The 72,089-nt window shown below is 43.9% G+C and overlaps 3 protein-coding genes across 4 annotated transcripts; 2 read left to right on the top strand and 1 right to left on the bottom strand.

Moving 5' to 3' along the window:
- The first annotated feature begins 15,235 nt into the window (after window positions 1-15,235).
- LOC115162138 (26S proteasome regulatory subunit 4) lies at window positions 15,236-20,319 on the top strand. The gene is made up of 11 exons (XM_029713153.1): window positions 15,236-15,345; window positions 15,640-15,693; window positions 15,872-15,968; window positions 16,143-16,267; window positions 16,685-16,870; window positions 17,243-17,371; window positions 17,737-17,833; window positions 18,070-18,259; window positions 19,082-19,233; window positions 19,395-19,549; window positions 20,005-20,319. Exons 1-11 carry the CDS (start codon window positions 15,343-15,345, stop codon window positions 20,137-20,139), a joined length of 1,323 nt encoding a protein of 440 aa, XP_029569013.1. The 5' UTR covers window positions 15,236-15,342; the 3' UTR covers window positions 20,140-20,319.
- Window positions 20,320-28,063: 7,744 nt separating this feature from the next.
- nrde2 (NRDE-2, necessary for RNA interference, domain containing) lies at window positions 28,064-45,338 on the bottom strand. Of its 2 annotated transcripts, XM_029713150.1 has the most exons (15): window positions 44,891-45,334; window positions 44,643-44,759; window positions 43,942-44,044; window positions 43,436-43,627; window positions 42,344-42,487; window positions 37,291-37,777; window positions 36,698-37,106; window positions 33,239-33,372; window positions 31,911-32,034; window positions 31,564-31,736; window positions 31,051-31,440; window positions 29,836-30,812; window positions 29,529-29,670; window positions 28,642-28,713; window positions 28,064-28,521 (listed from the first exon to the last, which is right to left on the bottom strand). In XM_029713150.1, the coding sequence occupies exons 2-15, from the start codon at window positions 44,746-44,748 to the stop codon at window positions 28,396-28,398; spliced, it is 3,579 nt and encodes a 1,192-aa protein (XP_029569010.1). In that variant the 5' UTR covers window positions 44,749-44,759; window positions 44,891-45,334; the 3' UTR covers window positions 28,064-28,395. The 2 variants fall into 2 exon arrangements, with proteins under 2 accessions (XP_029569010.1, XP_029569011.1); XM_029713151.1 differs by having other exon boundaries at window positions 43,436-43,624; window positions 44,643-45,338.
- A 2,416-nt stretch (window positions 45,339-47,754) lies between these two features.
- LOC115162136 (calmodulin) lies at window positions 47,755-67,826 on the top strand. The gene is made up of 6 exons (XM_029713149.1): window positions 47,755-47,897; window positions 53,508-53,538; window positions 58,834-58,977; window positions 65,583-65,689; window positions 66,005-66,140; window positions 66,679-67,826. Exons 1-6 carry the CDS (start codon window positions 47,895-47,897, stop codon window positions 66,705-66,707), a joined length of 450 nt encoding a protein of 149 aa, XP_029569009.1. The 5' UTR covers window positions 47,755-47,894; the 3' UTR covers window positions 66,708-67,826.
- The last annotated feature ends 4,263 nt before the right edge of the window (window positions 67,827-72,089 follow it).

Raw genomic sequence — 72,089 nt, 5'->3', positions numbered from 1 at the left:
TCACAGTGACTATCACTCCTGCTCACATGGCAGCTCTCAAAACATCCCTGGACAACTCCTGTCATCATCTCCAACATGACTGCAAAATCCTGTATGAAAACAAGACTCCACCAACACAATTGGGCACACATGTATGCACACACACCTGTGCGCACGCACGCACACACACACAAACACACACACACATTTTCTGTTATTCTGTTCTTACACGCATGAACATTGACTTGCTATTTATTCAACAGATACATCACCATAATGACCTGCAAAATGTAAATGTATTCTGTCACCTATACATGTAGGATCTTAATTTGATCACCCCGTTGCAAGAGAACTTTCCTGCTATGCAGGACATTTTAACCTGTTGGGGATAGGGGGCAGTATTTGCACGGCCGGATAAAAAACGTACCCGATTTAATCTGGTTACTACTCCTAACCAGTAACTAGAATATGCATATAATTGCTTGATTTGGATAGAAAACACCCTAAAGTTTCTAAAACTGTTTGAATGGTGTCTGTGAGTATAACAGAACTCATTTGGCAGGCCAAAACCTGAGAGATTCCAAACAGGAAGCGCTCTCTGACTATTTCTTGGCCTTCTTAATCATCTCTAAACAAAACAGGGGATCTCTGGCATAACGTGACATTTTCTAACGCTCCCATAGGCTCTCAGAAGGCGCCAGAACGATGAATGGTGGCTTTGCAGGCCATGGCTGAAAAACATTAGCGCATTTGGTAAGTGGTCGATCTGAGGACAATGAGACTGGAGGCGCGTGCACAAGCCGACACCATGTTTACTTTCACTCTTTGAACGAAAACAACAACTCCCGGTCGGAATATTATCACTTTTTTACGAGAAAAATAGCATAAAAATGGATTTTAAACAGCGTTTGACATGCTTCGAAGTACGGTAACGGAATATTTTGAATTGTTTTGTCACGAAACGCGTCGGGCGCATCACCCTTCTTTACCCTTCGGATAGTGTCTTGAACGCACGAACAAAACGCCGCTATTTGGATATAACTATGGATTATTTGGAACCAAACCAACATTTGTTATTGAAGTAGAAGTCCTGGGAGTGCATTCTGACGAAGAACAGCAAAGGTAATCAAACTTTTCTAATAGTAAATCGGAGTTTGGCGAGTACCACACTTGGTGGGTGTCAAAATAGCTAGCCTGTGATGGCCGGGCCATCTACTCAGAATATTGCAAAATGTGCTTTCACCGAAAAGCTATTTTAAAATCAGACATAGCGAGTGCATAAAGGAGTTCTGTATCTATAATTCTTCAAATAATTATGTTTTTTGTGAACGTTTATCGTGAGTAATTTCGTAAATTCACCGGAAGTGTAAAAAGCTGGTTTTTGATATAAATATGAACTTGATTGAACAAAACATGCATGTATTGTATAACATAATGTCCTAGGATTGTCATCTGATGAAGATCAAAGGTTAGTGCTGCATTTAGCTGTGGTTTGGGTTTATGTGACATTATATGCTAGCTTGAAAAATGGGTGTCTGATTATTTCTGGCTGGGTACTCTGCTGACATAATCTGTCACAGTTGTCGTCTGTAATGGAGGACCAAGGCGAAGTGTGGATACTCATATTTTATTTCCCCAACAAAAGGAGTAAAGCATCCACCGGAAAACAAAAAAACCACGACAGCAGCAGCAACAGTTTGCAGGTTTAAAAACCACAGTGCAAAACAATTCCCCACAACCCCAAAGACAAACACACACACCTATATAGGACTTCCAATCAAAGGCAACTATACACACCTGCCTTCAATTGGAAGTCCCAATCATCAACCCAACATTTAACAAACACAAACCTGCCACGTCCTGACCCCAAAACTAAAACACTAGCTCCATCTGCTGGTCAGGACGTGACAGTACCCCCCCCCCCTCAAGGTGCAGTCCCCGGAATGCACCTACCAACAGAAAAACACCAACAAAAACCCCATAAACAATAACCCCTAAACAATAAGGGAGGGAAAAGGAGGGTGGCTGCCGTCACCGACGGCACTGTGCTACACCCTCCCTCCCCAACCCACCTATCCTGGAGGTGGCTCCGGTTCTGGCCGTTCCAGGCAGTCGGGCCACTCTGGCAGCTCGGGGCAGTCTGGCCAGTCTGGCAGCTCTGGGCAGTCTGGCCAGTCTGGCAGCTCTGGGCAGTCTGGCAGCTCGGGGCAGCTCGGGGCAGCTCGGGGCAGTCTGGCAGCTCGGGGCAGCTCGGGGCAGTCTGGCAGCTCGGGGCAGTCTGGCAGCTCGGGGCAGCTCGGGGCAGTCTGGCAGCTCGGGGCAGCTCGGGGCAGTCTGGCAGCTCGGGGCAGCTCGGGGCAGTCTGGCAGCTCGGGGCAGCTCGGGGCAGTCTGGCAGCTCGGGGCAGTCTGGCAGCTCGGGGCAGCTCGGGGCAGTCTGGCAGCTCGGGACAGTCTGGGCAGTCTGGCAGCTCGGGACAGTCTGGGCAGTCTGGCAGCTCGGGACAGTCTGGGCAGTCTGGCAGCTCGGGACAGTCTGGGCAGTCTGGCAGCTCGGGACAGTCTGGGCAGTCTGGCAGCTCGGGGCAGTCCGGCAGCTCGGGGCAGTCTGGCCAGTCCGGCAGCTCGGGGCAGTCTGGCCGCTCCGGCAGCTCGGGGCAGTCTGGCCGCTCCGGTAGCTCGGGGCAGTCTGGCCGCTCCGGCAGCTCGGGGCAGTCTGGCCGCTCCGGCAGCTCAGCGCAGTCTGGCCGCTCCGGCAGTTCAGCGCAGTCTGGCCGCTCCGGCAGTTCAGCGCAGTCTGGCCGCTCCGGCGACTGTTGACTGGCGGGCAGCTCCGACGACTGTTGACTGGCGGGCAGCTCCGACGACTGTTGACTGGCGGGCAGCTCCGACGACTGTTGACTGGCGGGCAGCTCCGACGACTGTTGACTGGCGGGCAGCTCCGGCGACTGTTGACTGGCGGGCAGCTCTGGCGACTGTTGACTGGCGGGCAGCTCCGGCGACTGTTGACTGGCGGGCAGCTCTGACGACTGTTGACTGGCGGGCAGCTCTGGCGACTGTTGACTGGCGGGCAGCTCCTGCCCCGTCACACAGCCCTTGTGCCCCCCCCCTAAAAAATTATTGGGGGTGCCTCTCGGTCTCCCAGTCCTTGCCAGCCTTCTTCCGCTGCTTGGTCCTGTGAAGGTGGGGAATTCTGTCACAGTTGTCGTCTATAATGGAGGACCAAGGCGCAGCGGAAGTGTGGATACTCATATTTTATTTCCCCAACAAAAGGAGTAAAGCATCCACCGGAAAACAAAAAAAACACGACAGCAACAGTTTGCAGGCTTAAAAACCACAGTGCAAAACAATTCCCCACAACCCCAAAGACAAACACACACACCTATATAGGACTTCCAATCAAAGGCAACTATACACACCTGCCTTCAATTGGAAGTCCCAATCATCAACCCAACATTTAACAAATACAAACCTGCCACGTCCTGACCCCAAAACTAAAACACTAGCTCCATCTGCTGGTCAGGACGTGACATAATCTAATGTTTTGCTTTCGTTGTAAAGCCTTTTTGAAATCGGACAGTGTGGTTAGATTAACGAGAGTCTTGTCTTTAAAATGGTGTAAAATAGTAATATGTTTGAGAAATTGAAGTAATAGCATTTCTAAGGTATTTGAATATCGCGCCACGGGATTACACTGGCTGTTGAGTAGCGTCCCACTGGCCCAGAGAGGTTAAACGTGTAGTGTATTTGTGTCACGTCCTGACCAGTAGAGAGGATATTTTGTTATTGTAGTTTGGTCAGGACGTAGCAGAGAGTAGTTTATTTATGTATTACAGGGTTTTTTGGTCACTGTTCTATGTTTGTATTTCTATGTGTATGTTCTAGGGTAGTTTTTCTATGTGTAGGTTGGGTGCTGGACTCTCAATTGGAGGCAGGTGTTTCTAGTTGCCTCTGATTGGGAGTCCTATAAATAGGTGTGTGTTTTGTTTGTCACTTGTGGGTAGTTGTTTGAGAGCACTGCTTTTGTTGAGCCTGCTTCTCTGTTCCTGTCATTAGTTTGTTTATTGTTTTTCCGTGGCGTTCGCATTATTATAAATAAATATGTTGAGCACGCAACCCGCTGCGCCTTGGTCCCATTCTCTCTTCCACGACAGCTGTGACAATTTGAGGTTTAAAAAGATTGTAATTTCCACTTTGACATTTCAGACTTGAAAAGGGTATCAACCCCTACAAAAATGTCCATTAATTATAATCCACATAATAATTCACATTTCCTGTTTCTGCAGGATTATTTTCCTGCTGTAGCAAACTGGCTCAAATTAAGATCCTACATCTGTACTTACGCAAGCTCACATTATATAGCTCTAGAACTACTAGAATACATTCTGTCTTGTCTATCCATAATCCAGTGCGGTATTTTCTCCATTCAGACGACTCCTCGCCATGGCTCTGTAATTAATTAAGCTGTCTTCTTTTCTTTATCAGGAGAAAAATGTTGCACTTCACCCCATTATATGTGTTTAAAGCAATCGCTCAATCAATTGAGAGTCAAAAATCGTATTAAGGGAAACAATGAACTGAATAAAGCACTTCTTTCTTCTGGCATGATGAAGGGATGACGAAAAGAAGAGCCAGTCAGTATAATACAGTTCTAGTCTCCCCCAGAAGGCAGTCTGTCTGTCCGTCTACCACAGCTGGGTGAATCAGACCCCGAGGACACACTGACTCTGAAGAACTACAGATCCTCCTCCTCTAAGTAGGTAGCATGAGCACAAGAGGTTAAAATGGAAGGCAAGAAGAAGAAGAAGAAAGTTTAAAGCATTCAAATAAATTATCAGAACTTGTTTAGCCACCTCCCAGGTGGCATGCTGGGATTGGCTGGCTAAACCTGCGGGTCAGAAATGGATTGAGGTTTTTTGAAGGTTGGAAAGAAGAATGACGAGAAATATGCAAATCTGTCGTGTTGAGAGGTGGTTGGAAGGGGTTCTGTCTGCATGACGACAGTAATCCCTCTACTCCACATGCAAATAAAGCAGCAGTAAAAGACTTCGCCACTGTGTCAGGCTTGTCAGTTAAATCTCTCACGCTCTCACAGTGTGCGCCGTAGGCCTCTATTTGTTTGAAGGATTGCTCAGACTTAAGGCAGTGACCCCACTAGAAGCTAACTAATTTTCTTCCTTAGCTCTAACTCTCTGCCCTGCCAGCCTGTCAACACAGTGTGATGTTTGCCGCTAAACCCTGCATTGTCAAGATCAACATAAGTAGGTAACGATATAAAATATGGGCTCCCGAGTGGCGTAGCGGTCTAAGGCACTGCATCTCAATGCAAGAGGAGTAACTGCAGTCCCTGATTTGAATCCAGGCTGTGTCACATCCGGCCGTGATTGGGAGTCCCATAGGGCGGCGCAAAATTGGCCCAGCATCGTCCGGGTTTGGCCGGAGCAGGCCGTCATTGTAAATTAGAATTTGTTCTTAACTGACTTGCTTAGTTAAATAAAGATTCCATTTAAAACCATTTTTACACATTTTAAAATACCTCTGTAACTGCCAGATATTGCATGTATTGTAGCCAGCAGCATTAAAGGCCCTACAACACTTTGCAACACTGTGCTTCCCCATCCCATCCCAATCCCTTGCATCCTAGCCTTCTTTTCCCCATGTAGATGGAGGCTTTAGTCTCTTATCCCCAGCCAGTTTGCTATTAGGAACTCCAGTATCCCTTCAGGCATGCAGCCAGAGAAATTCCCCACTGTGTGTGGACTAGCTGTTTGATACCCTTGACATGAGCAAGGGCTCTGTGAAACATCCAGAAAATATTTTCCTGTCGCTCAAGGAAAAACAGATTGTTAGTGAGCACCCATGGTCTGTAAAGCTCTTGTGTTTGGTTTGATTGACGAATGTAAAGCTGGCATTTTATCTCCAGTGGGATTGAAGTGTTCTGTGTCCATGTGGATTAGTGGGGGGCAGGTATGGTATGTGTGTATATGAGGGAGGGGTGCGGTTTAATAATTGTTACGTTTACAAAAATAATGATGCATCTAGGAAAGGATTTCTGGCTGCACTTCAGCCAACAGCTCTGTGAGTCTAATGTGGCTATGTCTTTATCATTTGTATTGTCTCTTACTAAGGTAAACCAGTAAGACACACCCGAGAAGGATGGAATCATACATTTAGTCACAATAGCTTGCAGTTTGTCAGTGCTGTCAAGCTGTACAGACGTCAAGGACACAATATTATTATATTTTCCTTTCTCTAACACCTACTCTCCCACTTTTTCCCTCTTGCGCTCTCTCATTCTCTCTCTTTCTTTCTATCTCTCTTGTTCTTCGTCATCTGCCATTTTCATCTTGTACAATAGATGAGGACACGCAGACGAAATCACCTTGGCTTTTGTAATGTGTGGCTCTCGGGTTCACCTAACACAAAAGGACTGGATTGCCAGCTGTCTATTATGATAATTACATTCTGGCCTTGACACGTGACCTTGCAACTCCCCATGAAAATTATAAATCATGATTGTGTATTCAACAGCCTAAGAACACAGGGATGAAATAGTCATTGATATTGAGGGAAAAACAGGCCTAACACACTCATCATTGCCACAGTAGAATCCAAATAAATGACTGAGGTGGAGACAGAGATGAAAGCAAGAAAGGACAAAGAGAGGACAATGAAGACTATAATAACTGATTTGAAATCACCTCTTAAAAACAAAACCTGTGGACAGTTTATAGCAATGTGCATGTCTAACACAGTGTTTGTGTTACCGTTGGAGGTCTTAATACTAAGATGTTCTAGCTCTCTGGTATTATATCAAAAAAACTATAATGCTGGATGAAGGTTGAACACCAGGGATCCACTATTGACTATTACCATGAAATGCTGACTGTAAGTCATACTGGATAAGAGTGTCTTCTAAATTTCTAAAATTCATATATAAAATGCAAGTCAGTACAACCACCTTTTCATTTCACCAATTCTCATTCCAACGACCACCATTCTGAACTAACCAAAGTAATACATCCCCATGTACTGTCTTTGTTCAGTATCAACAGCCTACGGACTTCCAACCAATCATTTTCTCTCTTCATTTTTGGATATTAATGGGTTCAGCAGGTTGTGTTCTGACTGAGCCCCCTGTTCCCAATGTACAGCTGGAATTAGACTGTTAGAGCCTCCTGCTTTCCACAAGGTAACGCTTCAACTGTAATGAATCCAGTAATTAAGGCAGCACTGCATCCCCAATCCCCTGAACATGATGATGCCACGTACAATACAGGAAAACAGTGCTACTACTCACAAGGATGATCCATACAACTCATACAAGATGATCCATACAACTCATACAGGATGATCCATACAGCTCATACAGGATGATCCATACAACTCATACAGGATGATCCATACAGCTCATACAGGATGATCCATACAACTCATATAGGATGATCCATACAGCTCATACAGGATGATCCATACAACTCATACAGGATGATCCATACAGCTCATACAGGATGATCCATACAACTCATACAGGATGATCCATACAGCTCATACAGGATGACCCATACAACTCATACAGGATGATCCATACAGCTCATACAGGATGATCCATACAACTCATACAGGATGATCCATACAACTCATACAGGATGATCCATACAACTCATACAGGATGATCCATACAACTCATACAGGATGATCCATACAGCTCATACATGATGATCCATACAACTCATACAGGATGATCCATACAACTCATACAGGATGATCCATACAACTCATACAGGTTGATCCATACAACTCATACAGGATGATCCATACAGCTCATACAAGATGATCCATACAACTCATACAGGATGATACAACTCATACAGGATGATCCATACATCTCATACAGGATGATCCATACAGCTCATACAGGATGATCCATACAACTCATACAGGATGATCCATACAGCTCATACAGGATGATCCATACAACTCATACAGGATGATCCATACAACTCATACAGGATGATCCATACAACTCATACAGGATGATCCATACAACTCATACAGGATGATCCATACAGCTCATACAGGATGATCCATACAACTCATACAGTATGATCCATACAGCTCATACAGGATGATCCATACAACTCATACAGGATGATCCATACAGCTCATACAGGATGATCCATACAGCTCATACAGGATGATCCATACAGCTCATACAGGATGATCCATACAACTCATACAGGATGATCCATGTGGCTCAGAAAGGGAGAGTGACGTTAGCAGAGCCAAGGTCATGGGTTCAAATCCCGCAGGGATCACATACACATATTAAAAATGGAACAGGGGAGGGTCATAGGAATGACAATATAGGGGGTAATAGAGGGAGTAATACAGGGGGTAATGTGGGGGGATAATAGGGAGGAGTAATGGGCGGAACATGGGGGGGTAATGGGGGGGTGTAATTGTGGGGGAATGGGGGGAATAGGGGGTGTAATGGGGGTAGTGGGGGGTAATAGGGTGGTAATAGGGATGTAGGTAAAGGGGTTGTGTTAGGGATGGTAATGGGCAGGACTGATGGAGGGGTAATAGGAGAGGATAATGGGGGGGTGATAGGGGGGGTATCATCCCTAACACAACCCCCTTACCTACATCCCTATTACCACCCCACTACACCCACATTCCCTCCATTACACCCCTTATTCCCTTATTCCTCCCTATTTGGGGGGTAATAGGGGTGGTAATAGGAGAGGATAATGGGGAGTAATAGGGGTGGTAATGGGGGGATAATATGGGTGGTAATATGGTGGTAATAGTAGTATGTGGGTATTAGGAGACAACATACAAATTCCTATTGACTGACTGAGAAGATGCAATGGATTTATTGATGCCCACAGGTGTTCAGGCCAAAGCTGTGGCCATTTCCAAAGTTCACCGTTCTCTCCCTTGTCATAGCTCTGTCAGATTGCCCTCCGTTCTCTGGTCATCCTTCCTGGCTGACTGATCCAATTCCCTCTCATCATAACCCCTCCCAGGGTACAGGGATCTACTGATGCGTGGGTGAGGAGAGAAAAGCACCGCGGTAAAGGACAGGTGGCACAGTCAGCTTCTTGGCACCACTGACCTGATACTGCCAGCATTACCCATCTGCCCTTACAGAAAAACCACATACATTTCATATATGACCACAAACATTTTTTTTATGTGATCTAATGTGAAGTTAATGTGATAACATTAAACCATATATGTCAAATCATGTGATTTTCTGTAGGGGTAATCCCAGAGGAAGAGAGAGCTCAGGTGGTGCTCTACCCTTGACTCTCTAAAGTCTAATGCACTTCAATGACCGTCAGACATACTAGACAGGTAGCACTTTATTCTATCGAAGTAACCAGGTATTTATGAAGAAATTACACTGTAAAATGTTGTGGTAATAACTTGAAAAGGTTTTCAAACTTACATGGCAAGAGTTGAAACAATATGCCTATTTATACATAGACTGATATTTATATTAGCTCTATGCCAAACTTAGATTGTCAGTTAAGATTCTCCAGGCCTAAATTTAAAATGTTCCCAGTTTATAATCTTAAAGAAGCTGTAGCTTCTTTCCCAATGCCCTGTTAGTTTCCCTTTTATGAAGATGAAGCGCATCAAGTGAAATAACATGCAACAAATTAGGCTGACGATGTCATTGATGAATATGAGGCGATGGATCTACCAAAGCAATGACTTCCTATCCCACATAGAATTAGCCAAGAACATGTATGTATCATGACACAAGGCGAGACCCAGATGCAGACACAGGAGGCAGATGGTTGGAGTCATACAATATTTATTAATCCAAAAGGGGTAGGCAAGAGAATGGTCGTGGACAGGCAAAAAGGTCAAAACCAGTTTAGAGTCCAAAAGGTACCGAAGGGCAGGCAGAATCAAGGTCCGGGCAGGAAGGATGATCAGGCAGGCAGGAAAGTAGTCCAGAGTCAGGCAGGGGTCAAAACTGGGAAGACTATCAAAAAGAGAATAGCAAAAGGAGACCAGTTAAAACACGCTGGTTGACTTGACTAACATACAAGACGAACTGGCACAGAGAGACAGGAAACACAGGTATAAATACACTGGGGAAAATAAGCGACACCTGGAGGGGGTGGAGACAATCACAGGAACAGGTGAAACAGATCAGGGCGTGACAGTATGCCAACCAATCAGCTGTTAAATGGGGGCGAGAGGGAGGTTTAGAGATATTGTTCTGATACTCTTTTCAGCTCTACCTCTGGATGTATAGTTCAAACTCTAAATTAACAAAGTAATTGCAGTGATTGTTTAAAAAAAGTGTAAAGTTTTATACAGGGCTGCTGAAAAAGGTGTTGATTATATTTGTGTGTCACGCCTGCTCCCGCTCTCCCTCTCTGGTGCTTGAGGGCGCCAGGCTGCCCTTCATTACGCACACCTGTCAACATCATTACACGCAGCAGCGCTCATTGGACTCACCTGGACTCCTTCCCTTTGTTGATTGCCCTGTCTATAACTGTCTGCTCCGCCATTTGTTCCCTGTGTCTGCATTAATGTTTTTACGTCCAGACCCGGTCCTGTCCTGTTCCATGTCCGTCGCCATCAAATGTTCACTCCCTGTACCTGCTTCTCGTCTCTACCAGCGTCGACCCTTACAGAACGCAGAAACCACGAAAATAAGCATCAGGGAGTGTTAGTTGGTGACATCGGGTCCGGGGGCCATCGCCGAGGGAACCAGGGGTGCCTCAGCTAGCTCGTCGGGCTTCCACGCCATAGCTGGCTCGAGAGGTTGTCTTGCCTTGTTGGGCTCGGTAGGCGCCCACCCCACGTAATGCTTCAGCTGGCACATCAGGCCACCACGCCTGAGCCGGATCGTCGGGCTCCCACGCCTGAGCCGGATCGTCGGGCTCCCACGCCTGAGCCGGATCGTCGGGCTCCCACGCCTGAGCCGGATCGTCGGGCTTCTAGGGCCCAGCCGGCTTGTCCAGCGCCCATGCCTCAGCCGGCCCGTCAGGCTCGCTCAGGTGGGACGCCGGGTGGCTCCCCTAGAGGAGAGGGTACTGCCTGCTCCCGCTCTCTCCCTCTGGTACTCAAGGGCGCCAGGCTGCCCTTCATTACGCACACCTGCCACCATTATGCGCAGCAGCGCTCATGGGACTCACCTGGACAATCCCTTTGATTGCCCCGTCTATAAATGTCTGCTCTCCTGTTTGTTCCCTGTGTCTGCATTAATGTTATGTGTTCACATCCAGACCCTGTCCTGTCCTGTTCCATGTTCATCGCAATTAAATGTTCACTCCCTGTACCTGCTTCTTGTCTCTACCAGCATCGACCCTTACATTGTGGCAGATTTACAAAGCTGTTACTGACTTTTACGATGTGGTTTTTTTTTTCCATAAGAATTTTTTATTCTGCCCCTGTGGATTTTCATTAAGGAAAACCATGTTGAAAAACATTACAATATAACCTCAAAGTTATGTTTTCAGTTTACATGGTTTTAGTGGCATTTTCAGCCAGAAATATTGCATGTTTTTCTTTGGAGAAATGAATGATAAATACTGAGCATCCATGATCAACTATTTAACCCTTCTTTAAGAACGTCAATATGAAAAACAATATGCTGTGTGCATTTCCAGTATACATTTCAAACCATGTTCTACAAATAGCCAATCTTACTGTACTATCGTACAGCATATAAGGACTTGATGAAGGAGAGTGGCTCCATTTCCCCTGACTGCAAGGTCAGCCGTATTACGCATAACCCATCACTTTTGATGACTCTAATAACCTGACAGAGCCCAGCTTCTTCACATCAAAGATAGATCTCAGCTAGTTCAGCTGTCATTGGCAACAGACGTTCAACTACGCAAATCTCTCCAGCTCCTGACAGTACATGGTGGACGTCCAACGACAGAAGCAGTGAGCGAGACATAGAGATGGAAAGAAGAAAAACACCTAGCATCTCAGTTGATTACTTTAAAATGGTAAATGCATTCAATGGTGTTGCCCATGCTAAAGCAAGCTTTGTGGCAAGTGCATCCTCCATACATCTCTACAGAGTGAGAGTAACTAGATTCATGTGAATAATTGAGTTGATGGGGATATCCAAATGGTTATTAACCTGTCTGAGGTGCACTAGTTTTTAATAGGACAAGTCAGGCCCTCTCTGCCCTTCTATTTGAGGGGTTGAGGCATGGGATCCTCAGTAATTGCAGAGTTGGGTGACAGAGGTGAAGAGCCTCATACATCTTACATGATCTCTCCAGGTTTCTCCCCCAAAGTATGTTTTAAAATGGAAGTACTGTTGTCTAGGATCCTAGGTTGCTGATTCACTGTTTTAATTAATAGAATCTTAGACACATAATGATGGACTGGAGACCAACTGTAAAAGGTTGGGAAAGCTGCTACACACCTGCTACAGTACCTGTATATACTGTCTAGTTACTTAATTGATGATACATATATTAAAGATACCCATGTGAATGCACAATCATAATATCCAAATAAGAGTATATAGGCGTATGTAAAACTAAGCGTAATTCCAGTGCCAGCCAACTACGTGAACTCCGCTCATTCCCATTCTTGGCACGCTGAATAAATAGGTGAAACCTTGAAAAAATAAACCATTTTCAATGCAGAGAAAGACTCTATTCTGAAAGGAACACCACCGTCCAAGTAGTCTACGTTTTTAGAGGCTGACGTGGCAAAGGCCCATAGCTGCAGGTGATAGGGGTGGGGCTGAGGTTGGGAAGGTATACTGTGCTAATTAATGCCTTATCTTTTGCCCTCCGGTCCCTGCTAGCATCAGGACCACCAGACACAAAAGGGCTGTCAGAGAAACAAAAACGATCCTCTGACAGTCATGAAAAGGTTATTTTCTTTAAATGCTATAAAACTGTGAGCATGCATGCCCTATCAGAGGCACCAATCAAATTATTTTTATGTTACTGGGAGATACTGTGATACTGTGTTGGTTGCAATGGTGGGTCAGAAACTGGTGAACTACCGGTAGAATGACATAAGGCCTCATCACAAATGCGATCAGCAATGAAGTCTCAATGAAAGATGGCACATAATTGCCAATTGTAATTTATCTGTCAGCGAAGACTATGCAAATTTTACCACATAGCTAATTGTGATATCACAGGTCTTGCCATGGCTTGCTAAACCCTCTCCCAGTCAGAGGATATTAGGCATATGGGAGCTGTTAGGTATTTCCAGGTATCTTTGTTATCGTCATGTGCAGTTATGGGACAAGTGTTCAGGGAACTGTCTGACCTTCAGAATGTTGTCTGGCCTTGGAATGCTGTGTTAGAGAATGGAAAAATACCACTGAGCAGTCCGAGCAACGTCACGTGTATAGATGGGCAAATTATTAATATTTTTACAGTAACACATCCCCATCTACTGGAGAAATGATTTAGCACAACATGTTAGTTCCTCACATCAAATCTGTGTATGACGCTGGAGTGAGATATATACAAACCAAACCAGGACGTTTATAGAATTCTCTCCCCTGTTGCCGACCTCAATTCTCAGATGATTACATGTTTAAGTTAAAAGAAGCTCTCTCCCCTACATATTTTCTCATCCCTCTGTACTTTGCTCCAAGCTGCAGGACAAGACAGCAGAAGAACAGGTGTGAAAATGTCATCCAGTTAATTAGTTACTTCCTAATGAGAATATGACAAAGTGCATCTGTCCAGACAAATTCTCCGCCTAGCCTGTACATGGTCTTTTATAATGTATGGATGGATAACATAGATCAACATCCATATGTCCTCATAAAAGAAAAAGAGTGGGTTGGATAGCAGTTATATGACTCCCAAGAAGCTTATTTATCTTTCACAGAAGTTTTCATTTTAAATGTCCCTCAGATTAATAGGCTTACAGTGGCTTAATGTTAGGAAATGTCTGCAGCAAACGCAGACCTCACTGAACAAACGAGGCATTTCCATATTTCATCAGTTTGGAGGTGTACCTACTTACCGTATCGCAGAGCATTATTAGGTTTTATGTCCCTTAAGGCTTTTGAAAAGATAAATGTGATGCTGCCGCGTATCACTGACAGACTCTCATTATGAAATGCTAATGCTTTCAACAAATCTCCCAGTTTCACAAGGTGGAGAGGCACTTGTATTGAGAGGTAAAACATAAGTATATGTGCCATGAGCATAGAGATACCCTTCATATTTTAATTAACTTGCACTTGCAGACTACAGGATTGACACTGATTGGGCTATAACACACATATTTAAAGCTGATAACCGCATAAGGTGAAACAGTACCACTGGCCCAGGCGCATCTATTGTTTTTGAAACGGGGCAGGAGCATCATAGTATATACTCTACTGTTCCAATGAAACGTGTCTAGAACATCAATATCTTATATTCTGAGAACCATGTTCTGTGTATGTTTGTTGTGCCTTTGATGGAATATTATCCTAACCCTCAGAAAACTGGACAAATGAATGTTCTTGCAATGCCCCATGAAACGTGTCTAGAACATTAATAAATGATATTCTGAGAACATGGCAACCATGTTCTGTGTATGTTTGGTGTGACGTTGATGAAATATTCGCCTAACCATCAGAAAACTTAACACATGAATGTTCTTGCAACATTCCCTTGAAATTTTATAGAACATTAATATCTTAGGCTATATTCTGAGAACATGGCAACCATGTTCTATGTATGTTTGGTGTGATGTTGATAGAATATTCTCCTAACCCATTTCAATGAAACGTGTCAATTCTGAGAACATGGTGAGTTCTGTTTGACATTAAAGGAATGTTATCTAATGCCAAAATATTCTGAATAGGTTCTTAGGAGGTTTTTGCTAACATACATGCATAGAATGTTTCCGTAACTAACAGAAAACTGGACACAAACATCAGGGGAACATTACAGGTAACATTACACAAACTGGCTGGCTAGCTAATATACTGTGAAGATAATCTTCAAATGCATCTTATCACAGCACAATGGCTGACCAAGGCTGACTAACTCCCTGACCAAAATGGCTGACGTTTTATTCTGCCAGACCTTGCATGTCCTTTCTAAAATTCCTAATCCTGTGATAGGCTTCATGAGCCGATTGAATGTAGCGTCTAAACAGTTTTACAGACCTAGTTGGATGTGTTGGAATTGGTGTAAAATGTAAATGAATCTCCATGAAGAGCAACTTATTGATAGCTTCATATATCCTGGTTATAGTGTCTTCACCAATGATTTGGTCCTCACAGAACAGCCACAACAGGGTTTTCATCTGCGTTTTTGTTCATTTTGAAACGCTTCACTTGCCGTACTGTGACGAATTACGGGAGCGACGCTGAAAGACTGTCTGATAGCAAGCAGCTATGGTAAGTGAGGCAGCAGTTTATCCAAATCAATATTTGAATACTTTTACAGGATTTAATGACTATTTAACCTTAATTGATGATCATATTACGGACTGTCGTATTTTGTACAACGTGTTTACTGCATTTCAACTACAATCTGCCATTTGTAGCCAGTGGAAAGCTGTTAGCTAGCGTGTTAGCACTGCTAACTAGCTTGATGTCTAGTAAATTGTTATTGTTTTGGACTCCAAGTTACTGTTACCAAATGCCTTTGAGTGTATCATCACTGTCTGTCCGACGTGATTTATTTGACAGGGTCAAAGTCAGAGTGGAGGACATGGACCCGGAGGAGGAAAGAAAGACGACAAGGTAAACAATCTATACTAGCTAACTAGCTACTCTGTCTCAAGTCTAGTAGCTAATGTTGCTAGTTAATAATACTAACCTTGTGAAAACTTGAATATTCATCTTACCAGTTTGGTACACACCGACCCTTCCTGTTGGATAGGGGATCACACTGTTCTGTAACTTTTGCTGCACTTTCCAGGATAAGAAAAAGAAATATGAACCACCAATCCCCACCAGGGTTGGGAAGAGGAAGAAGAAGAGCAAGGGACCTGATGCTGCCAGCAAGCTACCTCTTGGTAAGTTTAGTTAGGCTACTATTAACCTTAGACTTTTCACTATGTCATGGCAGAGTTCCTTTCTATCTACTGATGTTGAATTGTAAACCATGACAGAAAGTTGTTTTTCCTGGACAGTTACCCATTGCATAGAACTGACTGCTCTAACTCTCTCTCTCTCTCTTTCTCTCTCAGTAACTCCGCACACACACTGCAGGCTGAAACTGCTGAAGCAGGAGAGGATCAAAGACTACTTGCTGATGGAGGAGGAGTTTATCAGGAACCAGGAACAGATGAAACCCCTGGAGGAGAAACAGGAGGTATTCATCACGTGACAGAAAATAAAATCAATTCAAATGCCTAGATATTTATTGTTTCCCGAAGGACACTTCATGTGCAGGCAGCGTAAGTCCTGTGTGGCACAGTCGGTAGAGCATGGCGCTTGCAACGCCAGGGTTGTGGGTTCGATTCCCAGTACGGAAAAAGTATGAAAAATATACCCGCTCTCTACTGTAAGTCGCTCTGGGTAAGAGCGTCTGCTATATGACTCAAATGTAAATGTAAGGAAACATAAAAATAAACACAGGACCATAGGCTATATGAACAGTTTGTATCCTATCAGTAAAATATAATATATCAGTCGATCTCTTTGCATCACTATAAAACCTTCACACTGCATCTTTTCATCTAAATATGAATTAATTCACCCATCCACTCTGCCTTCTGTTGTCCTGCAGGAGGAGAGGTCTAAGGTAGATGATCTGAGAGGGACTCCCATGTCAGTGGGGAACCTGGAGGAGATCATTGATGACAACCACGCCATCGTTTCCACGTCTGTGGGCTCTGAGCACTATGTCAGCATCCTCTCCTTCGTAGACAAAGATCTGCTGGAGCCGGGCTGCTCCGTCCTTCTCAACCACAAAGTACTGACTGAGTCTGCCCTTAAGTGAATTGAATCCTAAATTCATTGACCGATCGTGTTTCAGTCGAGTCAATTTGCTGTGTTTAGTTGTTGCCTTACTGTCATTAGCATTAATTGAAGAGCTCATCTTTACTGTGCAATGTCATTGAGTGACGTGTGCATGCGTGGTTTGGTTCTAAAATCTCCAAAAGTCCCCACAAGGAAAATTCTCCCTCGTGGGAACATTTCCTACATCCCCATGAGGACAAAGGCTATTTTAGGCATAGGGGTTACGGTTACAATTATGGTTAGGTTAGGGAAAATAGGATTTTTAATGGGAATACATTTTAGGTCCACACAAGGATGGAAGAACGTAACATGCGTGTGTTCACAGGTCCATGCCGTCATTGGGGTCCTGATGGATGACACCGATCCTCTGGTGACCGTGATGAAGGTGGAGAAGGCTCCACAGGAAACATACGCTGACATTGGTGGACTGGACCAGCAGATCCAGGAAATTAAGGTGACATTTTCAGACATAGAGATCGTAGAGAAGATGAATACACGGCAAACTTTATTGTTAATGCTCTACTTAAGCACATCGTTTTATTGCGTGAGACTCCCAAGATCTTTCCAAACTAACTGTTCTGTATGCACGATGTTAATGTAAATATTTACAGCTGTGTCAGTGGAGGCTGGTGTCACTGAGTGAGAGAGATTTTGCTAGCTGCTCCTGTAGACTTCCAGTCATAGCACTAATGCTAGTTAATTGACAAAATCTCGAACTATCCCTTTAAATCGGAAGACTGGAATGGAACGTTATCAAACGCATGGTAACCATTTCTACTGATTGACAACTGTACTTGTGGTTCCCTATGTCCCTCTCAGGAGTCTGTGGAGCTCCCTCTGACCCATCCAGAGTACTATGAAGAGATGGGCATCAAGCCTCCTAAAGGAGTCATTCTGTATGGAGCACCAGGGACAGGTAAGACAACTGAATCAATGATGGACAAAAATAAAGACAGAACAGAATTTGGATGTCTTTATTTTCTCTGGTAATACTCAAAGGGGTGGTTTCCCATGCACAGATTAAGCTTAATCCTGGACTGAAAAGCATTTTCAATGGAGATTTTCCATTGAGCTTGCTTTGTAGTCCAAAACGAATTAGAGAAACCGCCTCTAAAGGTGCCATAGATTGACACTGTTCCTATGGTGTGTTAGGGAAGACCCTACTGGCCAAAGCAGTGGCTAACCAGACGTCGGCGACCTTCCTGCGTGTGGTGGGCTCTGAGCTGATTCAGAAGTACCTAGGGGACGGGCCCAAGCTGGTCCGAGAGCTGTTCAGGGTGGCTGAGGAACACGCACCCTCCATCGTCTTCATCGACGAGATCGACGCTATCGGGACTAAGAGGCAAGGCTAGCTGTTCTTTAGTCATGCCGTGGTCATTGAGGTTGTGTGCAGAGTGTGTGTAATTTGTTGATGAGGAGTAAATTAGTTATAGTGAAAAAAATACAGTAGGCTCATTTCATGCAAAAAACATCTATAGACTACTTTGCTACATTATTGCACATAGGGAGAAAGTGCAAACAAGTACACACTAACCCACTTTCCAACCGCCATGCCATCCCCCCCAATACAACAGTTGTCAGTAAGTGTTTTACATTATCTTGAGGTTATGGCTGCGTTTACAGGCAGCCCAATTCTGATATTTTTTTTCACTAAAAGATCTAATGTGATTGGTCAAAAGACCAGTTTAGTGGAAAATATCAGAATTTTGTCTTCCTGTCTAAATGCAACCTATGTCAAAATAAGAAAACAATGCTATTGCACAAACTCAGTGGCCTTATTAGAGTGTCCGCCTTGATATTGGCAGGTTGGGGGTTCAATCCCCGGTCGAGTCATACCAAAGACTCCAATGCCTCTCTGTATGGCACTCAGCATTGTTGGATTGGGGGGTAAGCGTCCTGTCCAGGGGGTGTACTGGTAGGCTGAAATCACGTCGCCTATCTCTACAGAAACAGGAGACAGGTTCCTGCCCTAACGGCACTTCTGGCTTGGACAAGGCTTACTAGCTTCACTATTGCTTAGTGATTAAATTAGCAGTACAGTGAACACTGTGATTACAGTACGTTTTGTATACTTCGATGAACTTCCATGTATAGGAGGTCATCTCTACAATAGTATGGTGTGTCTCAGTGGTTGAGGCTGTGCTGAGTGCCGTGTCCTCTGCAGGTATGACTCTAACTCAGGAGGGGAGCGAGAGATCCAAAGGACTTTGCTGGAGCTTCTCAACCAGCTGGATGGCTTTGACTCCAGAGGAGATGTTAAGGTCATTATGGCCACCAACAGGATAGAGACCCTGGACCCTGCACTCATCAGACCAGGTACACAATAACATGATCATATGGCTATGAATATTCAACAGGAAATACAATACTGGCTTTGCCCACCTAAATGAAGTAATGATTGGAGAGATCTTATGTGATTGCCCCATGTTGCATCTCCTCTGATTTGATATATCTTTGTGTGTGTCCCAACTCCTCAGGCCGTATTGACCGAAAGATAGAGTTCCCCCTGCCGGATGAGAAGACCAAGCGAAGGATCTTCCAGATCCACACCAGCAGGATGACTGTGGCAGACGATGTGATCCTGGACGACCTGATCCTAGCCAAGGATGACCTCTCCGGAGCTGACATCAAGGTGCAATACTGACATTACAGCAACCAGCTGGGGCATAGTAATTAGACTAACTGTAAAAATGCAGCCTACTGTATATACCTCTTTCTGGAAATTGTAAGAATATTTTAAGATAATACACAACGCAGAGGACTAGGGGTCAATAGGGAATTAATGATCAATGGAAATAGTTGTTTTTCAGTTCCAACATCTGATTAGAATCTGTGTAGGGGCCTCCTGAGTGGCGCAGTGGTCTAAGGCACTGCATTGGGGATTATAAATTACATCCTGTCTCTTTGTTCTGTGGAGAATCACTGAGGACAGCAAAGAATGAACATCTACCATCTACTTCTCAGCATAACTATGATTTGAATAAACCTATTTTTATTTTACTTTCACTGTCATCCTGTGGCACCTCAATGCATTTTCACTGTTAGTGTTTGTAACTTTCTCTCTCGCTCTCACTCTCTCTCTCTCAGGCCATTTGTACAGAGGCAGGGCTGATGGCTCTGAGAGAGCGCAGGATGAAGGTGACTAATGAGGACTTTAAGAAGTCAAAGGAGAACGTGCTGTACAAGAAACAGGAAGGGACACCAGAGGGCTTGTACCTCTAAACATGGACAGAACTCACCTCGGCAACATTCTAGTCTTTCACTTACTGCTTCGAAACTGTTATTAACGCCTAGTAAAACTTTCCATATGTGTTCATTGTATCGTTGGGTCTAGATGTAGCCAGCTGTTTGGTAGTCAATTCTGCAGCTATTAAATAAAAGTTGGATTTCTGAACAAATTAATGAATTGTATTCTGGTCTGTTACCATAACCGTTTAAGTATTACCTCTTGAAGTACAATAATAACAAATAAACCATTTGTGAAACTGTTTGTTCTGTATTTGATTTTTATTGTAAGTAAAGTATATATTGATCTTTTTTTAGTTAACCATGGTAAATTCTTGTTTTACTATTTGATTAAAGGAACAAGTTAGAATTCATGTTAAAAAAAAACAATTAGAATATTTCCATAATGTGCAGCTGACAGCTGTTGTTTCAATCAGGGAGGAAGGAGATAAGTGGATAACAACTTTGCATGTAAATAAACTGAGTGATAACTAATAAACACTTAAAGACAATTAACGAAACTACTACAACCAACAAAACTATTAAAGTACAATGCCACATAAAGTGTGTCATGGTAGCTTCTTGCTGCTCCAGGTGGTTGTCCTGCCCTTGAACCTGCATTTAAAAAATGAGAGTACCATAGAGGACATTACTTTATACACTGCTCAAAAAAATAAAGGGAACACTTAAACAACACAATGTAACTCCAAGTCAATCACACTTCTGTGAAATCAAACTGTCCACTTAGGAAGCAACAATGATTGACAATAAATTGCACATGCTGTTGTGCAAATGGAATAGACAACAGGTGGAAATGATAGGCAATTAGCAAGACACCCCCAATAAAGGAGTGGTTCGGCAGGTGGTGACCACAGACCACTTCTCAGTTCCTATGCTTCCTGGCTGATGTTTTGGTCACTTTTGAATGCTGGTGGTGCTTTCACTCTAGTGGTAGCATGAGACCGAGTCTACAACCCACACAAGTGGCTCAGGTAGTGCAGCTCATCCAGGATGGCACATCAATGCGAGCTGTGGCAAGAAGGTTTGCTGTGTCTGTCAGCGTAGTGTCCAGAGCATGGAGGCGCTACCAGGAGACAGGCCAGTACATCAGGAGACGTGGAGGAGGTCGTAGGAGGGCAACAACCCAGCAGCAGGACCGCTACCTCCGCCTTTGTGCAAGGAGGAGCAGGAGGAGCACTGCCAGAGCCCTGCAAAATGACCTCCAGCAGGCCACAAATGTGCATGTGTCTGCTCAAACGGTCAGAAACAGACTCCATGAGGGTGGTATGAGGGCCCGACGTCCACAGGTGGTGGTTGTGCTTACAGCCCAACACCGTGCAGGACGTTTGGCATTTGCCAGAGAACACCAAGATTGGCAAATTCGCCACTGGCGCCCTGTGCTCTTCACAGATGAAGCAGGTTCACACTGAGCACATGTGACAGACGTGACAGAGTCTGGAGACGCCGTGGAGAACGTTCTGCTGCCTGCAACATCCTCCAGCATGACCGGTTTGGTGGTGGGTCAGTCATGGTGTGGGGTGGCATTTCTTTGAGGGGCCGCACAGCCCTCCATGTGCTCGCCAGAGGTAGCCTGACTGCCATTAGGTACCGAGATGAGATCCTCAGACCCCTTGTGAGACCATATGCTGGTGCGGTTGGCCCTGGGTTCCTCCTAATGCAAACAATGCTGACCTCATGTGGCTGGAGTGTGTCAGCAGTTCCTGCAAGAGGAAGGCATTGATGCTATGGACTGGCCCGCCCGTTCCCCAGACCTGAATCCAATTGAGCACATCTGGGACATCATGTCTCGCTCCATCCACCAACGCCACGTTGCACCACAGACTGTCCAGGAGTTGGCGGATGCTTTAGTCCAGGTCTGGGAGGAGATCCCTCAGGAGACCATCCTCCACCTCATCAGGAGCATGCCCAGGCGTTGTAGGGAGGTCATACAGGAACGTGGAGGCCACACACACTACTGAGCCTCATTTTGACTTGTTTTAAGGACATTACATCAAAGTTGGATCAGCCTGTAGTGTGGTTTTCCACTTTAATTTTGAGTGTGACTCCAAATCCAGACCTCCATGGGTTGATAAATTGGATTTCCATTGATTATTTTTGTGTGATTTTGTTGTCAGCACATTCAACTATGTAAAGAAAAAAATATTTAATAAGATTATTTCATTCATTCAGATCTAGGATGTGTTATTTTAGTGTTCCCTTTATTTTTTTAAGCAGTATAAGAGGTCAGATTTACTGTATCAGTCAGTTTCTTCCCACCAACTGCCTCAATGACTTCAAACTGGAATCTCCTTTTCTCCAGCTGAGCTTTCTTTCATACCACCACCTAGCAATAGTGATGGACCAAGAGATAGGGAAAAGTTATGATGAGAGGGTAGCAGTGATATTGTACTGAATCTAGTGTACAAGGAGTTTTGCTTTAATGCATTTAGACACACAGAAACACCAATAATAATGGCCAGAGAGGATGAGGGCAACAAAGCCTGGATTGATGGTCTTCATGTCCATGTGTGGGTGCTCATAGTGAAAGAATAGGACCTTAATGGAGTCCCTCACCACCTCTAGTCTCCGACCATCCATCTCGAGCCCAAATGTTTTGCTTTTCAACTAGACGGGATGGTAACATGGTTACATTTCACAGCATAGTTAAAGGAAAATATCACCAGCCCTAACCAGACCTATGTACAAAAAAACATTACTTTGAATTATTTCTTAAAAATATGAAGCCCTTGAATAGAACGCTACAAAGAGATATTCAATTACTTTACAATCAAACAGAGAACCTTTTTGAAGGGTCTGAAAGCAGATAAAGCTCTTACAATAAAATGTCTCACATCTCTCTCAATTTAGTAGGCCACAGTTGCTATGTTCAACAGCTCTTTGTCTGTCCCGTTGTCAGTCAGGCGGATGGACACGTCCTGGTACAGCTCCTGCACTTGAGGGGGCCGACCGGCACACATTCATAAAGACATCTCTCACACATACACATGCAATCCCAAACAATAATGTATTAGAAAACGTCCCTGCTTACTCACACACACACTACCGGTCAAAAGATTTAGAACACCTACTCATTCAAGGGTTTTTCTTTATTTGTACTATTTTCTACATTGTAGAATAATAGTGAAGACATCAAAAATATGAAATAACAGATATGGAATCATGTGCAGTTGAAGTCGTAAGTTTACATACACTTAGGTTGGAGTCATTAAAACTCATTTTTCAACCACTCCACAAATTTCTTGTTAAACTATATTTTTGGCACGTTGGTTAGGACATCTACTTTGTGCATGACACAAGTAATTTTTACAACAATTGTTTACAGATAGATTATTTCACTTATAATTCACTGTATCACAATTCCAGTGGGTCAGAAGTTTACATACACTAAGTTGACTGTGCCTTTAAACAGCTTGGAAAATTCCAGAAAATGATGTCATGGCTTTAGAAGCTTCTGATAGGCTAATTGACATCATTTGAGTCAATTGGAGGTGTACCTGTGGATGTATTTCAAGGCCTAGCTTCAAACTACGTGCCTCTTTGCTTGACATCATGGGAAAATGAAAAGAAATCAGCCAAGACCTCAGAAAAAAACATTGTAGACCTCCACAAGTCTGGTTCATCCTTGGGAGCAATTTCCAAATGCCTGAAAGTACCAAGTTCATCTGTACAAACAATAGTACGCAAGTATAAACAACATGGGACCACGCAGCCGTCATACCGCTCAGGAAGGAGAAGCGTTCTGTCTCCTAGAGATGAACGTACTTTGGTGCGAAAACTGCAACAGCAAAGGACCTTGTGAAGATGCTGGAGGAAACAGGTACAAATGTATCTATACCCACAGTAAGACGTGTCCTATATCGACATAACCTGAAAAGCCGCTCAGCAAGGAAGAAGCCACTGCTCCAAAACCGCCATAAAAAAGCCAGACTACGGTTTGCAACTGCACATGGGGACAAAGAACGTACTTTTTGGAGAAACGTCCCCTTGTCTGATGAAACAAAAATGGAACTGTTTGGCCATAATGACCATTGTTATGTTTGGAGGAAAAAGGGGGAGGCTTGCACGCCGAAGAACACCATCCCAACCATGAAGCACGGGGGTGGCAGCATCATGTTGTGGATGTGCTTTGCTGCAGGAGGGACTGGTGCACTTCACAAAATAGATGGCATCCTGAGAGAGGGAAAATTATGTGGATTTATTGAAGAAACATCTCAAGACATCAGTCAGGAAGTTAAAGCTTGGTCGCAAATGGGTCTTCCAAATGGACAATAACTCCAAGCATACTTCCAAAGTTGTGGCAAAATGGCTTAAGGACAACAATGTCAAGGTATTGGAGTGGCCATCACAAAGCCCTGACCTCAGTCCTATAGAAAATTTGTGGGCAGAACTGAAAAAGTGTTTGTGTGCAAGGAGGCCTACAAACCTGACTCAGTTACACTAGCTCTGTCAAGAGGAATGGGCCAAAATTCATCCAACTTGTTGTGGGAAGCTTGTGGAAGGCTACCCGAAATGTTTGACCCAAGTTAAACAATTTAAGGGCAATGCTACAAAATACTAATTGAGTATATGTAAACTTCTGACCCACTGGGAATGTGATGAAAGAAATAAAAGCTGAAATAAATCATTCTCTCAACTATTATTCTAAAATTTCACATTCTTAAAATAAAGTGGTGATCCTTCTTGACCTGAGACAGGGAAATTTTACTAGGATTAAATGTCAGGAATTGTGAAACACTGAGTTTAAATGTATTTGGCTAAGGTGTATTTAAACTTCTGACTTCAACTGTAGTAACAAAAAAAGTGTTAAACAAATCTAAATATTTTATTTTTGAGATTCTTCAAAGTACCCACCCTTTGCCTTGATGACAGCTTTCCAAACTCTTGGCATTCTCTCAACCAGCTTCATGACGTAGTCACCTGGAATGTAGTTCAATTAGGTGTGCCTTCTTAAAAGTTAATTTGTGGAGTTTCTTTCCTTCTTAATGCGTTTGAGCCAATCAGTTGCTTTGTGACAAGGTAGGGGTGGTATACAGAAGACAGCTCTATTTGGTAAAAATCCATATTATGGCAAGAACAGTTCAAATTAGCAAAGAGAAATGACAGTCCATCATTACTTTAAGACATGAAGGTCAGTCAATGAAGAACATTTCAAGAACTTTTAAAGTTTCAAGTGCAGTTGCAAAACCATCAAGCGCTATGATGAAACTGGCTCTCATGAGGACCGCCACAGGAAAGGAAGACCCAGAGTTACCTCTGCTGCAGAGGATAAGTTCATTAGAGTTACCGGCCTCAGAAATTGCAGCCCAAATAAATGCTTCACAGAGTTCAAGTAACAGACACATCTCAACATCAACTGTTCAGAGGAGACTGCATGAATCAGGCCTTCATGGTTGAATTGCTGCAAAGAAACCACTACTAAAGAACACCAATAAGAAGAAGAGACTTGCTTGGGCCTAGAAACATGAGCAATGGACATTAGACCGGTGTAAATCTGTCCTTTGGTCTAATGAGTTCAAACTTGAGATTTTTTGTTCCAACCGCGACGCAGAGTTGGTGAACGGATGATCTCCGCATGTGTGGTTCCCACCGTGAAGCATTGATGAGGGGGTGCGATGGTGCTTTGCTGGTGACACTGTCTGTGATTTATTTTGAATTAAATGCACAGTTAACCAGCATGGCTACCATAGCATTCTGCAGCAATACGCCATCCCATCTGTTTGGCGATTAGTGGGACTATCATTTGATTTTCAACAGGACAATGACCCAACACACATCCAGGCTGTGTAAGGGCTATTTGATCAAGAAGGAGAGTGATGCATCAAATGACCTGGCCTCCACAATCACCCGACCTCAACCCAATTGAGATGGTTTGGGATGTGTTTGACCGCAGAGTGAAGGAAAAGCAGCCAACAAGAGCTTACCATATTTGGGAACTCTTTCAAGACTGTTGGAAAAGCATTCCAGGTGAAGCTGGTTGAGAGAATGCCAAGTGGGTCATCAAGGCAAAGGGTGGCTACTTTGAAGAATCTCAAATATAAAATATGTTTTATACTTTTTTGGTTACTACATGATTCCATGTGTTATTTCATAGTTATGTCTTCACTATTATTCTACAATGTAGAAAATACTAAAAATTAAAGAAAAACCCTTGAATGAGTAGGTTTTCTAAAACCTTTGACTGGTACTGTAAGTATACAGACATATTGCTATGAGATTCGAAAATGAGCTCAGGTGCATCCTGTTTCCATTGATTATCCTTGAGCCGTTTCTACAGCTTGATTGGAGTCCACCTGTGGTAAATTCAATTGATTGGACATGATTTGGAAAGGCACACACCTGTCTATATAAGGTCCCACAGTTGACAGTGCATGTCAGAGCCAAAACCAAGCATTGAGGTCGAAAGAATTGTCCGTAGAGTTCCAAGACAAGATTGTGCAGCATTGAAGGTCCCCAACAACACAGTGGCCTCCATCATTCTTAAATGGAAGAAGTTTGGAACCACCAAGACTCTTCCGAGAGCTGGCTTCCCGGCCAAACTCAGCAGTCGGGGAAGAAGGGCCTATGTCAGGGAGGTGCCCAGAACCCAATGCTCACTCTGACAGAGCACTAGAGTTCCTCTGTGGAGATGGGAGAACCTTCGAGAAGGACAACCATCTCTGCAGCACTCTACCCATCAGGCCTTTATGGTAGAATGGCCAGATGGAAGCCACTCCTCAGTAAAAGGCACATGACAGTCCACTTGGAGTTTGCCAAAAGGCATCTAAAGGACTCAGACCATGAGAAACAAGATTCTCTGGTCTGATGAAACCAAGATTGAACTCTTTGGCCTGAATGCCAAGCGTCAGTTCTGGAGTAACCTGGCACCATCCCTACGGTGTAGTATGGTTGTGGCAGCATCATGCTGTGGGGATGTTTTTCAGCGGCAGGGACTGGGAGACAAGTCAAGATGGAGGCAAAGATGAACGGAACAAAGCACAGAGCTCCTTGATGAAAACCTGCTCAGGACCTCAGACTGGGGCGAAGGTTCACCTTCCAACAGGAGAACAACCCTAAGCACACAGCCAATGCAGGAGTGGCTTCGGGACAAGTCTCTGAATGCCCTTGAGTGGCCCAGCCAGAGCCTGTACTTGAACCCGATCGAACATCTCTGGAGAGACCTGAAAATAGCTGTGCAGCAACACTCCCCATCCGACCAGACAGAGCTTGGGAAGAATGGGAGAAACTCCCCAAATACAGGTGTGCCAAGCTTGTAGCGTCATACCTAAGAAGACTCGAGGCTGTAATCGCAGCCAAAGGTGCTTCAACAAAGTACTGAGTAAAGGGTCTGAATACTTATGTAAATGTGATTTCCGTTTTTCATTTTAAATGCAAAAATTTATCAAATCCAGTTTTTGATTTGTCATTATGGGATATAGTGTGTAAATTGATGAAAAAAACAACAATTTAATCAATTTTAGAATAAGATTGTAACCGAACAAAATGTGGAAAAATTCAAGGGGTCTTAATACTTTCCGAAGGCGTTGTATATTTCACTAATGAAATATTACATCATCATAGCCTGAGTAGTATGTAGTATAGTTTACTGGATTGGCCTCTGACAGAGGAACATCATCATAGGTTAAAGGTCATCAGAAGCATCACTCACCCGAGACAGCCAGAGTAGATGCTCTACTACTCTGAAGGACAAGCATTAAAAAGACTATACAAAGCTTCTCTACCCTCGTGTGTGTTTCCTCTCTTCTTCCCGGCGCTGAAGTGTACACTCAGGTGTGCTCCTTTCCACACTGTTAAGCTGTGATGATGTCGTTATCCACGCAGGAAATGCACACAAGCATCCCTCAGGGTTCACATTGGCTGAAAGCTCAGAGCTCATTCTTAAATAAAGGTTGATAGGCCAGCATTAGGAAACAAAACGTTTATTTCAGTTCTCTTTTTTAATCCGTTTCAAAACAAATCTTTGACATAAAAATAGGATATTATATCCATCAAAATATGGATTAAGAATCCATAAAAAGCTGGAAATATAAAAATATGGATATGCAATCCATCAAAATATTGAATTAACACTAATAAGTGTAACATCATTTATTCACACGTCTGTTTGAAAAGTAAAATGCTCTTCTTCATGAGGACACTTGGCTGTTCTATTGGTCAGTGCACAACTTTGGGTATCCACAGTGGAGTGTCTGAGGAAGCCAGGCCCCAGTGCACTGTGGGAAGGGTTTTAGAGCATCAGTCCTCCAGCAGTATGTCCACCTCCTCCATGGGAACCCTCAGTCTGAGCTCCTTCTCTGTCATCAGGTCCAGGAACTCCTGCACGTGCTCAGGGAAGAGTTGCACCGCGTCCATGTATAAACCCTTTGGATGGACACGGGTGAGCACACACACACGTCAGAAACCATGTCATATATTTTGACCAAAACACAAAGAGCTAACTAATTATCACCGTTTCATAATTTCATCGGTCACTGTGCTCACCTTGGCCCATGGGACATCCTGTAGAGCCTTGTAGAAGATCCCTCTTCCCTGCTCCACCTTCCCCTCTGACACCTACAGCACACAACAAAACACCAGACGTCAGCGACAACACACAACAAAACACCAGACGTTAGCTACAGCACACAACAAAACACCAGACGTCAGCGACAACACAACAAAACACCAGACGTCAGCGACAACACAGAACAAAACACCAGAAGTCAGCTACAACACACAACAAAACACCAGACGTCAGCTACAACACACAACAAAACACCAGACGTCAGCGACAACACACAACAAAACACCAGACGTCAGCGACAACACACAACAAAACACCAGACGTCAGCGACAACACACAACAAAACACCAGACGTCAGCGACAACACACAACAAAACACCAGACGTCAGCGACAACACACAACAAAACACCAGACGTCAGCGACAACACACAACAAAACACCAGACGTTAGCGACAACACACAACAAAACACCAGACGTTAGCTACAGCACACAAAACACCAGACGTTAGCTACAACACCCAATAAAACACCAGACGTTAGCTACAACACACAACAAAACACCAGACGTTAGCTACAACACACAACAAAACACCAGACGTTAGCTACAACACACACCAAAACACCAGACGTTAGCTACAACACACACCAAAACACCAGACGTTAGCTACAACACACAACAAAACACCTGACGTTAGCTACAACACAACAAAACACCAGACGCCAGCTTCAGCTATACTTCCAAGTCTCCTTCATCCCTCGGCTGTTGGAACAAACCTGAGGTTCTGATAACTGCAATGATTTAAAGGGTGTTTTAAAGAGGTGTCTTAACAGGAAGTTCATGTTTTAAAGAGGCGTCTTTTTTACCAGGAAGTTCATGTACATCCTCCACAGCAACGGACAGTGGACCCCGTGCTCTGTTGCTATGGCATTCTCAAACAGCGAGCGGATACGGTTGCTCAGGCCGTTCTCTGGCAGGGTGGAGAGGGTGTCGCCATAGCAATCAGACCTGCCAAGAAGAAAACAATAACAACTCATGGAAAAACATCCACGAAATGAATCTAAATGTGAGCTACTACTATTGTTCTATTCCTTTTTTGTGTTTGTGTGTCCTGTTATTGACATTATTAGATTAAGTGATACTGATTAGAGCCTTCATCTTCAGTGTTCTCACCTCTGAACAGAGTCCACTAGCTGCTTCCTTTGCTGCTCTGCGCTGATGGCGAACAGGCGTGGCACGACACTGGCACTAGCCTTGGTCACGCTGTGGAAGAAGCGGCGAGCCCTGCCGGCGCTGTGGTAGCGGTTCTCCACCTGCACATACAACTGCCACAGAGAAGTGCTGGAGGCAAAGTGGGCCAGGGCCGAGGTCAGCGCCAGTCTGATATGGCTAAGTGGGTACACGTTGGTGCTGGTGTGGTAGCGCAGCAGCGCCACCTGCTGGACAGCCAGGGCCTCACACTCTGAGACAGAGCTCAGTGTCTGTATGTCACACATAACTTCACTGCTAGCTGACTCCTGGGCTGACATACTGGAGTGTTGCTCCAGCCTCTTCCTGGCCAGGTTGTAGACTGCATCAGCAGCATCGACCCCCACAGTCAGGTACTGGAATAGGGCGTAACACCCCACCAGACCTTTGACCCGCCTGGACTTCTTGGATTGCCCCTGCCCCGCGGCCCCCTCGTCCAGCCCAGGCAGGGAGCTCACCACAGCCTGCTCATAGGCCTTCCTGGCCTTCAGCACGGCCACTGGAGCCAACTGTCCCAAGAAGGGGGCATACGAACTACCCTCTGCTAGCTTGGTGAGGATATAGACCGCTGGTGAAGACATGGCGGTCGTAACAGTCGTCCCTGCTCCGCCCTTATCCCTTCGCCAGGCCTCCTCCACCTCCAGCTGGGCGTAGAGCAGGCAGAGATCACACAGGGCAGGGTCTGCCAGCCCTCCTGCCACGCCCAGTCCCAGGGCCGTGTCGAACACCTTGTGGGCCTCGTCCAAATTCCCTAGCAGCCACTCCAGGTGGGCGTACTCCCTCCACAGGCTGAGGCGGCCCCGGTTCTCTGGCTCTTTCAGCAGGCGCTTGGCCAGGCGCTTGCTCCTCTTCCCCTGGGATTTCACACGCTTCTTGTTCCTGCCGCGCACGCACCTCAGCACCTTAATGTTACATACAGAGTGGAAGGACAGGAGAGACATGAGCATTAGTGGGAGAATCTAAATGGAGAATGAAATGGGAAGGACACAAAGTTCAGCATTAAAATGGAATGAAAATATGTAAATTTCATCCTGACTACAATTAACTTAAAATTCCTTCACGATTACCAAAGTAATTGAACTTGGCGGAGCATATGCTTGCCTGGCTCTAAAGCTTATAGCTGGGGTAACCTGGGTTTACCTTGAGCTTCTCATACTGGATCCAGTGTAGTGAGAGGACAGCTCTCTCCTGAGCAGAGAACAGAGGCAGAACCATCTGGAACACGTTGTCTACAAACTCCTCCCCCTGCTTACACAGCCCCGCCCCCCTCCTGGCACCCTGCAGGGAGGTCATGTGACCCACGGGGCTGACCCCAGGAACAGGGAGGTCATAGGAGGTCAGTGGTGAGTCAGGGTGGTGAACATCCCCCAGTAGAGCCTGATCATCCAGCAGCAGGCTACAGGAGGGGGCGCTGTAACAGGAAGTGTCAGCAGGTAGACCCAGGAAGTGCAGGAAGGACAGAAGAAGACATAGCTGGAGGTCTGGGCGGACCAACCGGATCATAGACGGCCCAATGTCATCAAACAGCACCTACATAGAACACACACATGCAGGCAAGTGGTAAGACATAAATAGCAACAGTAAGAACCCATTTTTTAATGGTAGATATGTCCCAGTTTTGGCACCACTATCACCAGTAATCACAGCCAATACCTGTCGGTCCGGGTCCTCACAGTCCTCCACCGATTGGCCCTTGGTTTTGTCCGGCCTCCACGGCAGCCAATGGATGGCCTCGCGTGATGTCTCCACATCCAACCAGATCCTCCACTTGGGCCAGGTTTTATCCTTCACCTCCAATTCCTCCTGATCTTCTTCATCTCCATCATCTGTCACACAGAGGTTCCAAAGGTTAACATTACAACACTATGACTTACGTCGCCAAAAAGTCCTAATATTATGCTACTACTAGTGCAATTAAAGTGTTATAACACAGAAATAAGAGCAACCATGTAAAGTGTTAGCACAGGTTTTAGTACAGGCAAGGCTATAAAGTTGTTAACCTTGTTCACTGGGTTGGAGCCAGCCCCCTCTCTCCTGCTGGGTCATCCAGGCTCTCCATCCACTGGCCCCTCTCTCCCCGACACGGGGCTCCCCACTGTCCCAGAATGGCTCAAAGAACTCCACCTGGAGGACCACAAAGGGCAAAGGCCAAAGGGATGATTTAATACAACACAGATATGTATATCAATCCCTCAATACTACAGTAATTAATACTGTACAAATCACACAGAGGGTGGAGGAGAGGGAATGTTGGGTATTTCAACAATGTAATAATTTGTAAACATATCATGTTTCATGGGTTGATGGGCAGTTGTCTCCATCTACGCTGAGGTCAGCAGTTCTCCTGACAGGAAGAACAATAGACTGAACTGCAGGACAGCCAACAGGACAATAACTAGATGGAATTAATTAGCCCCTCCACGGTAGTGCACGTCTCTCTCTGCCGTCAACACAGTGCTGCAGTGATCAGCAGACCAGACCTCCATGGAGAACAGCAGAAACTCATTAGAGTGTGGAATAAAAGGTAGTCCTGTTTAATACTGCATTTGTTTCTGGAGGACACATTGCTTGAGACAAAAGACAGACAGGCTCTGAACATGGAGCTTTGGGCATGAGTACTTCCAAATTCGGTAGAGAAATCCTATATGGTGTGATATCTTAACAATACAAAGCTCAATTGACCTAGACTATTTTCCAATAGCCACACTATCCACACCACTTGAAATGCATAGCCAATACATATTGCTTCATTTTAGTGCTACGCTAGTATTGGCCTTGGAACAGAGACGTAGTCTTAAGGGATGATCTCTCATCAACAAATACAACCCTGATCAATTAAAACAGTTCATGAAAGCTAATGCTGTGTTTACCCTGCGGACACACACATAGCAACATGCCCTTGCTTCATTTGAGGTATTATACATTCAGAATTATGTCTCCATTATGTAATGTTGCTGGTGCTGGGGGGACAGTGAGCTGTGAGCCACTACAGCAGTTCTGACAGAAGAGCAAACAGGCCATTTCTCTCGAATTAGAACGCCCCACTGCTGGAAAAAAGTCTCTATTAAAACCTGGTCATGCATTTTAAAACGACCCCCTTAGCATAGCAAAGTTTCCATGTAGTGTGTAAAGTGACAAGGCCCAGACCAGCCTGAAGGGCCCCAGCACTGCTTTAACGCCAGTGACAAAAAACAAACAGTATTGGTGCATTGGCTTTGGATCAGTCTATCATCAGTCTATTCTGGAGGGAGCTACCAGCTGTATATGAGTACATGTGTTGGAACGTGTGTTCTTTGCAGAGGAACTTGGGGAATGACTGTGTGTGTACCTGTTGTCTGGTGGGTAGGTCCTTGACAGTGTCTGGCTTGAAGAAGGTGAAGTCCAGTAGGCCCTGGAACAGACACACAGCTTTCTCTGAGTGGCCAGCCTGCCTGAGGAAATGACACTGCTGGACGAAGATGGCTGCAGAGAGGAGAGAGCACACAATACCACATCTGTGTGAGGAATTATAATTCCTCACACAGAGCACCCAGTTCACTTCCACCTATTAGAACCAGCATGTGTGCATTCATTTAGTATGAGCTCTTAAAGATGAATTCATTGAAAAATCCTCAGACTTTCAGAGAAAAAAAATAGTATGATTAGGAAAAAAGTGAGAGATGTTTTTTTTTTTTTTAAAGTAATAACAGATGGATAATCTTCCCTGAATGAAAAACTCAGCAGGCGAATTAAAGCTGCACATCCCTGAGGTCACATGATATGTCAGCTTCTCAAAAGCTTTTTATTGCCCCTCACAGTAGTCTTCATTATTCTGAATAATTATCAAGTTATAATTAATGCAACCGTCTCCTGCAGATGTTCCCTTTAAGTTGGGGTTACATTGCCCTGACTTGTAACCTGGTCCCAGATCTGTTTGTGCTGTCGATGGCCATAGGAGTTGGCAAGACAGCAGAAACAGATCTGGGACCAGGCTACCTGCCTTGTACTGCCAGTACAGAGACCGTCTGCATTTTCTAAAAGGAACCAAACAGTCAAAAAGACCAACAGTCTCCCTCAGAGGTCAGGTGGAGATATATGCCCAACACTGCTATGTAAGCAGAGGCTATGGTTGAATTTTAGTACATACAGCGTACATCTCCCACACGGTTTGATCCGTCCACAGTGCAGCTTCAGATATGCTAGAAATATGTACTATTCAACCACAAGAGGGAGTCTGGGACCATCATCTTATAACAGTAAAATCACACAAAAATTGAAGAGCTTCTGTATCTATTAGGTCGAGTTGAGAATACCAAAGATGCCATGAGTGATGACATACATTGGTTGAACCTGAAACAGCTAGCCTATTTTCTATGAGTTGCAGTAGGTGATCTATAAACCTAAATAGTTCCAGTATGTTCAATAAAATTCCAGGTGATTTCAATAAGCGAAGCATCACTGGATAACATCAAATCCATAACATATTTTTCTACCCTTACATAACAGTTAGCTGTGGTCAACAGATAAGACTGTTTGAGTCGGCTAAAGCATGGGAAACCCTGGGCTAAAGAATGTGAGGCACTCACTTCTGTTTCTGATTGTTTAAACCTTCAACTACCATTCTTTTTAATTAAATTTTTAATTAAATTAAGGCTGTACTTGAAATGCTCCTGGAGTACGTCCCATTCTTATCATTGTTCAGTAGGCTAAAGCCCTGACAAGACAGTTCCATGTCCAGCCCAGCAGCAGTCCAGCCCAGACTGACCACTGGTCAGCTAGTCTAACTAGATGATAGTTTCATTAGGCTAATTGAGGGGCAGATGCCAGAGGGCCAGGAGACTACACCAGGACTGTAGTACTCATATCATGACTCAGCAGCATGGATACTGGAGTGGACATCCATGATCCTCTCTCCCTTTCTCACCCTCCTTTTCCCTCTCCCCTAGTCCATCTGTTCCTCATCTCCTGTCAGTGGTCAGAAGCATTACGCAGCACAACCCTGTTTAGGGGTCTGTTCAGGAGAATGAAAGATGTTATAGAACATTGCAGATAGATATGTACTGTGTAAAACAGATATAATTGTCAGTCATTGGGAAAAAGGAATCTTGTCAGTTCTATTTATGACATTTCTAGCTGCAAAATTCTACATTGGCCTAGTGAACGAGGCCCTGTGCCACACCCACAGACATCTGGCAATGACATCATGATACACATAACCAGTTAGCCAGCCAGCTAATTAAATTTAGTCTGTCACGACAGATTATAACCATATCAAATGCATACCAAAGACTTCTTAAAGGAGTTTAAAGGAGATACAGTGCCGTAAAAAAGTATTGTCCCCTTTCTGATTTTCTATACTGGATGCAAAACCTAATATTAGATAAAGGGAACCGAGTTTACAAATAACACCAAAAAAAAGGTATACTTAATTTATTTATTTAATTAACAATATTATGCAACACTCAATTCCCCTGTGTGAAAAAGTAATTGCCACCTTACACTCAATAACTGGTTGTGCCATCTTTAGCTCCAATGACTGCAACCAAATGTTTTCTGTAGTTGTTGATCAGTCTCTCGCATGGCTGTGGAGGAATTTTGGCCCATTCTTGCATGCAGAACTGCTTTAACTCAGCGACATTTGTGAGTTTTCAAGCATGAACTACTCGTTTCAAATCCTGCCACATCTCAATTTGGATTAGTTCGGGACTTTGACTAGGCCATTGCAAAACTTCAAATGTGCTGCTTTTTAACCATTTTCATGTAGACTTAATTTTGTGTTTTGGATCATTGTCTTGCTGCATCACCCAGCTGCGCTTCAGCTCACAGACGGATTGCCTGACATTCTTCTGTAGAATTCTCTGATACAGAGCAGAATTCATGGTTCCTTCTATTAAGGCAAGTCATCCAGATCCTGAGGCAGCAAAGCATCCCCAAACCATCACACTACCACCACCATGCTTGACCATTGGTATAAGGTTCTTACTGTGGAATGCAGTGTTTGGTATTCATCAGACTTAATGGGACCCATCTCATCCAAAAAGTTGACTCAAGTTTAACAAAAAACACCTGGAGGCACCTGAATAATCATCAAGAATCTTGGAAGAATGTTCTATGGACAGATGATTCAATAGTGTAACTTTTTGGGTGTACGGGGGCAATTACTTTTTCACACAGGGAATCGGGTGTTACATAACTTTGTTAATTGAATACATAAAATAAGTAGCACTTTTTTGTTATTTGCAAACTCAGGTTCCCTTTATCTAATATTAGGTTTTGGTTAAAGATCTGATAATTCAGTTTGAAAAATATGCAAAAATAGGGAAAATCAGAAATGGGGCAAATACTTTTTCACAACACTGTACATAAACACACACACTCCGGCAGAGACAACATCACCTTTCACTTCCAATAGAATGACAACTAATCCACTCTTCAACTCTCATGGTCACAGACACAGTCCAAACATGCACAATGAACCACATACAGTTCAATACAGCAGCAGGACAGGACACAATGACAAGGGGAAACCTGAACCATAATACTCGCCTCTACAAATATTTACATTGGCTAATGCTTCTCAAGTTTCAGCCCCTCTGCAGTACAGCCTTGTGCCATTGAATAAAAGACGAGAAAGCAAAAACCAATGACTTTCCATCACAACCAAACAGAACAAGTTTGTGAGTTAGTGCACATTTCAGTAATCCTCTGTCTATAATCTAGAAGCTATCTCGAGGGAAAAGTCCTTAATAAGTTATTCATACAAACATTATTATATATAAAGTATATAGTATGTGGCTTGGACCATTACCCAGCATGTGTTCATCAGTGCCCGGTAGCACCTGGTGAGAAACCATGCTCCCATCCTGCACCGCCGCCAGCGTGCTCAGACACTTCCCGTATACCGTGTTGACCTTTGACACGGAGAAGGTACTGAAGTGGCTCTGCATGAACAGCAGGTACTTCCTCCACAGTGGGGCGCTGTTGGGGTGCAGGAACACCAGCTTTTTCCACTCCTTCAGCAGGGCTGCCGGCTCCCACAGCTCCCTACAGAGCCGCAGTCGCTCCAGCTTCAGTTCCACGCAGCTCGGATTATTCTCCACTGCTCGATCCAAAATGGCTACCTTCTTCTCCAGCGTGGCCCGCACTGACCTCTTCCGCCGCTCGGTCTCGTTCTCAGAGATGTCACCAAACACCCCAGGCGCCCCAGCTACCTCGTCCTGTAATACAGTTCTGGAAGTTATTATGTGATTTGTTGTATCAAGATACAGGCCAGGGACTGGAATTTTTCTGACACGTTGAAATGTCCCGGAAAAACTCTTGGCCCTAGTAAAATTTCATGTGATTTGAAGGGACTGATTGGTGTGGTGTGTAATTATGGGGTTTTGACATTGAGTAGTGTACCTGGAAGAGGACAAACTGAAGCCAGGTGTGTGTGTCTGTGGGGGTTTCCCTCAGCCTCCTGTTGAAGTCCTCCACCCGTTCAGCCAGCATGACGGCAGCATTGTCCCTGGGAGTAGAAGGTTGTTCCTCTGTCTTGCCATGCTCCGCCTTCCCCTTCCCCTGGAGCCACAGGGAGGTGGAGGAGTCATACACCCCCAGGGGGTTGAACCAGGAGCCCTGGCCTTTGGCAGAGCCACCCCCCTCTGCCTCACCTTCCAGACAGGAGGGCACAGGGATGAAGGGTAAGGTGGTGGTGGTGCCCTCTGGTGGAGGTCTGGGCAGCGTGGGTTTGCCATCAGACATCAGCAGCTGGCGGACGGTGGGGGAGAAGTAGCGGTTGGGTCTCTGTCTCCTGTCCACTCTCTTCTTCTCTGGGCCAGACTCAGCCCAGCTCACGGCCTGAGACCGCAGGTCCAAACCCAGAGAGGAAGAGCCTTTCCTTTTGTACCTTTAAAGACATTACAATCATTACAGTCATATGTAGAATCCCTGTAAAGAGAAACAGCAATGTATTGAGAGCGTTTTGAACTGGTGTGCAGCTCAGTAAGGGAGGGCAGGGTGAGAAAGAGAGAAAAAAGGAGAAATAAACAGAATTGTCTGCGTCACCTGACCTCCTCCAAAAAGGAAGTCCCTCTGCAGCAATACACCAAGCACCAGTCCAATCATGGCTATATTGATCACATATCACTTAACTTGCTGTGGTGTGTGTGTACTGACTACACATTAAACCCGATATCATCTGGAACTCAATTTGTTGCCCTTGTGCAGTTAATAAAAAGATCAGTGGGTCTTACTACACTGCTTCTGTGGACATGCATACGTACAGTGAGGGAAAAAAGTTTTTGATCCCCTGCTGATTTTGTATGTTTGCCCACTGACAAAGAAATGATCAGTCTATAATTTGAATAGTAGGTTTATTTGAAGTGAGAGACAGAATAACAACAAAAAAATCCTGAAAAACACATGTCAAAAATGTTATAAATTGATTTGCATTTTAATGAGGGAAATAAGTATTTGACCCCTCTGCTAAACATGACTTAGTACTTGGTGGCAAAACCCTTGTTGGCAATCACAGAGGTCAGATGTTTCTTGTAGTTGGCCACCAGGTTTGCACACATCTCAGGAGGGATTTTGTCCCACTCCTCTTTGCAGATCTTCTCCAAGTCACTAAGGTTTCGAGGCTGACGTTTGGCAACTCGAACCTTCGGCTCCCTCCACAGATTTTCTATGGGATTAAGGTCTGGAGACTGGCTAGGCCACTCCAGGACCTTAATGTGCTTCTTCTTGAGCCCCTCCTTTGTTGCCTTGGCTGTGTGTTTTGGGTCATTGTCATGCTGGAATACCCATCCACGACCCATTTTGAATGCCCTGGCTGAGGGAAGGAGGTTCTCACCCAAGATTTGACGGTACATGGCCCCGTCCATCGTCCCTTTGATGCGGTGAAGTTGTCCTGTCCCCTTAGCAGAAAAACACCCCCAAAGCATAATGTTTCCACCTCCATGTTTGATGGTGGGGATGGTGTTCCTCCTCCTCCAAACACGGCGAGTTGAGTTGATGCCAAAGAGCTCCATTTTGGTCTCATCTGACCACAACACTTTCACCCAGTTGTCATCTGAATCATTCAGATGTTCATTGGCAAACTTCAGACAGGCATGTATGTGCTTTCTTGAGCAGGGGGACCTTGCGGGCGCTGCAGGATTTCAGTCCTTCACGGCGTAGTGTGTTACCAATTGTTTTCTTGGTGACTATGGTCCCAGCTGCCTTGAGATCATTGACAAGATCCCCCCGTGTAGTTCTGGGCTGATTCCTCACCGTTCTCATGATCATTGCAACTCCAGAAGGTGAGATCTTGCATGGAGCCCCCCAGGCCGAGGGAGATTGACAGTTCATTTGTGTTTCTTCCATTTGCGAATAATCGAACCAAATGTTGTCCCCTTCTCACCAAGCTGCTTGGCGATGGTCTTGTAGCCCATTCCAGCCTTGTGTAGGTCTACAATCTTGCCCCTGACATCCTTGGAGAGCTCTTTGGTCTTGGCCATGGTGGAGAGTTTGGAATCTGATTGATTGATTGCTTCTGTGGCCAGGTGTCTTTTATCCAGGTAACAAACTGAGATTCGGAACACTCCCTTTAAGAGTGTGCTCCTAATCTCAGCTCGTTACCTGTATAAAAGACACCTGGGAGCCAGAAATCTTTCTGATTGAGAGGGGGTCAAATACTTATTTCCCTCATTAAAATGCAAATCAATTTATAACATTTTTGACGTGCGTTTTTCTGGATTTTGTTGTTATTCTGTCTCACTGTTCAAATAAACCTACCATTAAAATTATAGACTGATCATTTCTTTGTCAGTGGGCAAACGTACAAAATCAGCAGGGGATCAAATACTTTTTTCCCTCACTGTATATAGACACAAACTTAGAAATATGCTAACGAAGACAACTATAGTCAGAAGCAAACTGAGTTAAAAGAAGACACTACATGACCAAAAGTATGTGGACACCTCCTCGTTGGACATTTCATTCCAAACTCATGGGCGTTAATATGGAGTTGGTCCCCATATGCTGCTATAACAGCCTCCACTCTTCTGGGAAGGCTTTCCACTTGATGTTGGAACATTGCTGCAGGGACTTGCTTCCTATCAGCCACAAGAGCAATAGGGAGGTCGGGCACTGATATTGGGCGATTAGGCCTGGCTCGATGTCGGCATTCCAATTTATCCCAAAGGTGTAAGATTGGCTTGAGGTCAGGGTTCTATGCAGGCCAGTCAAGTTCTTCCACACCGATCTCGACAAACCTTCTCTGTATGATCCTCGCTTTGTGCACAGGGCATTGTCATGCTGAAACAGGAAAGGGCATTTCCCCAACTATTGCCACAAATTTGGAAGCACAGAATTGTCAAGAATATCATGTATGCTGAAGAGTCAAGATTTCCCTTCACCGGAACTAAGGGGCCTAGTCCGCACTATGAAAAACAGACCCAAACCATTATTAACTATGCATTCGGCAGGTAGCGTTCTCCTGGCATCCGCCAAACCCAGATTCGTCCGCCAGACTGGCACATGGTGAAGCGTGATTCATCACTCCAGAGAACGCGCTTCCACTGCTCCAGAGTCCAATGGCTGCAAGCTTTACACCACTCCAGCCGACGCTTGGCATTGCGCATGGTGATCTTAGGCTTGTGTGTGGCTGCTCGGCCATGGAAACCCATTTCATGAAGCTCCCGACAAACAGTTATTGTGCTGCCGTTGCTTCCAGAGGCAGTTTGGAACTCGGAAGTGAGTGTTGCAACTGAGGACAGACGATTTTTAAACGCTACGTGCTTAAGCACTCGCCAGTGCCGTTCTGTGAGCTTGTGGTGTGGCCTACTACTTCGCAGCTGAGCCGTGTTTGCTCCTAGACTTTTCCACTTCACAATAACAGCACTTACGGGTGACGGGGACAGCTCTAGCAGAGCAGAAATTTGACAGACTTGTTGGAAAAGGTGGCATCCTATGACAGTGCTACGTTGAAATTCACTGAGCTCTTCAGTGAGGCCATTTTACTGGCAATGTTTGTTTATGGAGATTGCATGGCTGTGTGCTTGATTTATACACCTGTCAGCAACTGGTGTGGCTGAAATAGCCAAATCCACTAATATGAAGGGGTGTCCATATAGTGTACAGTGCATTCGGAAAGTATTCAGACCCCATCCCTTTTTCCACTCTCTTCCGAGAGCTGGCCGCCCAGCCAAACTGAGCAATCGGGGGAGAAGGGCCTTGAACCCGATGATCACTCTGATGGTGCTCCAGAGTTCTTCTGTGGAGATGGGAGAACCTTCCGGAAGGACAGCCATCTCTGCAGCACTCCACCAATCAGGCCTTTATGGTACAGTGGCCAGACAGAAACCACTCCTCAGTAAAAGGCACATGACAGCCTGCTTGGAGTTTTGCTAAAGGCACCTAAAGGACCCTCAGACCATGAGAAACAAGATTCTCTGGTCTGATGAAACTAAGATTCAACTCTTTGGCCTGAATGCCAAGTGTCACATCTGGAGGAAACTTGGCACCATCCCTATGGTGAAGCATGGTGACGGCAGCATCATCATGCTGTGGGGATGTTTTTCAGCGGCAGGGACTGGAAGACTAGTCAGGATCAAGGGAAAGATGAACGGAGCAAAGTACAGAGAGTCTTGATGAAAACCTGCTCCAGAGTGATCAGGACCTCAGACTGCGGTGAAGGTTCACCTTCCAACAGGACAACGACTCTACGCACACAAACAAGACAATGCAGGTGTGGCATCGGGACAAGTCTTTAAATGTCCTTGAGTGGCCCAGCCACAGCCAACTGAAAAAAGCTGTGCAGCGATGCTCCCCATCCAACCTGACAGAGCTTGAGAAGATCTGCAGAGAAGAATGGGAGAAACTCCACAAATACAAGTGTGCCAAGCTTGTACCGTCATACCCAAGAAGACTTGAGGCTGTAATCACTGCCAAAGGAGCTTCAACAAAGTACAGAGTAAAGAGTCTGAATACTTATGGAAATGTGATATTTCCGGGGGGTTTTAATAATAAATTTGCACAAAATAATTTATGGGGATTTTATCACCCCCCCAACCCCCCCCACCCTCTGGCCACCCAAGCCCCCGTGTGATGATGTGTACTGTAATGGAGCTGACTGACTCCCTCTCTGACTGACCTTGCGTTGGGAGTAGAACCATCCTGGGGGGTAAACTAAACACTGCTGGCCAACAGATACCATTTCAACACTATCGTGCCAACCTGAACCGTACGGTTATTTTCGCATTGTCCTTTCCCGCATTGTCCTTTTTCCTGGTGGATGCGCAGCCAGGCCAGGGCAGTATAGCTCAGCTCTGTCCAGCTCAGTGGTGTGGACAGGGTAAGAGTGGGTTGATGATGGCTGACGAACAGCTACACCAGAGCTGAGATGGCAGTAGTAGTGGTGGTGCAGAGGTGAGGGGTGTTAAAGTGGGGAGGCGGAGGGTGGTGCAGCGGAGGGGGGAGGAAGGTTACCTACCTAGCGATATCTCCTCTGTAAAGTGATTTGTACTCCCAGTTGGCACGGTCTGCTCTCCTGTCTACGCAGAAGGGCCGATCGGTGGGGGTCTGGAGGTCATCCAACCACACAAAAGACCCCTCCACCTGAAACTGCACCTCCTCACTACAGACAGAGATAGCCAGGATCAATGCAGAGTATAGGCCACACCTTTAAAGAGGGGTGGGTGACGTAGCGAGTCAGCGTTTTCATGATTGGAACAAAAGACAATATAGGGTTAGCGGTGCTACCTCACACAAACATGATGCCATAATGGAAATTGATAAGAAAGCTTTTCATAAAACAGACATAATCATTAAACATTGACAGTACAGTAACAGATTAGTTGTTAAATATTGCCAGTACAGTGCAGATAAAAAAATAATGGCAACTATAGTATAATTTCACTGTAGCTTGAAGGATAAGTTACACAAGTCTCCTGTGGAGGAGCCAGTCCTTGAATTGAGAGAAAGAGAGACAGGTGCGTGTGTGTGTGTGGACGTGTTTAACTATTCTTGTGGGGACCAGAAGTCTCCACAAGAATAGTAAGCCGAACAAAAATTTGACCAACTGGGGACATTTTGTTAGTCCCCACGAGGTCAAATGCTATGCTAGGGGGTTTAGGGTTAAGGTTAGAATTAGTGTTAGAATTATGTTAAGGGTTAGTTTTAGGGTTAAAGTTAGGGTAAGAGTACGGGTGGGGGGTAATTTCATTGGCTGCTCAGAGACTAGCCAGGCTTGCTGTCGCAGTTGAATTCAGAGTCTGAGTCAAGAGCTACTCCAACTGGCAGTCAGCCAAGACCCCCAGAGTATACCTCCCCTAACGCACTGAGCCACGGACAATGAATCTCCCTCCTACCTGGTAACACTTAAACAGAACAACTACTACAGTAATACCAGCCATGGGCAAGTATTAAAAACGCATCTTACGGTTAGAGTGCTGGTCTAGGATCAACCCCCCGTCCAAATACTCTTATTCATTATGATATAAATTGCAAAACTGATCATATATATATTCCCACTAGAGCATGTATCCTGGGTCTCACTGGGCACAAAATGAGTGAGGTCATATACCTGGGAGGAGTGCTCTCAGCCTTTTTTAGGAGGTCACTGGGGTAGATAGTATCTGAATCTGAGCCACTGCTTGCTGGAGAGGGTTCTCCACTCTTCTTCTTGTGCTTCTTCTTTTTCTTCTTCTTCTCCTTCTTTTTCTTCTTGTTGGATTGGACGTCATTCTTATCCTCCCTCTCTGGTATAACGAGTGTGCTGAAAAATGTTAGTAGTATACATTTAAGTACAAATATCACAAGCTGTTGATTTTGGGGTGAAACTACCACCACGTCAATGCTGAGATCACATCATCTCACAAAAGTATAAGATATTTGGAGGTAAATTTCTTATAATTGTGTAATAACAACAAGATTGTGTAGTAAAATTCAAAGCTACTCAATAAAACCTCCAGTGCTTCTCAAAGGGGCAGAACCTTATCCTGTCTCCTGTACAATGGAGCATGTAATACTATTGAGTCACAGTGAAAGAGAAATAATTGAATAACGATTAAACACGTATGATAATAACACCTTGTTTCTGCCGATTGTGTTTCGTTGGCTTTCTCAGTGGCTCGTTGGTGAAGAGAGAGAGCGTCATCAGTGCGGAAACTTTGATTACTCAGCCATTCTAGTTCTGAGGAGAGAGAAGAGGAATGTCAAATCAATCGCAATCAGTTCTCTAGGGCTTTTAAGCACAGGAATTAATCAGGTTTGGTGACAGCTTTTTTCAGAAGGAAGCCCACTGATACAGTAAATGCACTAAAGATAAAATTGTTCTATCGCATTGTGTTGTCATATCGGATTGTACCAATGGGTTTAAAGTTTAATTTTATATATAGTACACCTTTTTGGTTAGATTAAGGTTATGGTGAGGGCCCGATGGGTCAATGCACTGCTGACCTACAGTAAGTGAGTGTAGGTAAATTGTTTATCATGCTTATTCACCCGGCCACACCACTGAGTAACTAACGTTCATGTTTATCAAATTATAGCTATGGATGCATATTTTGGGGATGTTATGTTACGATCAAAGATACTTAGCTAGCTATAGTATAATTGGGTTGTGACCAATGAAGCTAACAAGCTAGTAAAACTAGGACACTGACACTTTCAAGCAGGAACGTTGCACTTACGTTTAATTTCAGTAGATCTCTCTTTGAAAAGCCGTCACAGAATGGTGGCTAACTGGTTGACACATCCACTAAACATAAATAAACATTTGTGGGTCTTACCTTTATGTGCATTCTCAGCTTTTGTATTTGATAATCCTGCAAAAGCTGGAAATAGAGCCATGTTGATAGCCTCTGCGCGTAAACAGTCGCATGAATATGATGTCATCTCGAACGCGCCTGTGGTTTGTTGGAGAGATAGAATTTTAGGAATCGCATAATTTTAGGCTGCTAAAATCCTGTTCTCTTGAATGCAAATTGTATGGTTTAGTTTGGCTTATTTATCCTTGAGCATGAGCACACAAACTCACTTCCATAGACTGCGAGATTATTGCCTAAAAGTAAATCTTGGTTTGAATGCAGTAGTTTAATTCACAAAATAGACTCAATCAGCACAGGATTTCTAATATTTTAATTATATATTCCCTCATTGATACACCTGTCATGTTCAATTCCGCGACTAAAAGTAAACAGTTCCGTGTATGCTTGCGGTGACCAATCGCCGATCACCACCATTCCTCCCAAAAAACTCTAATCGAGCCCCTGCCAGATGAGGATGTATGATTTTGTGGAACTAGACAGACTGAAAGAAACGTCTTGTCGACAGCAATAATTATAGTATTATAAAACGCTCTGTGATACAAAGTAGACTGTCCGGCCACACCGTTTTCCTAAACTACTCGGGTAATATTAGGCGCCATTGCTTGACGCATTGCAGATCCAACGTAGCCAATCCTGGACTCCCGTACAATGAGCAGAATATTGCAGGTCCACTGTATCCAATGAGAAGCGCCGTCTCAAAAATAACTGCAATTTCTCCAGCGTCAACAGACACTGGCCAGTGTGTTTGAGTATTCTTCCGCAGAGATAAAACAGTGCGTTGCATAAAGTAGAGCGCCACGTTCCAGCTCGAGCGCATCAGAAACCTGTAAATTCATAGGCACGGGATCCAGTGAGTAGTCACTGGACAGACCGGAATGTGTCGAATTATACTACAGCTGCACTGTTGGCCACATGACCAAAGCCAATGTCACAATTTATTTTGTGCCTATGTATGTCAATCATTTACAGATTTTTGTATTTAGTGTTTCGTTTGTAAATATGACACCTTATTAGGTTTTAGGTTTTTTATAATCACAAAACAGCATGCAGAATTTGGATAATCAACCTAGCAATTATTTTCATACCATGATCAATTTACAAATGCATGAACTGAATATATGCTTTTCACTTTATTTGAGAATAATAAAATATAGGCTATAGATATTGAATAGTGATCCCCTGAAGGCATGCTCCTTGTAATTCCATTATTAGAAGAAATTATACATTTTGGATATCATGACAAATGCTGAAAACAAGTTGATTCTGAGTTTGCAAAAACATTGGAAATAAATATGACATTTTCATCAGTTTTATAGCCAAACAGGCCAACTATAAAACTGCATTATTGATCATTTTGTCAATGACTGATATTGGGTAATGAATATTAATTCGATATGATAAATAGGCTAGCCTAAATAAATCTTTTATTGTCTGATTATCACCATCGGCCTATTTTTTTTAAAGTAATAATGTAATGCACATTTCATAGCTTCAATTATCATGAAGTGATGATGGAATGGCAGCTATTCTACCAACAACATCTTATGTGCGCTTTTTATTTTTAATACTCTGTCTGGTGTTGCTTATCTCCAATGCAACAATAACTCAAGGAATGGCTGGTCAAAAGCAAATGTATGAATATATGAGTAGGAGTACTTGTACCAGTAAGTGTCAGATACTGTCTGAATGAAATAATAAATAAACACATTTGGTGAGAAGCTTATATTTGTCCTATTTCACATATGTAGGCTACAAGTGTGTATTATATGCATATGTGAATTGGAAATGTTTTTTTTGTTGTATATCCCAACTCCCCTGAGACACTCTTGGAGAGTATATCAACAGCTACCCTGGAGCAATTAGGGTTAAGTGCCTTGGCAGATTGTTCACATTGTCGGCTCTGGGATTCAAACTAATGACCCTTTGGTTACTGGCCAAATGCTCTTACCGCTAGGCTGCCTGCCACCACAGGCAAATTGTCACTGGTCTGTGTTGTGGCTTTAGGTTTTTGTGCCACTGCACTGTACACTGTCATTCTCTCAGCACATATCAAATCTGCAGGCTAAAGTAAAATCTAGACTTGGTTTCCTCTATCGTAATCGCTCCTCTTTCACCCCAGCTGCCAAACTAACCCTGATTCAGATGACCATCCTACCCATGCTAGATTACAGAGACATAATTTATAGATCGGCAGGTAAGGGTGCTCTCGAGCGGCTAGATGTTCTTTACCATTCGGCCATCAGATTTGCCACCAATGCTCCTAATAGGACACATCACGACACTCTATACTCCTCTGTAAACTGGTCATCTCTGTATACCCAGCGCAAGACCCACTGGTTGATGCGCATTAATAAAACCCACATAGGCCTCACTCCCCCCTATCTGAGATATCTACTGCAGCCCTCATCCTCCACATACAACACCCGTTCTGCCAGTCACATTCTGTTAAAGGTCCCCAAAGCACACACATCCCTGGGTCGCTCGTATTTTCAGTTCACTGCAGCTAGCGACTGGGACGAGATGCAACAAACACTCAAACTGGACAGTTCTATCTCAATCTCTTCATTCAAAGACTCAATCATGGACACTCTTACTAACAGTTGTGGCTGCTTTGTGTGATGTATTGTTGTTTCTACCTTTGTTCCCTTTGTGCTGTTGTCTGTGCCCAAAAATGTTTGTACCCTGCTTTGTGTTGCTGCCATGTTGCTGTCATATTGTGTTGCTTTCATGCTGTGTTGTCATGTGTTGCTGCCATGCTATGTGGTTGTCTTAGGTCTCTCTTTTTGTAGTGTTGTGTCGTTTCTTTTGTCGTGATGTGTGTTTTGTCCTATATTTTTATTTAATAGATTTTTTATTTTTAATCCCACCCCCCTTCCCCACAGGAAGCCTTCTGGTAGGCCGTCATTGTTAATATAAATGTGTTCTTAACTTACTTGCGTAGTTAAATAAAGGTTTTTTAAAAATACAAATAAATAACATCTCTGTCAGGCACGTTTTCTGAGTTGGGAGGGATGGAGGGATACATGCTGCCTGTCCTGCAGTGGGAAAATGCGGAAGTGAGTGAGGAGGGTTTTCAGCGGCGGAGGAATACACCAAGCTATATAGACAGAGATCGCGAGAGATACACACCTTCAACCCATCAGTAGAGGTCCCGGGAACTGGTCAATCTCGTAGTCTAGTTTTAGAAAACTAACACATTCAGCGCCGACGGACATGGTGAGTATTATATCATGTGCTGCGTTGGAAATATTATTTGTAATGAAATATAATTTAAGCAAGCAATGGTAAGGTTTCCTCGTTGCATGAATGCATGCTTTTCCTGCAGAGGAAGATTCGCGTGAAACGTTGAGTGACGGTCGGAGTGATCGTGCGTCGACGCTAGCTTGTCAGATTTTTTGGTGTTACATTATTGATTATAGGATCCTTCCTACAATTCATATGCATTGCTGATTGTATTTTTGATGGACCGATATTTAAGACGAATGGTGATAACTCAAAGTATATTTTTGTCTGATGATGATCGAGGCAATTACTTCATGTCAACGAGCCAGACCTGACTCCATGCGTCCGTGAAACGGTAGCATTTTACGGTTTTAATGTTTAACAAAACCCGTGTACTGAGCCGGTAATGGAACGTGTTAAGATTCTGTAACATAATACATGTGTAATATAGAATGCAGGCTATCCGATTTTGATCAAAATAAAGCTGAAAAACCATTGAGATTTATATATTTTCCACATGCACAAGCGGACCTCTCAATGCAGCGAACAAATATCTGTTGATGCGGTTCGATGGAGCAGTGCATACGATCTACCGCTGTACCTACAGTACACCCGCCCCCATAAAATCACTGTAATTCAGAATTATATACAATATTCTAGGAATTTGACAAGATGTTGCATTTGTATTAGGCCACTATGAACCAGCAGTTCACCAGATCGTGTATCATTTTTACTATGATCAGTCTTTTTCAGGTTCTGTTCCTGTTGTATGATGTAGAATGCATCGTTTCATTTATCTTTCTGCCTCGGGAGACATTAGGGAGGAACCAAATCTATGGAATTAAAGTCTACATCTTTGCAATATTAACGGAGTTTGGTTCATGCTGTCAGTCACTTTTTTTTCTATGGTAATTACAAATAATTGATAGACTTGTTATAGGATTTCTAAACACTAATGGCTTCAATTTGATCGAAAATGTAATCTCTGTGACATTCTTGTATACTATTTGTCAGGTCGAAAGGGATATGGTACTCTTGGAATAACTGCAGCTGCCCTATCTCTGACATGACCGTGGCATGTTTGATTTATGCCTTGGTCTTACCACTTTTTATACACAGATATGGAACAATGTAGATCATATCATGTTGTTTTTCAGTTAGTAATTACCATTGACTGTCTCTGTGGGAGGGATTGGGTTGTATAGCAGCGGGAGAACAGCGTTAAAACATGAATCTCAAAGTAAATGATGTTCTTGTGCTCAATGCACACATTGTTTCTCCAGAAGCATGGAAGTAATGTCTCCACCAATGTGGGGATTACAAAGCTATGGATTGTAGTCCCTGAATCAGTGTGTCCACTGTTTCGGCCCTCGCTCGAATGTTTGCTTGGTTGTGGTGGACAATCATAAGAAGGAATCTTTTTAGATGTGTGTTGCTGTGCTGTGAAGGCGTGCACTAAAAGGTTGTGTCGACTCCACTCCCCTGCTCTCCTCTGTAGTAAATGCCTCAGCAGGTGGGTGGGTCCTCTGCTCTCTGCTGTAGTTGTGGGGACATTGACCCTGCCCCGCTCTAAATCAAATCACATTTTCAAATGTATTGGTCACGCCACAGGATCCTGCTGTGTGCCCTAACAAGGAAATGAACGTGCTAGAAGACAGCCCCAGTGTATTGAGCTGATCTGCTCTATCGGAGTTAGTGTGGTGACTCCATGTAGAAAAGGCCATTGCACTGTCTGACTGGACTCTTGTTATTCTCGCTTTACTGGCACGGAATGGCCACAACCTTTATGCTATTATAAATGCAGGGTGCCTGACAGCCTTGGCAGTGCCGGGGGGGTGCTTGTCTATCTAGGCCTACCATTCTGTAACTAGGTTACAAATGCAACAATAAGCAGCATAACCAGTTGATGTGCTGAATATTGCTGCAAGAGATTTATGAGCAAGGTTGGGTGGAGGCTATATGAGTCTATAGACGATGACTAGGCACAATATCACTGCACATGTTACATGCTCATATGTAGGGGTAGTGTCTGATTAACTCCATCCCTCTGCTGTAAGCCCTCTGCTGTAAGCCCTCTGCTGTAAGCCCTCTGCTGTAGCCCTATGTTGGAGTCTGGTGCAACGCATCACTTCTCATTTCTGAGATGTTGTACATTGTCCCTGTTCTAATAAACTTAACTAAAAGTGGAGCTTCAGTCATGTGGGCAGACAGACACAGATTCACCCAAATGGGACATAGCAGTGACAGGAAGCCCTCACTCCCAATCCTCTGTGTCACTACACTACCACCACATGGCCCTCAGGGACCAGTTGTCAATGTGATGTGAAAGTGGCAATGCCACGCTGTAGCAGCTATGGTGTTTTTAGGTCTCTGGGCCAGGATAGGATAGCTGCAGCTATGGCAGCAAGCGGTGCTCTCTCATACTGAGGTTGTGCATTTCTTGCAAATCCAGGCCAGATTTCTGGCAGCCATGTGTGTTGCGTGTGTGTTGGTCTCGTTCCCTGCCAGAGAGAGGGAGGTCCTGGCTGGGGTTCAGCAGTGCTTCATGCTGGGGTTACAGTGGGCTGGCCCTGAGGATCCAGTAGGGTGAGGAGCAGGAGGAGGACCTCCCTTCTGGGCACACTGCTAGAGAATGCTGCTGCTGCCACTGCCCAAGGAACCCAAGAGAGGGGGAGAGAGAGCCATGGACAAGGAAAAAAGTACAGGACCGGGAAAGAGAGGTGTAGGTAACACCAGAGAAACAAACATAAACATAATGCCAAAAGTAAAGATGGGTGAAGGCCTACAGGTTCAGAGAGAGAGAGGCTTAGGCTAAGGGCCTAAGGATGGTTCATAGAAAAACAAAGCCATTGTATAGCCTAGCCCTAAATGAAAGCCAATGTATCACAGTGAGGTACAATGTTTCCGCTAGGATGTTCTTCAACAGCAAAGGGGGGTATGCGGCGGATGGGTTCATCTTGTGGGGCAGGCAGCCTAAGCATCTAGCCTCTCTGACCCTGAATGCTCTGGCTCTGTCCAACTAGCCTGGCAGGGGACCCTAAGCATCTAGCCTCTCTGACCCTGAATGCTCTGGCTCTGTCCAACTAGCCTGGCAGGGGACCCTAAGCATCGTGTGACCAGGAAATTATCCTTCAGGCCCCCTCGTTGGTTTTTGTAACTGTACCACTGCGTGGACGGATTGCGGTCGGCGGGGTGGCGAAAAGCAAAACACGATACATTAACCCCAGAGCTTCTGTTGCAACGTCCCATGTGGAAGTTAGGATTCCCAAAGATATCCAATACAGGCAGCAGCCCCAATGTTAGGTTGCCGCTACAGTACAGGGGGAGGTAGCCAGTCAGTCACATCACTGCCACAGTACCTTAGGCTTCAGGTCAGGTAAACCCTGCTTCTTTATCAGTCTAGTCCTCCTCTCTGTCTGGTGCTTAGTTCAGCCAGCTGAGCCCCCACTCCCATAGACTTGACACAGCTCCCCACGGCTAGCAGCCAGAGACCTGACCAGCACAGCTCCAGTCATCCAGACAGGCAGGCTGAGGAGCCTGAGGAGAACCATGTTGCCCAAGAAGGCACCCTGCTACCAGGACGATGACCTGGTTTCTCTGTCCATGGTATATGAGCTTCTGGACCAGCAGCAGTTCTTCTATAAAGAGTTGAGTGAGCAGCAGGAGAGGAACTACAAGTCCTTCCTCCAGATGCTGGTGGACTCTACCAATAGTCGCATCGATAGCGTGGTCAAAGACGTACAGGACATGAAGAATGGCTTGCAGATCACCAAGACCGAGCTGGGGGGCGTCAGGCGCCAGGGCAACGTGAACACCAAGCGTGCGGAGTGCCTGGCCGAGGGGCTGGTGATGGTGCGAGAGGCCATGGATGTCGTCCCCTCCAAGGCCGGGGGGTCCAATGGGAAGCCCAAGAAGGGTAATCTACTTCTGGACGGCAAGCCAGAAACGAGGATAGCAGATACCTGGCAGGACCAGCCTAAGGCAAAGAGGCTGGTGGCCGACCTGACCGACCTGCATTTGGACGAGTTTCAGGTCCCAACGCTCTGCTATGCCTTTTCAATGAGTGATGGGGAAGCTGAAATTGGTTGAATACTGTATGAATGATCTGATGGGGTAGCTGCTGTGGTGTGCTCCGGTTACTGTATGAGTGATCTGATGGGGTAGCTGCTGTGGTGTGCTCCGGTTACTGTATGAGTGGTCTGATGGGGTAGCTGCTGTGGTGTGCTCCGGTTACTGTATGAGTGATCTGATGGGGTAGCTGCTGTGGTGTGCTCCGGTTACTGTATGAGTGGTGGTGGGAACGAAGATGGTAGGACAGGCTCTAATTTTGGACAGTTATCTTTTGTAGATGTGTAGAGTGAGCGCAGATTTTGTGGGGAACATGCCTGGTTGGGTGTGAAGTGTTATCTAAATGTGACTACCAGTGTCTTTACTGTCCTCATGCATTGTGTGTGTTTACTGTAGGCATATATTAAATTAAAGTGGGAAATGTGTCCGGCTTACCTCCGTAGATGGAGGTGAGGTTTCATCCCGATGTGATCATTGTATTCATATCTCGTCAGCAGATTAGTCGTGTTGCTGAAATGTAAATATGAGATCCACTGTGTGGTGACTCGTAGAGAACAACCGATAATATCGGCACGGACGATTTCCCCATTGTAGCGCGAGCGCACTGTTCTCTCGTGAAACTCCTGCAAGTAGGCCTATCTGGAGGCGAAACAAACGCACACCTGTTTCGGCGACGTGCTGGCTAGCAGGGGTAGAACATCTGAAAAAGAAAAGGAGAGCCGCACACTAGGAGCTCAGAAGCAATAATTGAATAACCAACGTTTCGACCGACGCACTGTCTTTATCAAGGTATAATGTTCAGGAGGCCTAACATGGGCCCAAATGAAAGGGAAACAGATTGTCATGTGTAGCCCCAAAGACCACTGGAATCAGCCAAAACACGCTCAATAACTCAATGCATGCATACACTCCTATTGAATATGACGTCACCTGACCCATCTTGATTTACCCAGTTTATCAAGAGATTGACCATTTTTAAATAGATTACGTTATGTAGTTGTTAAAAATAAAGTCAAATACATTGTATGGTTGTATAATTGATTTGTTATTGCATAAATGGTTGTCTCTGGAAAAAGTTATCGTAAAAATTGTATTATATTTATTATCGGCATAAAGTATTGTTCATGAACCTCCTTGACCCGCAAAAATTGCCATTGGTCGTTTTCTAGGGATGAGCAGAGCGGCAGAGGAACCAATCAACATGCATGTTAAACTGGTGTGCAATGATTGGCCTGGCCTCTCCTCCGTGCCACTGTTGTGCACTGTAACTTAACAGCACAGACAGACATGGTTACTGTATCAGGTCTCCATCTGGTTACTGTATTCTCTGCTCTGCCTTAGCTGGATCGTTACCTTGGCTACATAATATCTGATCTGTTGCTCAGTGATCACTGGCTAATATCTGCTGCTCGGAGGTGGGCTAGGATGGAAAAAGGAAGAAATTGTGCAGTTTTCTGTAGTGCTGCTTGTGTTCAGAGTTGTTAGCCAAAATACAATGGCATTGATCTTTTTTTTCCCCCCTCTTTCTGTCCTCAGGCCGACCAACTAACAGAGGAGCAGATTGCCGGTAAGCAGTCCAGCACACACACACATTTGAGCAGTGTATGAATATTTAATGTGAGTGAGGCATGTCTGCTAGCTCCTGACCACTGATGAAAACATGACATTAGCATCATCACTAACGGCTACACAAAGTCGTAGACCAACGCACGCACACAGAGGGACATTCCGTGCTGTTGCCTCTTCAAAAAGTTGAAGGAATATACAAATCACTTATGCATTTTGTTCATGTCTTATGGTAATTATTTTGTAGTAAGTTCAATACATTTAGTTAATTACCTACCAAGTTGAATACATTGTTGAATTGTGTTTTAATGTCTGGATTTCGTGATTCCAGCCATGTTCACTGCAATGCAGATTTTATACGGCCCTAATAATGGGCAGATGCCTCACCAATGGCAGACAGAGACCTAGCAGACATACCTGTTGTTGACCAGACTTTTATCCGCTCACCTTTACAATTAACAAATGTAATCCTTTCAAGTCATTCCATAGCCCAGGAGGTCAAGCTTAGGTGTGATTGTTACTGCTTGAAACCTTAACTTAATTAAGTAGCCTACGCTCTTAGAAAAAAATGGTTCCTTATAGAACCAAAAAGGGTTCTGTTGCTTTCATCTATGGAACCCCTAAAAGTGTATATACATAGAACCCTTTTATAGGGTTCTTTGATCGGAACCCGACGGGTTCTTCTTGACTGAACCAAAATTGGAATACAGAACCCTGTATGGTGACATTTATGAATTATGGCTACTACTTAAATAGTAATAATTTTAGCTAAGAATATAATAAACAAGTAAATAATGGACAAAAGACCAGCATAACTTTGAGATTTTGACATTTATATGCAAACATACTTTGGAAATATGCACTGGTAGCCAGGGAGGCATCTCTTTGTTTGATCTATTGCCCACGTCAGTCTTGGTACCAACTCCAGCTGACTCCTTTATGGAACAGCACAATATGTATTGGTTGTTGCCTGGCGGGTTCCTGGGAAGAAGAAAAAAGTAGCAAAAACATGATTTAATCTACCAAAATTGACAAAATGCTATGCAGACATAATTTTTCTGATGTAGATTAGAAGAACAATTTATATGAAGTTGTTGTCAGCAGCAGCAAAAGAGCAAAACATGGTGTGTTAAGTCATGCCATGATTAACTAGGCTATTGAATCACCAAGACTTATTATAAATAATTTTAGATGCATACCTCTTCTCAGTCAGCCCACAGCCCGTCACCTCCATTCAACAAGGGTCAGCAGCAGTCTTCAAATGGCTTCATGAAATATAGTCCCCTCATTTGACTCCATACTGAAATAAAGTAACATTTAGCTAATTGCCTATGTCAGGCTAGGTCTGGAGCTCTATTTGGCATATTCCATAATGTTTATTTGTAAGCGTTAGCTAGCTAGCTTGTAAAGTGGCTAATAAAAGTAGCCTAGCTTTTTCCTGTCTGGCTAGATGGCTAGCTTACATGCGGTGCTCAAATTCTAATAACTTTAGCTATCTAGCTATAGCTTATCATGTGACTTTAGCTTCATATATTTGAATGAAATCAAACTTTTCTTACCTTTTTTTAATAAATGTAAAAATAATGTGCTTATTTGTAAGCTACACTACATGACCGACAGTATGTGGACACCTGCTCATCAAAAATCTCATTCCAATATCGTAGGCATTGATATGGAGTTGGTTCCCCCCCCCCCCCCCCCCCCCCTTTGCTGCTATAACAGCCTCCACTCTTCTAGGAAGGCTTGTGGCCATTCATCCACAAGGCCTGGTTTGCAGTCGGCGTTCCAATTCATCCCAAAGGTGTTTGATGGGGTTGAGGTCAAGGCCCTGTGCAGGCCAGTCAAGTTCTTTCACACTGAGTTTGACAAACCATATCTGTATGGACCTCGCTTTGTGCATGGGGGCATTGTCATGCTGAAATGGGAAAGGGCCTTCCCCATACTATTGCCACAAAGTTGAAAGCACAGAATCGTCTAGAATGTGGACACTCCTTCAAATTACTGGGTTTGGCTATTTCAGCCACACCCGTTGCTGGCAGGTGTAGACAATTGATTTCACAGCCATGCAATGTCCATAGAAAAAACATTGGCATTAGAATGGCCTTACTGAAGAGCTCAGTTTGTCAAATTTGCAAAAATGTCTAAAATCTTGATTTTGCTTTGTCATTATGGGGTTTTGTGTGTAGATTGATGTAACAAAACTATTTAATCCATTTTAGAATAAGGCTGTAACCTAACAAAAAGTGAAGGGGTCTGAATACTTTCTGAATGCACTGTACAACCCCAAAGAACCCTTTTTTTCAAAGAGTATAGATAAGATAAAAGTCTAATCAAAATGTATTAGTCACATGCGCCAAATACAACAGGTATGCTTACTTACAAGCCCTTAACCAACAATGCCGTTTTAAGAAAAATAAGTGTAAAGTAACAACTTCCCCTTTCTGGGAAGGGGGTTCCGCTAGCGGAACACCTGGCCTACAGCCAGTGAAATTGCAGGGCGCCAAATTCAAACAACAAATCTCATAATTAAAATTCCTCAAACATACAAGTATTATACACCATTTTAAAGATAAACTTCTTGTTAATCCAGCCGCTGTGTCCGATTTCAAAAAGGCTTTACGGTGAAAGCACACCATGCGATTATGTTAGGTCAGCGCCTAGCCACAGAACCATATAGACATTTTCCAACCAAGGAGAGGTGTCAGAAATGGCATTAAAATTAATCACTTACCTTTGATTTTCATCTGATGGCACTCCCAGGTCTCCATGTTAGACAATAAATGTTCAATAAAGTTCATCTTTATGTCCAAATACCTCCTTTTTGTTTGAGCGATTAGTCCAGTAATCCAAATGCACAAAGCGCGGGCACAAAGTCTTGATTAAAAGTCAAAGTTCCATTTGAGTTTGTAGAAACATGTCAAACAATGTTTCTAATCAATCCTTAGGGTGTTTTTATCATAAATATTCAATAATGTTTCAACCGGACAATACTGTTTTTATTAGAAAGGGAACGGAGCTCGCGCTCACAGCCACGCGCGTGACTAAACTAAAGGCTTTCACCTGGACCATCTGCTTAGTGCTCTTTTTGCTCCCCTTTCACAATAGAAGCCTGAAACAACTTCTAAAGACTTTTCATCTAGTGGAAGCCTTAGGAAGTGCAATCTGACCCCACAGACACTGGATATTCGATAGGCATTCACTTGAACTACAAACCTCAGAATTCCCACTTCCTGGTTGGATTTTTCTCAGGTTTTTGCCTACCATATGAGTTCTGTTATACTCAGACATTATTATTTTAACAGTTTTGGAAACTTTTTAGTTTTCTATCCAAATCTACAAATTATATGCGCTTTGAGGGCACTATGGTGTTGAACGCTGAGCTGTAGTCAATGAATAGCATTCTCACATACAGTGAGGGGGAAAATGTATTTGATCCCCTGCTGATTTTGTACGTTTGCCCACTGACAAAGAAATGATCAGTCTATAATTTTAATGGTAGGTTTATTTGAACAGTGAGAGACAGAATAACAACAACAGAATCCAGAAAAACGCATGTCAATATTTTACATTGATTTGCGTTTTAATGAGGGACATAAGTATTTGACCCCTCTGCAAAACATGACTTAGTACTTGGTGGCAAAACCCTTGTTGGCAATCACAGAGGTCAGACGTTTCTTGTAGTTGGCCACCAGGTTTCCACACATCTCAGGAGGGATTTTGTCCCACTCCTCTTTACAGATCGTCTCCAAGTCATTAAGGTTTCGAGGCTGACGTTTGACAACTCGAACCTTCAGCTCCCACCACAGATTTTCTATGGGATTAAGGTCTGGAGACTGGCTAGGCCACTTCAGGACCTTAATGTGCTTCTTCTTGAGCCACTCCTTTGTTGCCTTGGCCGTGTGTTTTGGGTCATTGTCATGCTGGACTACCCATCCACAACCCATTTTCAATGCCCTGGCTGAGGGAAGGAGGTTCTCACCCAAGATTTGACGGTGCATGGCCTTGTCCATCGTCCCTTTGATGCGGTGAAGTTGTCCTGTCCCCTTAGCAGAAAAACACCCCCAAAGCCTAATGTTTCCACCTCCATGTTTGACGGTGGGGATGGTGTTCTTGGGGTCATAGGCAGCATTCCTCCTCATCCAAACACGGCAAGTTGAGTTGATGCCAAAGAGCTCCATTTTGGTCTCATCTGACCACAACACTTTCACCCAGTTGGCCTCTGAATCATTCAGATGTTCATTGGCAATCTTCAGACGTGCATGTATATGTGCTTTCTTGAGCAGGGGGACCTTGCGGGCGCTGCAGGATTTCAGTCCTTCACGGCGTAGTGTGTTACCAATTGTTTTCTTGGTGACTATGGTCCCAGCTGCCTTGAGATCATTGACAAGAACCTCCCGTGTTGTTCTGGGCTGATTCCTCACCGTTCTCATGATCATTGCAACTCCACGAGGTGAGATCTTGCATGGAGCCCCAGGCCGAGGGAGACTGACAGTTATTTTGTGTTTCTTCCATTTGCGAATAATCGCACCAACTGTTGTCACCATCTCACCAAGCTGCTTGGCGATGGTCTTGTAGCCCATTCCAACCTTGTGTAGGTCTACAATCTTGTCCCTGACATCCTTGGAGAGCTCTTTGGTCTTGGCCATGGTGGAGAGTTTGGAATCTGATTGATTGCTTCTGTGGCCAGGTGTCTTTTATCCAGGTAACAAGCTGCAGTTAGGAGCACTCCCTTTAAGAGTGTGCTCCTAATCTCAGCTCGTTACCTGTATAAAAGACACCTGGGAGCCAGAAATCTTTCTGATTGAGAGGGGGTCAAATACTTATTTCCCTCATTAAAATGCAAATCAATTTATAACATTTTTGACATGCTTTTTGCTGGATTTTTTTGTGATTCTGTCTCTCACTGTTCAAATAAACCTACTATTAAAATTTATAGATTGATCATTTCTTTGTCAGTGGGCAAATGTACAAAATCAGCAGTGGATCAAAGACTTTTTCCCCTCACTGTAGGTGTTCCTTTTTGTCCAGGTGGGAAAGGGCAGTGTGGGGTGCAATCGAGATTGCATCATCTGTGGATCTGTTGGGGCGGTATACAAATTGGAGTTGGGTCTAGGGTTTCTGGGATAATGATGTTAATGTGAGCAATGAACAGCCTTTCAAAGCACTTCATGGCTACAGATGTGAGTGCTACGGGTCGGTGACTAATTGTCTCATCAAGTTTTTACTGTAGCTCAGATGTGATATTTTTCCTTGTATTTATTTTGGACGCACAAATAGGCTATCTTCTTTTCTGCAGAGTTCAAGGAGGCATTCTCCTTGTTCGATAAGGACGGCGACGGCACCATCACAACCAAAGAGCTGGGCACTGTGATGAGGTCGCTGGGACAGAACCCCACAGAGGCTGAGCTGCAGGACATGATCAACGAGGTCGATGCTGATGGTGAGTTCCGCCTGCTGGGGTCCAACAGTGTAGGGTGAAGTTGCCCCAGATGCTGATCTTGGTTCAATTTATAATTTTCACCTGTAATGGTTAGGATTGGGGGAGGGGAAGCTGATACGAACTCTGTACCTATGGGAAACTTCACCCTGGAGCGTGTCCAACTAGGGTTATTAAGTTCCCAGGTTTTCCAGAAATCCTAGGTGGTGGATTCCTGGAAAAGGGTGGAATCCTCCAACTGGGATTTCTGTAAAAGCTGGGAATGTAAGTAAGGAGGGGCAGAAGTACTACTCCATTTCCTTGGGGGGTGTGTGTGTGTGTGTGTGTGTGTGTCGGTTCAGTCACTATAGAGTTAACCAGCATGTAGTCCTTAAAAAAAACTAACCTCTGGTTCGTTCAGCCATTCCTATGGTAAAAGAATAGGGTTTTGGGATAAACGCTGAAAATAAGGTCTGAGGATAAGGTCTGAGGTTAACACAGGCTTAGGAGATCTTATACGTTTTGTTCTATGAGATAATATCAGTCAGTTAACATGACCTTTTTATAATTGAGGCCTTATGTGCTTTTTTTATTACATAAATCTTTCAAAATTCACAAAGTTACGTTAGCTGATTTTAAATTCTCATTTATCAAATTTTATAAGCTCTCTTAACTTCTTATGGCTGAAATCCCGTTAACGGGATCGATATGACAACAGCCAGTGAAAGTGCAGAGCGCCAAATTCAAACAACAGAAATCTCATAATTAAAATTCCTCAACCATACAAGTATTTTACACCATTTTAAAGATAAACTTCTCCTTAATCCAACCACAGTCTCCGATTTCGAAAAGGCTTTACAGCGAAAGCAAACCAAACAATTGTTAGGTCAGCACCTAGTCACAGAAAAACAGCAATTTTTCCAGTCACAAAAAGCAGAAATGGAGAGAAAATTAATCACTGACCTTTGATCTTCATCAGATGGCACCCATAGGACTTTGTTACACAATGCATGTATGTTTTGTTCGATAAAGTTCATATTTATATCCAAAAATCTCAGTTTACATTGGCGCGTTATGTTCGGTAATGTTTTGCCTCCAAAACCTCTGGTGATTTTGCAGAGAGCCACACCAATTTACAGGAATACTCATCATAAATGTTGATGAAAATACAAGTGTTATGCATGGAACTTTAGATAAACTTCTCCTTCATGCAACCGCTGTGTCAGATTTCCAAAAAGCTTTACCGAAAAAGCACACCATGCAATAATCTGAGTACGGCGCTCAGACACAAAAACAAGCCAAAAAATATATCCGCCATGTTGGAGTCAACAGAAATCAGCATTATAAATATTCACTTACCTTTGATCTTCATCAGAATGCACTCCCAGGAATCCCAGTTCCACAATAAATGTTTGTTTTGTTCGATAAAGTCCATCCTTTATGTCCAAATACCTCCTTTTTGTTCGCGCCTTCAGTTCACAAATCCAAATTCACAACGCGCAGGCCAGACGAAAACTGAAAGAAATCCATTACAGTTCGTAGAAACATGTCAAACAATGTGTAAAATCAATCTTTAGGATGTTTTTTTATCATAAATCTTCAATAAGATTTCAACCCGGAGAATTCCTTTGTCTTTAGAAATGCAATGGAACTCGGCTACCTCTCACGGGTGCGCGCATGGCTGAAGCTCATGCCCATCTGGCAGACACCTGATACAATCAGCTCTTATTCCCCTCCACTTCACAGTAGAAGCCTTAAACAAGGTTCTAAAGACTGTTGACATTAGTGGAAGCCTTAGGGAGTGCAATATGACCCCACAGACACTGTATATTGGATAGGCCAAGACTTGAAAAACTACAAACCTCAGATTTCCCACTTCCTGGTTGGATTTTTTTTTCTCAGGTTTTTGCCTGCCATATGAATTCTCTTATACTCAGACATCATTCAAACAGTTTTTTTAGAAACTTCAGAGTGTTTTCTATCCAAATCTACTAATAATATGCATATCTTCGCTTCTGGGCCTGAGTAGCAGGCAGTTTACTCTGGGCACCTTCTTCATCCAAGCTACTCAATACTGCCACCCAGCCATAAGAAGTTAAGCCTTTGATAAACACAGACCTTATTTTCGCAGTTTATCCCAAAACCCTACAAAAGCTAAACTTTCCCATAGGTTTTATCCAACGAACCATGGTGGAGTTGGTGCCTACAAAAAGACGCTGTTGCTCTCTATACTAGAGGTTGACCAATTAATCCGAATAGCCGATTTAATTGGGGCCGATTTCAAGTTTTCATAACAATCGGTAATCGGCTTTTTGGGACACCGATTATGGCCGTAGTCAGCATGGCAGGTAGTCAGCGTGGCAGGCTGACTACCTGTTATGCGAGTGCAGCAAGGAGCCAAGGTAATGTGCTAGCTAGCATTAGACTTATCTTGTAAAAAAACTATTAATCTTAACAATCACTAGTTAACTACACATGGTTGATGTTACTAGTTTATCTAGCTTGTCCTGCTTTGCATATAATCGATGCAGTGCCTGTTAATTTATCATTGACTCACAGCCTACTTCGCCAAACAGGTGATTTAACCTCTTACATCTAGACGTTCCGCTAGCGGAACACCACTCCAATATCCAATGATGGGGCATGGCGCGAAATACAAACTCCTCAAATCCGAAAACTTCAATTTTTCAAACATATGACTATTTTACACCATTTAAAGACAAGACTCTCCTTTATCTAACCACACTGTCCGATTTCAAAAAGGCTTTACAACGAAAGCAAAACATTAGATTATGTCAGCAGAGTACCCAACCAGAAATAATCACACACCCATTTTTCAATCTAGCATATAATGTCACAAAAACCAAAACCACAGCTAAATGCAGCACTAACCTTTGACCTTCATCAGATGACACTCCTAGGACATTATGTTATACAATACATGCATGTTTTGTTCAATCAAGTACATATTTATATCAAAAACCAACTTTTTACATTAGCATGTGACGTTCAGAACTAGCATTCCCACCGAACACTTCCGGTGAATTTACTAAATTACTCACGATAAACGTTCACAAAAAACATAATTATTTTAAGAATTATAGATACAGAACTCCTTTATGCAATCGCGGTGTCCGATTTATTTATTTTTATTTTTTTTTATTTATTTTTTTAAATTTTTTTATTTTTTATATATATATATTTTTTTTTTTTAAATAGCTTTTCGGTGAAGGCACATTTTGCAATATTCTGAGTAGATGGCTCGCCATCACGGGCTAGCTAATTTGACACCCACCAAGTTTGGTACTCACCAAACTCAGATTTACTATAAGAAAAATTGGATTACCTTTGCTGTTCTTCGTCAGAATGCACTCCCAGGACTTCTACTTCAACAACAAATGTTGGTTTGGTTCCAAATAATCCGTAGAAATAGCTGCGTTTTGTTCGTGCGTTCAAGACACTATCCGAAGGGTGACACGCGTATCGTGACAAAAAATGTCAAAATATTCCATTACCGTACTTCGAAGCATGTCGAACGCTGTTTAAAATCCATTTTTATGCGATTCTTCTCGTAAAATAGCGATAATATTCCAACTGGGAGTCGTTGTTTTCTGAAAAAGTAAACTGAACTCTTCCCGTGCATGCGCACGCCCGTCTCATTGTTCTCAGATCGACCACTTACCAAATGCGCTACTGTTTTTCAGCCAGTAACTGCAGAGTTATCATTCAACGTTCTGGCGCCTTCTGAGAGCCTATGGGAGCCTTAAAGTGTCACGTTACAGCAGAGATCCTTTGTTTTGGATAGAGATGACAAAGAAGGCCAAGAAATGGTCAGACAGGGTACTGTACAGAATCTTCTCAGGTTTTGGCCTGCCATTTGAGTTCTGTTATACTCACAGACACCATTCAAACAGTTTTAGAAAATTTGCAGTGTTTTCTATCCAAATCTACTAATTATATGCATATTCTAGTTTCTGGGCAGGAGTAATAACCAGATTAAATCGGGTACGTTTTTTTATCTGGACGTGAAAATACTGCCCCCTATCCATAACAAGTTAACAAGCGCATTCGTGAAAAAAGCACTGTCGTTGCACCAATGTGTACCTAACCATAAACATCAACGATGTCTTAAAATCAATACACAAGTATATATTTTTAAACCTGCATATTTAGGTAATATTGCCTGCTAACATGAATTTCTTTTAACTAGGGAAATTGTGTCACTTCTCTTACGTTCTGTGCAACAGAGTCAGGGTATATGCAGCAGTTTGGGCCGCCTGGCTCGTTGTGAACTGTGTGAAGACCATTTTTTCCTAACAAAGACAGCCAACTTCGCCAAACGGGGGATGATTTAACAAAAGCGCATTTGCGAAAAACGCACAATCGTTGCACGAATGTACCTAACCATAAACATCAATGCCTTTCTTAAAATCAATACACAGAAGGATATATTTTTAAACCTGCATATTTAGTTAAAAGAAATTCATGTTAGCAGGCAATATTAACTAGGGAAATTGTGTCACTTCTCTTGCGTTCATTGCACGCAGAGTCAGGGTATATGCAACAGTTGGGCCGCCTGGCTCGTTGCGAACTAATTTGCCAGAATTTTACATAATTATGACATAACATTGAAGGTTGTGCAATGTCACAGCAATATTTAGACTTATGGATGCCACCCGTTAGATAAAATACGGATCGGTTCCGTATTTCACTGAAAGATCTAACATTTTGTTTCCGAAATGATAGTTTCCGGATTTGACTATATTAATGCCTCATTTCTGTGTGTTTATTATAATTAAGTCTCTGATTTGATAGAGCAGTCTGACTGAGCGGTGGTAGGCAGCAGCAGGCTCGTAAGCATTCATTCAAACAGCACTTTCCTGCGTTTGCCAGCAGCTCTTCTGTTCATGACTTCAAGCCTATCAACTCCTGAGATTAGGCTGGCAATACTAAAGTACTTATTAGAACATCCAATAGGCAAAGGTATATGAAATACAAATGGTATAGAGAGAAATAGTCCTATAATAACTACAACCTAAAACTTCTTACCTGGGAATATTGAAGACTCATGTTAAAAGGAACCACCAGCTTTTATATGTTCTGAGCAAGGAGCTTAAATGTTAGCTTTTTTACATGGCACATATTGCACTTTTACTTTCTTCTCCAACACTTTGTTTTTGCATTATTTAAACCAAATTGAACATGTTTATTTATGAGACTAAATTGATTTTATTGAAGTATTAAGTTAAAATAAGTTCATTCGGTATTGTTGTAATTGTCATTATTACATATACATTTAATCGTTATCTGTTTTTTTTTTTTGGTCCTCCAATAATCGGTATCGGCGTTGAAAAATCATAATCGGTTGACCTCTATACTACTCTCCCTTCATAACCCGATGGTGATGAGTAGTGATTCTTATTGATCAGTTATTGATAGGCTGTGGATAAACGCATCAAGAACTCTAACTTGTGTTAGTGCTTGGACTGGAAGTGTTCTCATTGAACACCATGTCTCCTCTGACTGACTGTCTGTCACTATCTAGATCAGGCAGACCGAGCGACTGGCTGCAACAAAGCCAGTTAAATAACCGCATTAGGTAATAATGGCCTAGTGAAATCCATGACATAATCCACTCTGAGCTCTGCTGGGCTGTACATTCTCTGAGGCCCCACGGCCCAGGGAAATAGTTCACATCAGCTGTGGTAGACCCTGCCTACACACACAACAGTAGCAGTCCATTTATTCACACACTGGGGAAGGTGGAACGGCCAGTCTGTGCATTATACGGCCCTGTATAAATAATGGAATAGTCAGACACCCACACACTGGGGACATGCAGAGTGGAGAACAGAACAGATGTGCATTGATTCACTGGGGAACTGTATGTCAGCCATGTACCACCAGGGGAGGGGACAGCTGTGTGCTCAAGAGAACAGTCTTACCCAGGAATCACACGCATGATCACACACCTAAACATCTGAGGGCTGCAGGGATTTTTTTTCAGCCATTTTAAATACATGGGCCTAAGAGGGGGGGGGGGGGGTAGAAAAATGTTTTCAATGTAAACGGCTAAAACCAGATATATAGTATGTAGAAAAGATAATGGACTTATAGTTTTTATAATATAACCTTTGAGAAGTGACAATCACTTAAATAAAATCTAGAGTCAGTGAGAATTTGAAAAATTCCAAAAACAATTAATTTAGAAGTATTGATTTTATGTTTGAGCAAAATAACACCGCATTAGCCATGGCAAAATGCATAGAATTGCAGGAAATTTGCTTAACCATGCCTAAATTTCTCTACACTACCATGATGGGGGGGCCTCAAATGTTCTTGAAAATTTGGCCGCGCTGACTGCGCCCATTGGCAAGCCTCTTTTTTTTATTTATCCAGAAAAAACCCTCGACTGTACCTAGAGACCCTCCTATTACACTGTTGTAGTGGTCTAGAGTACACAGCCCACTCTAGACAACGCATGGCCCATTGCAACTGGGGTTTTAATCCCAGATAAGTAACTATCAATTCTGCCTATCCACTTCTACTGGTCTCCCCCTTTCCAACGGTCTACAAAAAGCAAGCTAAACCGTCTCTCTCTCTCTCTACTTCCTCTCTCCATCTCCCAGGCAATGGAACCATTGACTTCCCAGAGTTCCTTACAATGATGGCCAGAAAAATGAAGGACACAGACAGCGAGGAGGAGATTCGCGAGGCGTTCCGGGTGTTCGACAAGGTAAGGGTTGTGGGGGTTTTTAATTTTATATAGATAGATAGAGAGATAGAGAGAGAGATATATATATATATATATATATATATATATATATATATATATATATATATATATATATATCTCTCTATCTCTATCTATCTTCACCTCATGTATACATTGCCACTATTTGTTTGTCAAGCAGTATATGGTCAGTGTTATCCTGTATGGTTGCTCTTACTGCATACATAAGTTACATTAGTATGTTAAAGTCCTTTTGTAAAAGGCAGGTGTGTTTACTGTGAGGTCACACACTCACACCTCACATCGTCTCCCCTGCAGGATGGGAACGGTTACATTAGTGCAGCAGAGCTCCGTCATGTCATGACAAACCTGGGAGAGAAGTTAACAGACGAGGAGGTCGATGAGATGATCAGAGAAGCCGACATCGACGGAGACGGACAGGTCAACTATGAAGGTAAGAAGAGAACAATGCAACTTTTCTCTCTCCCTCTCTCCCTATCTTGTTCTGCTGTGAGGGAGTGTACAGTAGTTCTCAGCAGTGTCCCTATGGGGGGGCCTTGATTCAGGACAGCTCACCCACTCAGTCGTCTTCACCATGCTACTGTACAGTAGAGTCAGTCTTTTGTTTCTACTGCTCCCCGCATCCCTTCTCTACAGCTCCAATCCACCTCTTCTCTCATCACTTTGTACTGCCCGATCCCCCTCTTCACTCTCTACCACTCATCTCCCTCTTCTCTCATCCCTTTCTAGCATCCTGAGCCCCCTGTTCTTTCTTATATAATTGGTCCATCTCTCTGTAGTGGGATATTGGGCTTACTGAACAGTCTCCATGACGATGACAGATAACAGTTTAATTTGTTTTATGATCTGTATGTTTTATTTAATTATGTCTGGATCTGTGAAGTGTAATTGCTGGCTTGATCAGTGGTTGGTTGGTTTCTGTTCGTTCTCCTCATGTCTATTTTGTTTTTGCTTTGCTCTTTTGTCCACAGAATTTGTACAAATGATGACAGCAAAATGAAGCTCTCCTACCCTTCTCCTGGCCTCCTTAGAAGACAAAAAAAAATCAGTCACATGTTTTACTTACCTCTTGCAAAAATCATACTGTTTCTGTATAGAAAACATAACTGAATGTTGAAAATGACAAATCTGTCCACATAAAATAAGTTTTAAAAATTAAGCAAAAACAAATGATCTGCATGTACTGATTAGTGGTCCTGTCCCCAAAGATAAGTTTAGACATCAGTAATAAGATAAATTATACCTGTAAACAAAATGTCAACAACTAAAGAAAGCACTTGGTGAACTGCCTATTGGTTCCAGTTGCTAGTGGTAATGTTTGGGCTGGCCATTTTATATTTTTTTCTGTTTCTGTTCTTCATGCATGCAGCTTGAGACTGGTGCCGCAGTCTGGCCAATGGGCTCACTCTGATTCCACAGCAGTGCCGTGGGTACCGTTGGTGGGTTTTGGTGCAGTCTATATTGAAAGACGAGCTCACAAGGGATGGGGAGTCATACTAAACCACCGGAGGTTGGTGCACCTTAATTGGGGAGGATGGGCTTGTGATGATGGCTGGACCAGAATGGGTGGAATGGTATCAAATGGATCAAACAAGTGGTTTCTATGTCTTTGATGCCATTCACTCCATTCCAGCCATTATTATGAGCCGTCCTCGCCTCAGCAGCCTCCACTGTACTAAACTCACATAGAGATGGAATTAATGGGACCTTTGCAGTTTGCTTAATTCATTACAAAAATTAATATTTTTAAGATGATGAACATTTACAAAATAAATACATTTAGAACTATGTTTGGCATGTTGGGAATATTTGGTGTTCTGTTTCCTTGTTGTGAGTGAAACTTTGGGTGGGAGGCGGGCTGGAGATCTTTTTACCTGCTAGGGGAAGTGTTTGTTTTTTGGCAAGGGAATGCGGATGTACCGTCAATGTTTCTACCTTCTGTTTCTTGACTCTGACCATGGTTGCGTGTGGGTTTTGAGTGACCTATAGCGCATCATAGGGTCTTCAACACCAGAGTCTTCTCTAGACTGTTCATCTTGAATTCAGTTTACCTTCATTCCAAGTTGTACATGCTAGTCTTTGATTATAATTTTTTTTTCAATAAAATACCATGAACTTATCCTTGTAACTCTCCCACCCTTTGTGTCCGTTGTGCATGCAGATCTGTCGGTTGCGACACTAAGTGAATTTGTATTACATTAGAATAGGACAGGTTTGATAACCCAAATGTCTCTCCTTGAAGATTCTGTCCTTTTAACTTATTAACCTCTAAACGTCTTAAGCTGTGTATGGAATTGTTTTAAGATTGTCATACCAGGGATCATTTAGCTATTCGATTTTGAATTTTAGGACCCCTTTTGGTGTAAAGCTAAAATATTGAATTTGGCCATTACTACTATAGCCCATAGAAACGCATTGAGTAACAGATTCTTAAATGTCAAAAATGTATCAAGGTTTTGAAGTGTCTGGCCTATATCTAGGAGATCTAAGAAAGCTCAGGAAATGTTTTTTGTTTGACACCTATTTAACCCTTATTTTTGTTGGGATAAACCTACCTCCATTTGTTTTGTATGGGTTACCTTCAGATGAGTCCCATGACACTTGTGGGGGTTATAGAGCAAAACTGGGTGGGGTGATATTAGTTTGTAGCCCAAACAATTTGGATGCTACAGACAGAAGTTGGTACATCAGTGTCACTGACTTCAGACGAGTCCAGTGAGACCGCTCGGCCACCTTCCACCGCAGATGCGGAAGGCCGACGTGGGCAGATGCGGTGGATTGAGATGCAACAAAAAAACTGATCTAGCTTAAACTGAAGATTTTTTTTATTTTTTTTAATGTTACTTTCAATAGACTCTTAGGGATTTATTTTTATTTAACTAGGCAAGTCGGTTAAGAACAAATTCTTATTTTATGATGACGGCCAAACCCTCCCCTAACCCGGACGACGCTGGGTGAATTGTGCGCCGCCCTATGGGACTCCCGATCACGGCCAGGTGTGATACAGCCCGAGATCGAACAAGGGTCTGTAGTGACGCCTCTAGCATTGAGATGCAGTGCCTTAGACCACTGCACCACTTGGGATTAATGCACACCCTCACCCTACCTCTTCTTCACTGACATTTAATTACCCCATTCGGATAATTGCCAGGCCTATGATTTGATGACTCATCTCATTTTAGATAAAAAGATACAGCCCACGTTTCATCGTGTTATACCAGAAGGAGATCACTATCCAGGCAGTTAACAGTGGCTGAATGGATTGGTGTGAACCCCCTCATCCCCCTCCATCCTATACCAGATGGTGACACGTTAGTTTGAAACTAATGGCTGTCCTCAAAGTCTTGCAACGATCCTGAGCTGAGCATGCTTCCCTTTCCCGGCCAACCCAACGATCCTGAGCGGAGCATGCTTCCCTTCCCGGCCAACCCAACGATCCTGAGCGGAGCATGCTTCCCTTCCCGGCCAACCCAACGATCCTGAGCGGAGCATGCTTCCCTTCCCGGCCAACCCAACGATCCTGAGCGGAGCATGCTTCCCTTCCCGGCCAACCCAACGATCCTGAGCGGAGCATGCTTCCCTTCCCGGCCAACCCTCTCTACCGCCCGCTGCTGCCTACACTCTAGGAACCACTTACAGCAGAGAGGGAGACTGGGATCACCATAGTAACACATGTCTTTTTTGGGAACCGTGTTACTCAATATTGTTATGTGTTTTGTTTCATGAGGACTTCTCTCCCAAGCTGAGCGGTTGGTCGTCGAACGTCTGCTTTCACAGAGAGCGAGTGAGCGACTGTGGGTTGCCAAGCAACCGCAGGCGCATGCTGGGATGACGGGAGGGAAAGAGAGCGGGAGAATATCTGCTGTTCTGCAGGGCTCACAAAGCCACAGCATCAATTGATTTCTCACCCCACCCCTCAAAGTGATGTAGGGAGATGTGTCTCAGCTTCTAGTGTTGTGGAGTCAGACCGACTTGACTTCCTCCTTTTCAGAAGTGATGCTTATGCAAGGGGACTTGTTTTAATATGCTAAACCCCAGTCATCATTCCTCAACATGCAGCTGAGAGCTGCAAAGGCTTCAAAAGCTTCAAGATGGTTTCACACGGTTGGCCAATTAGGGAAGCTGTAGACAACCATGGATGAGCATTTCTCTGCCGTGCGTGTGTTCACTGGAGCTGTGCTGTAGAGTGGTGGGGAACAGAGCGCAGTGACAGGCGCGTGGGAAGAAGAGGAGAGAGGCTCAGCGTAGCGTGGTGTGCCAGCAGCCCACGCCTCCTGGCCTCTGGCAGACAAGCTGCACATTGCCCGCTGTGTGTGTATGTATCAACTGATAATTTCAGCTTCCCTGTTTAAGGCACACTAGCACTCACAAACCAAACCCAGGGAAAGAATTCAGAACTGACACGCAGATATGCTTCCGTAGTTTTTTGTGCAAGGTTTTGACCCAAAGGTAACACTACCATTTCCTTCACTGGGGGCTAAGAGGGGACCCGTCCCATTTCCTTCACTGGGGGCTAGGAGGGGACCTGTCCCTTTCCTTCACTGGGGGCTAGGAGGGGACCTGTCCCATTTCCTTCACTGGGGGCTAGGAGGGGACCTTTCCCATTTCCTTCACTGGGGGCTAGGAGGGGACCTGTCCCATTTCCTTCACTGGGGGCTAGGAGGGGACCTTTCCCATTTCCTTCACTGGGGGCTAGGAGGGGACCTGTCCCATTTCCTTCACTGGGGGCTAGGAGGGGACCTGTCCCATTTCCTTTACTGGGGGCTAGGAGGGGACCTGTCCCATTCCCTTTACTGGGGGCTGAAAGGGGACCTGTCTCATTTCATTTACTGGGGGCTAGGCAGGGAACTGCCCCGTTTCACGGGACCTGTAGGCCTCCCACTTCTATCCTCCAACTCAATCCCACCCCCACATCTCATCCCCTATCTCCAGCCAGTCTATGGTGCTTGGGTGACAGCATTCTCAGAACACAGCAGAACCTGGAGCTGAGCCTAGCTGAGACTGACTGACTGTGATTGCACCAATCAGATGCGCCCGAGTTGGCTTTCAGCGCTGGAAGAGACTTCATGGACTACTGCCTCCCTCATCTGCTTCCCTCTCTCTCTTTGCCTCCCTCCCGCTGTCCTTCTGCTTCTCTCCATCCTTTCACCCTCCCTCCCTCCCTCCCTCTGCATCTGCCCAGCATTAACCCAGCCAAGGAGATGAAACTGTCATCCACAATGACAGAGGCGCTTTGTTTAAAAAATAAAAAACGCAACAAATAGGCACCAAACACAATGAACGATGCAGTCAGAGAAATGAAAAGCTTGAGAGGGTTTAGTTCTTGTTTTGGCCTGGTAAAGGTAGGGAAGCTTATTGTTGACCGGACCTCCCTAAGACCTGGGCAATGACTTAAATGGCACCCTAATCTCTATAAAGTGCAGTAATGTTTACCAGAGCCCTGTTGAAAAGTAACGCACTATAAAGGGAATAAGGTGCCATTTGGGATGCAGCTCCTGGGTGTGTCACCGCGGTGGTTATGGGTGAATGACCCTGTCACTGTCTCCCTCCCTAAAACCACAATGCTGAAATATGGCACTTGATACCATTGGCTCCTGAATGAACTCTGTGTGTGTGTGTGCGTACGTGACAGTGTGCTTCGAGGGCCTATTTAATTCATAAATGATTGAAGGTTGCGATCCCTTAACACCCCTCTCATATTCGAGACAATGGAGCGCACTGGACAATTAAAGCTCTCTCTGTTCTCTCTCTCTATTCTATCTCCTCTCTCCTGGATGTGAGGCGAGGCGCAGGCAGCGGCCCATGCTAAATCATTATGTAAAGATCTCTGTGTGTTGGTGTCCAGCGGAGCGGAAGAGCATGGTGCATGGTGGAGGAAGGGTTGAATAACCATCTCTCTACTGCTTGACACCTTGCCAATTCTCCTAATGACGATACATACAGTATATAGACTAGGCCTATACTCTATACTGTATATGCAGTGTGTATGAGTGTGCTTGTGGTAGGAGGGTTTATTTTCAAATCAAATAAAATGTGTTCGTCACATGCTTCGTAAACAACAGGTGTAGACTAACAGTGAAATGCTTACTTACGGGCCCTTCCCAACAATGCAGAGAGAAAAATATAGAGAAATAATAGAAAAGTAAAACACTTAATAAAAGTAATAATAAATACACAATGAGTAACTAGAACTATTGCAATATGCAAGGGATACCAGTAGCGAGTCGATGTGCAGGGGTAAAAGGTAATTGAGGTAGACATGTATAATAAAGTGACAGATAGTAAAGAGTAGCGGCATATGTGATGAATCAAAAAAATGCCAATGCAGGGGTCAATGCAGATAGTCCGGGTAGCTATTTGGTTAACTATTTTGCTATTTAGC

Source organism: Salmo trutta, chromosome 25 (genome assembly GCF_901001165.1).
Source record: "Salmo trutta chromosome 25, fSalTru1.1, whole genome shotgun sequence".
Lineage (NCBI taxonomy): Eukaryota > Metazoa > Chordata > Actinopteri > Salmoniformes > Salmonidae > Salmo > Salmo trutta.
The sequence above is the reverse complement of the archived record's forward strand: the minus strand, read 5'-3'. Positions and strand labels throughout refer to the sequence as shown.

Excerpts from the sequence above, each read along its gene's own strand:
- LOC115162138 (XM_029713153.1), top strand. Across the intron at positions 15,969-16,142 it reads TGCCAGCAAGCTACCTCTTG|TAACTCCGCACACACACTGC; the intron begins GTAAGTTTAGTT and ends TTTCTCTCTCAG. Across the intron at positions 17,372-17,736 it reads AGCAGATCCAGGAAATTAAG|GAGTCTGTGGAGCTCCCTCT; the intron begins GTGACATTTTCA and ends TGTCCCTCTCAG.
- LOC115162136 (XM_029713149.1), top strand. Across the intron at positions 65,690-66,004 it reads CGTTCCGGGTGTTCGACAAG|GATGGGAACGGTTACATTAG; the intron begins GTAAGGGTTGTG and ends TCTCCCCTGCAG. Across the intron at positions 66,141-66,678 it reads CGGACAGGTCAACTATGAAG|AATTTGTACAAATGATGACA; the intron begins GTAAGAAGAGAA and ends TTTTGTCCACAG.
- nrde2 (XM_029713150.1), bottom strand. The coding sequence starts at position 44,748 with ATGACATCATATTCATGCGACTGTTTACGCGCAGAGGCTATCAACATG. Across the intron at positions 31,737-31,910 it reads GCTCCAACCCAGTGAACAAG|ATGATGGAGATGAAGAAGAT; the intron begins GTTAACAACTTT and ends TCTGTGTGACAG. Across the intron at positions 28,522-28,641 it reads AGGATGTCCCATGGGCCAAG|GGTTTATACATGGACGCGGT; the intron begins GTGAGCACAGTG and ends GTCCATCCAAAG.